At 35.2% G+C, this 72,089-nt stretch overlaps 3 protein-coding genes and 1 long non-coding RNA gene across 7 annotated transcripts; 3 read left to right on the forward strand and 1 right to left on the reverse strand.

The window, feature by feature from the left end:
• Positions 1-4,694: 4,694 nt before the first annotated feature.
• LOC124456045 (tripartite motif-containing protein 45-like) lies at positions 4,695-16,088 on the reverse strand. 3 transcript variants are annotated; one of them, XM_047006587.1, is made up of 4 exons: positions 15,838-15,984; positions 14,012-14,106; positions 11,693-11,882; positions 4,695-7,113 (listed from the first exon to the last, which is right to left on the reverse strand). In XM_047006587.1, the coding sequence occupies exons 3-4, from the start codon at positions 11,873-11,875 to the stop codon at positions 5,470-5,472; spliced, it is 1,827 nt and encodes a 608-aa protein (XP_046862543.1). In that variant the 5' UTR covers positions 11,876-11,882; positions 14,012-14,106; positions 15,838-15,984; the 3' UTR covers positions 4,695-5,469. The 3 variants fall into 3 exon arrangements, with proteins under 3 accessions (XP_046862543.1, XP_046862542.1, XP_046862541.1); XM_047006586.1 differs by lacking the exon at positions 14,012-14,106 and having other exon boundaries at positions 15,838-16,088; XM_047006585.1 differs by lacking the exons at positions 14,012-14,106; positions 15,838-15,984 and adding an exon at positions 12,182-12,238.
• Positions 16,089-24,257: 8,169 nt separating this feature from the next.
• Positions 24,258-49,108, forward strand: LOC124456036. Of its 2 annotated transcripts, none has more exons than XM_047006581.1 (21): positions 24,258-24,682; positions 25,331-25,421; positions 25,733-25,830; positions 26,011-26,072; positions 26,989-27,001; positions 28,768-28,834; positions 28,968-28,999; positions 29,551-29,639; positions 30,294-30,395; positions 30,671-30,726; positions 31,007-31,071; positions 34,878-35,054; positions 35,648-35,727; positions 40,855-40,921; positions 41,710-41,759; positions 42,174-42,288; positions 45,183-45,335; positions 45,404-45,474; positions 46,291-46,366; positions 47,365-47,979; positions 48,726-49,108. In XM_047006581.1, exons 1-21 carry the CDS (start codon positions 24,586-24,588, stop codon positions 49,037-49,039), a joined length of 2,490 nt encoding a protein of 829 aa, XP_046862537.1. In that variant the 5' UTR covers positions 24,258-24,585; the 3' UTR covers positions 49,040-49,108. The 2 variants fall into 2 exon arrangements, with proteins under 2 accessions (XP_046862537.1, XP_046862538.1); XM_047006582.1 differs by having other exon boundaries at positions 24,259-24,682; positions 31,019-31,071.
• On the forward strand, positions 36,011-39,932 carry LOC124456037. Its single transcript, XR_006952080.1, has 3 exons — positions 36,011-36,110; positions 36,195-36,612; positions 39,771-39,932. It is a non-coding gene; the product is annotated as an uncharacterized LOC124456037 (long non-coding RNA).
• A 16,205-nt stretch (positions 49,109-65,313) lies between the features above and the next one.
• On the forward strand, positions 65,314-65,952 carry LOC124456080. Its single transcript, XM_047006615.1, has one exon. The coding sequence runs from the start codon at positions 65,314-65,316 to the stop codon at positions 65,950-65,952; it is 639 nt and encodes a 212-aa protein (XP_046862571.1).
• The last annotated feature ends 6,137 nt before the right edge of the window (positions 65,953-72,089 follow it).

Below are 72,089 nucleotides of genomic sequence, written 5' to 3' on the forward strand. Positions count from 1 at the left end.
AAACTTCTTTGTTTTTGAGCAAACAGCATTAAATTTTACTTTTTTATAAGGTACTTGTATAGCTTTTATTTAATTATCTCTTGCATTTTTACTTATAGATCAATATGGGCATAGCAGAGCTTGACCCTTTTGGAACACAGTTAAAAGTAAGAAGGGGATCTCTTCTGTAGATTGTCGTCAGAAACTGATTCAAGCTCTGCTGTTAAGAATTTAATATTGGAGAAACAACTAGGTCATAACAAGCAAATGAGAGAATGTGGTGACCTGCATTGGCTGCTTTTATATCCAGATTTTGATTTAGTTCTCAAAATCCCTAAGACAGAAGAACGTTTTTCAGAAGAAAACTACTAGGAATCAACTAGAAGAACTTATTCCAGACTAAACTTGTACTTATGCACATCAATAGACTTTAAAAGTAAGTGGCAGAAGTATTGTTTTCATTGCTTTCAATCCATAAATTAGCAAATGAATTGAGACATTTCCTACATGTGAAATTTTGTTTAGAATCAATAAATAGACATTACATGTTCACCATGGGTAAAATTGTCTGATACCAATTTTTAGAGTATTTTTATTTATTTGCCTGTAGTCAATTCTTACAGCTGCCAAGAACTTATTGTATAGTGATAAAGATAACGCTGAGGAGACAACAAACAATTATTGCACAGATTCTACTAAACCCAGGTAAAAAATAAAACTGAAACTAACACAGCTTTGGATTCACAAATGTGTTCTCATGCACTGAACTTTATTTTCCACTTTCAACATCTGAGAAACATGTTCTGGCAAGTGAATTTGTAGAATCAAAGGATGAACATAATGAGACTTCTGACAGTTAGGGAATTGTGCTTTGAAGATTCCTTTATTTCTGATGTTGCTTTTTTAATAATTCATATTTTTTGTTGCTTAGTCAAGAAACATATTGTGTTCACAGACATTTATGAAAGAGAAACTGGCTTGCTGGTACAGGCTTACAACCGCCAGAATTTTGCTACATTTGAGCAAAGGGATGCGATTGTTTATCGCTAAAGTCTTTTAAAAGATTTAATTTCGGGGTTTTGTGACTCCATAGTAATGGAATCTAGCGACTTTGTTTACTAAAATTCTTGGCAGCAATGGTGTAGAAGAAGCAGGCGAAGGAAAAGGGTTGTGAGAGATGTCATAACTGAATTTTTGCATCAATTTTTCAGTCTTTGGTGACTAGAGCCAATGCAAAATTTCCGTAGATTCATCAGGATTTATCATAAAGCACAGTGGGAGGCAACTGTCGGAATAATTGTTTATGGTATTGAAGAGAGGGAATATTTCCTGTTACTCTATTCTGCATTCATGGTGAAAACAGCGTTTCCAAAGAGATGCTTTTAGAGACGTTCACACTGTATGTGTAAGATTTGATCACAGAAAGCCTGAAAAACGCTAGTAACGTTGCTGATAATTGCAAATTGTTAGAACTATTGAACAGCTTTAAAGTGCTTATGACACGAAAATTTTCTAGTTAAACTATGTTTGCATTGACCAGTAATTTTGAAATGACAGTGTACTTTCCAAAACTTTTAATGCATGCCCCTTTTTTCGCAAAACAGTGAAATTTTTGTTATTTCCATTTTATTTCATTTGTGACGTCATATTGCATAAAAAGTTCGCATACTTTTCAGTTTCCCCACAACTTTAGGTTTTGATACTACTAGGCAGCATTTCATAACATTAACCACGTCACAACAAATGAAACTCTGTCCTTGTGAAGTAAATATCGTTAAATATACCTAATACTCCTAGTTCTCATTATGCAATTTGACGTCACAAGTTAGACAAATCGTAAAAAGCAATAACCTCAATATCTCAAGAATTAAAAGTGATATGCATAAACTGTTTTAGAATGTCCATTGTCATTTCAAAAGATCTCTTCAATAAAATAGAACTCATGTATCAAAGTTCTCGGTCGAGATTATTCCAGATCGTCCACTGATCTGGCTGTTGACCAATGGAGTGGCTTAAATAAGCGTTCTTGAACTCCTTTATCGGTCGAACCAGTCGAGCCACCACGCTTATCAGTCAGCCATTTAATATAATTCCAGATATTTTAACATCTACTAATCTGTTTACTAAGGTGGTGTTAATATAAGTTTTCATATATAAAACAGAATTTTGACGATGAAATCCGAACGATTACAGAAGGCGGGAATTTAATGATCACAAAAAATTGTAATCATTAAATTTGATGAATAATTCTTGAACTATAAACATCAGTCGTGTGACTGATTCGACATACCCTAGATCCGCCCCTGCCTCTGTCTGTTCTTAAACCTGTATGCAAAAATTCAGATTTCTTTATACAATACACAAAAAGTTTTCCTATAACATTGGGATTATTGTTGGATTACAATTTCCAATTATAACACCCGCCGACTTAAAACAATCGATGCACCCGTGTATAGGAAACCCTTAGGGTTTTAGTTTATCATGTCCGTCAGCGTGGAAGCAAAAGTTTGGTCCTGGATTTGAATACCTTTGACTTCGAAGTCAGTGTGCCTTTCTTAATTTTGAAGCATTGAGATCAAAATCAAGCAGAATTGTTTAAACTGTTGAACATTTCACTTGCATGTCATATTTTTTCCACATAGCTCAATTGCCAAGCATCCCATGACTTTCATCGATCTTCTATTCAATGTTTTGTCTAAGCAGATCATAATCTTTCACACTTCCTTGACGTCGTAAACCATATTATTTAATTTTTTGAGCAACGCGCCTTAAGAGATGCTAATGCCATGAAATTTCTCCAGAAACTTGAGAATTATTTCATATTGAAAATTCTCTAAAAAATAGAACCAAATTGCTTCTTCCACATAGCTTACCTTTTACCGAGCTGTTGCTTGATCTAATTCTCTGTTTAATCGGAAAATAAATCAAAACACTGGCAGTGCTTTTCAAATTGAAGTGCTTGTAACGTTAATCGAACGTTTTTTCGTTTATTTATATGTTTGTATTGAATTCATCATCGCCAATTTCTCCTTCTCTTTCGAATGTTTCATGTATTTGCGCATTACTATTTGTATTTCATGTATTGCTATTTGTGTTTCGTGTTTTGCTATTTGTGTTCATTGTATTTCTATTTGTGGTAATAATATGTACTTTATATATACTAATATTATAAGTAAAGATTTTACTATAAAGTTTTGCAAAATTTCACAGATTTTGCAAAAATTGTTTACAGATATCCTTCTAAATGCAAATTTCAGTTAGCCATTATAAATAATCAAGTTCTAATATTCATCCTGTGGATCGGCTACCAAGGTCTTAAAAAATATTGATTTTCGGTTAAAGCTGCAGTGCAAGCTCTAATATTCTCGGCGTTTTAGGGAAAACTCTAATGATTAAAGTACGGGGACATCCAAAGCACGGGGATACTCATATCACTGTAACAGCAGCATCCATGTTTTTGGCAACATGTTGCGCTTAATAAATATAATTATTTTGATGCGATTTCTCATCAAGGCAATTACTATACAGATCAGTGGTAGTAACTGGCAAGTTACGTTACTACAGCATTCAGTGGCGTAGCTGGCGGTCGTGCTGCTCATGCTCAGCATAACTAAAAATTAAATTGTAAACAACATTGTGTGTTCGTAGCTCTCAGAAGAGTTGATAGACTAAGAAAGATAGGCTTCATGGAAGAACGAAGTGAAGATAGCATCGCAAGGCCAGTGATTTTGCTGGCCCTGCCTATTGTTCCTGAGATTCAAGGTTTCTATTCACGTGACGTCATGGACGATTAAATTTAAGAAACTCAAAACCCATTCGTACATGGCAACTTGTAAAATTTATACTACGTGCAAAGAATTTGGCACTGGCTTAATGAGAACTGTCTTATGTCACAATCACAACGTAAAGACATTCAACTTAAAAACAAAACGAGAGGTAAGGAAAAATAGAGCAATCCTTAAAACTTTAACTGCTGTTTTATATTCAAAGAGATATAATTGTATTGGTCATGACTAATCAAATGATAGCATAAATAGTGAATTTTAAAGAGCTTCTTGAGAGCTTTGCTATAATTGATTTTAGCTTTAGAAGGTATTTGCACCATAGGCTTGATTGGATGCATGTTCAGCTCTTTCTCGTTGGCTCGAATAAATACGGCTCCATATTCCTTATTTCATTATGCCCTCTGTTTTTATTTCTGGTAGTTCCAACTCAGAAAAATCTTCATCTTGGTTGGACGAACTACTGGAACTTGAGTTTGACATTACTTGAACGGTTGAAAAGAGACCGAGCTTTCCATATTTGGTGAAATGTTGTGTTCTCTAATTTAAAATACTACAGTCAGTTTGTTTTCTATCACGCCATGACGTCACAAATTGTAATATTCCGCTAATCTTGATACCCACAAACAAAATACATGTTGGCGGTTAACGATCGATAAAATATTTGGAACAAAGGGACATATCTCGACATCAAAAAGGAACTGTAGCGATGTAATTGACATTTCAAGATAGGTTACTAAAGAGCTTTCATATGAGCAACACTTGTGTTGGGGCTGGAGTGTCCCTTTAATTAGTAATGAAAAAACGTATTACTTTCATTACTTTAACATTGAACAGACACAAAAATAAACGCAAAAAAGAAAAAATGAGCTGTGTAGACAACTTTTTAATGAATAGTTGTCAACCCATCAATATTTTTTACAAATTTCTGTATTCATTATACAACAACTTTAATGTATCATTGTAAGTATAAATTATCAACAAATGTAAAAAATAACCAGATGATTAGGCAAGTAAAAATAACTTTTTCTCATATCGTCGTTAATATGGTTATTTTTGACGAATATTATCGGGTAATTTGGGAAAACATTTTTTGTTATTTTTTATACCCGAAGATACACCAAACTGCTACTAAAACATTAATCTTGATGCACATGGATCTAAAAGTTGGGTGCATGAGGTAATGCTGAAACATACAATGTACATTCATAAATGATTTGGTAACGGAGAAATATAGTAATTCAACATGCTTGTAATCTCCTTTAAAAAATTTACATAACAACAAAAAATTGTTAGCATAGAACTGATGGAAGAAAAAAGTGTTAAGTTAGATATAGCTACCAGCAACAACTATATTGGGCAATTTATGATAATACAATAGTATGCATGATGTCCAAGTCTCATTAATCTAACGCAAATGCGTGTATGACTTATTATAAAGCTTAAATTACTTACAGTGCTTATTTAGCGTGGGAAACGCGCGTGAGCTTTTATTTTTGTCTTTTTTTATTAATCTCTTAAAATCTAAAGATATTATCTCCACGCCAATTCTATTAACAATTGCGCAATCGTCACCAATCTTAAAAGCCACCCATTTTCAATGGAAATAAATGGAGAACAAATATATAAAAAATTGTTTGCGAGATGCAGAACGGCACAAAACCTACTGGGATCTGGATTTTACATCCTCACAAGTTTGTTGAGTTGCTCAAAATTGTTCTTGCAAAAGTGTTATCGATACTGCAGGAGAGGAACATGAAACAAAAGGAACTACATGGTGTGCGCGAAAATTTACGAAGAATTCTTTTGGATCATACATCTCCTGGTTCCCTCTTTTTCTTTTAACAGACTGTAAACGAAGACTTCTTTCACTCATATCAACAATAGCTGTTATTATGACGTCACGTTCCCATTTGGCTTTAAATTTTTTCACGCATTTAGAGTCTTCGCTATGATATCTCTGTAATTTATCACAATCGATCACTCCTACTTCGACATTATTAGAGATAGTGTATAAGGCACGAGTCACTTCACGCGTGTAAGATATTTCAATTTTCCACTTTTGAGTTCCAGAATCAAAGGAGCAATTACCAATTCTGTAACAATACTCATCAGCTGCACGACCTTTCATCGTCAATCCTTTGTTTGAAACTTCGCTGTTACCATTTGATTCATTCCAGCACCATCCAACCCAGGTATTCAAAGTGCAATTTGGAACTTGAGTTTGGCTAATGGAAAATGTGCACTTTAAGTATCCACTTGTGGTCGGGCAAAACGCGACACTATATGAACCGTTTTCATTGTCAGTAATGCTTAAGTCCTTTATTTCAACTCCAGAAAACGTTGGTTCAACCAAATAATTTCCGTATGGAAGCCTTTTCTTGTATTGATCAAAGCATGTCAGCGTAATTGAAGACTTATTGAATAATTTTATGGTAGATAAATCGTCAAAGGTGGCCGTACAGTTCTCAAAATCTACCTCAATTTCACTTACGCTATACTTATCTAGCAAATCTTTTCTTTTTGCACCAAACGACTCTGGTTTGACAAAAATAAGCTGACCAGAAACACAAGGATCGATTTCATCTGTGACCTCTTGCAATTGCTCTAATGATTGGAAAATATCATTCTTCATTTTTAGAAGTTGAACGTCATTGGTTTTTGCAAATGCCCTATGAATCAAACTAATATTATTTCTACAACTGATGGAAGTCGCTTCAAGCCTTTCCAGGTGTGTTTCGACTATGTTGTATCTGCTGTTGTTGATCGACGTCGCTTGTGCAATAATCTTCTTCCTACAATTCTCTACTTCCGTGATCATCTCGTCAAAATGTCTGTCAATCTCTTCAATTGTTTTTGCACACCCACGTTCCAAATGATGTTGAAACTCCTTAAGATCTTTTATGGTTTTCTCTACTTTAATCCTTCTCGCATTTACCTGGTCAACATTGGTTTTCAAAAATCGTCTTGATTCATCTGCAGCATTTTCAATGGTTTCATAATCATGATTTTTATGGTCATTGTTCGTGCATTCTCGACAGATAATCTTATTGCATGTTCTGCAAAAAAATAAAGCTTCACGCTCATGTTTCAAGCAATAGTTTTTTTGTACATGCTGCTCATTACTGGGATCTGGTTCGTCCAAAGGGGTGAGCTTGTGATCTCTTGTTGCTATTCCCCGCCTATGGGATTCTGAGCAAAACTGACACAAGTACATGGAACACTTATCACAACGATTCACTGCAAGATCTTTTTCTACACAATTATCGCACGTTCTTGTCTTTTTTACTACCGTAAGGAGACTTTTGAGAAGAAAGTTTACAGGTATCGTCGAAATCGAGCTTTCTTCCATCTGAAAAAAGAAACAAAAATGAAATATGTGTTATTTACCGACAGGGAAATGGAGGTGAGAAAACATTTTGTGGGTAGGCACTGCGCATGCGCAAAAAGTTTCGTGTGTTAAACTTAATTTAAGTTAATTTTATCGTTAATTAATTAAGCTTGCTGGTTTGTGCTTTCTGATTAAAGGTTTACGGTAAACTATACGTAAGGTCAATAAGACATTGAAAATGAATCCAATACATATGGTATAAATGAAATACGTTTGCTAGGTGCGAACTGTAAAGCGTCTGTCTGCGTTCAGAGATCAAGCAGAAGTTATTTGCAATCAGCATAGAGTCGTCGTTAGCATAGTCCTATTGAAATGTTCTTATTTTAAGAAATATTAACTAAAAGTGTCGCGGCCTATTTAATTAAATTCACTTGCGTGATATCGCCTGTGTCATCTATGCAAGCGGAATGAAACACGAGCTTGACTTGTATCGTTCGTACAAAAGAATAATCTTACTCTTCACAAACTTCATAAAAACTAATAACTTAAAGTCAAGATACTATTTAAATGCCGGCTCGCCCTATGTACTTAAGACTATGTGGTGTCTGGTTTAATATGTTCGAATTCGGTGATAATTTGCATTGCTTATACATTCCTTGGTTCACTCATACAGACATGCATCAGTCTGTTGGTGAATTTAATCAAACGCAGAAGGCAAATGAATTTATTTCGCTTTTGAATATTGTACGAAATACAAATATTATTAGTGGAAATTTTCAAATTTTAAACTGAGTGAAATATGATACGTGTCAAACTAAAAACAAGAAATAGAACATACTTGCGATCACTTGTAATGTGCAAACTTAATGTTTATATTCAAACATTGTTTGTAATAGACACAAACTTGTTACAATTAGAATTATAGACCTTTCAAGATGTGATAAAGAAAAAGGAAAATAAACAGAACGGCTAGCTGGCTAAAAATACATGTGTCTAATGTCTATATATATAATATTATGTACTACGATTAGTACAATACAAATGTTTATATATGTAATTTAATACATGTCATAAACGTATTGACTTATCGGTTGTTTGAACGATCTCTCAGAGTCTTGAAAAAACTTTTTGAAACACTCCATCAGAAAAAATTTTTTTAGCGAAAAAACCCCATTAAAAGTTGCAAGAGATGTAAATGACGTCACTTCCTTCATGCAAGTCTTGTGAGCCCAGTCTCGTGACATGCAAGCTCAGCTTAATCGTCAAAAAACGCAAAAAGAGTTAAACAAATACACGGGTCGTTTAACTAACAAACATTTTCATGTGTAGAATAAGTTTGACGTAAATAATTTTAAATATGCAATCTTATTTGAATTATGTTCATTAATTAAATCTACTTCGTTTACTAGCCATGACAGTAGCAATTGACAGGCTACGCACATGTACGCAATGCGTACTTGTTTTTTACAACAGAATCCGACTCAGGCTATTGCATTTTTCGTTTTTAAAAATACATATGGGGGTGGGGCACAGTCAAATCCTCGTATTTTTAATCCGTGTTATTTATCAGAAGCAAAAAATATAAGACAATTATCATTTGTGTTTCTTAAAAAATGAGAGTTATGACCTTTGTCAAAAAAATTTTACCAGACCCTCATGGTGATTAGATTTGAAACAATCTTTTTGGAAATTTCATATAGTTTCTGTTTGCCTTTGACGGGAATGCCAAAGTATTTCCTATACTTTTCCTAAACATACTGAAATATCTTTCTCCTGCTACTAAATAGCAAGCTCATCAAAAAGTCTTTACATATTTCATTACTGTTCTGCAATATGCAACAACCCGGTAACTCTACATATACTTAGCATAATTGAAAAATCTACACAAGATTTTCTTCAAATGTACAAATCGTTTCAATTCATTAAAATGTATGCATTCCTGTTGCAGTACACTGCATAATATGAAAAATCCCATATTATACTGGGCTCTTTCCTAGCTCCTGTTTTAACAAGCACAGTTGTTAATGAATTTGAGCGTTTGACTGCAGCAGAACTCATACAGGACAAGACAAAACTAATATATTTTTTGAAAGACACCTTGATTACCTATTTGCCCAAATTAAACCTTACGTTTCAAAGGTTCTCGCCAAATTTTATTTTTTGATCCCAAAGAATTATTGAACAGTTATTAAAGTAAATGGTTTGAACCCAGGAGTATCGTTACATGTTTGTAAATGTAGATCGTCCAGGTTTGTATAGTCCTGAGAAGGAATGTTTTTGTTGTTGTTGACTTGAACTAACTTTTCACTTGAACTAACTTTTGTTGAGAGGCCCTAAAATTCAAAATTTCCCGAGCGAGCAACCGAACTCCCCCAGATGGGGAACGCCTCTGTCCTTGTCCATACATAAATAGCAAATGTTTATTTCATGTGTTGAATGTTTGCAATGACCAATAAAACTTTTGTCATCTTTTGTAAATGCATGCAATTGAGAGATGATTTAGATCTTATAAAATAGATGGAGAAACGGATCGTCAAGTACAGTAGTCAAGAAATTCAAAACGAAATATGTACCACCACGAGCCTTTGAGTTCTCAAAGATACTGCAAATGAGAAAAAAAGAATAATTTGAAAAATAGCTGATGAAGATACTGACTTCTCCAATAAAAAGCAACAAGCACAATCCTTTCAATGGGCTGATGACGATCTTTAAGTAGGAGAAGAATTTTTAGGTTTCCATCATGTTGACACAATTTTTTCAGATGTAAAATACATTCTCTTACGTTTTCAATATTTTTGTTCTAGTTGCAGACAACAGTGACAAGACCAGCGACTTGGGTATAAGTCAGGAGTTGCAGTTGCTAAACAAATCAAGATAGTCAACACAACCATGTTACCTATTGCCACGGACCTTTTTCTCAACCTGAGAATTAAAGATACAACAAATTATTGCAAGATACTGGCTCCTATACAATAGTCACAACAAGAAAGATCGTGACACAAATCAAATATTCTTTGAAGCGAAGGGATCTCTTTGACGAAATTGAATCAAATATTAAAGATGACATTTGCATAAGGATAGCAAATTTGCGATGGACTGTCAGGGGTTTTAAACGGATTTTGGACAACTTCATCTTAAACGACTACAACACCTATTTGAGAAGTGGGATGATTGTCTTGAGAATACAAAACTGCCAACGAATATAAAAGGATGAGTAATTTGTTGTATAGCCCAAATGAGCAACTTTTTTGGCTTAAGCGTCGGTGAAAGACTGCTCACACAGCCTAATAGTCTTTCCAAAACACTACCAAAAGATAAACTGTAACATATCTGCGAACATAGAATGGCTAAATTGACAAATCACTCAGCTTCTCGGAAATGATATCAGTCATTTGAGTGTTTTTATGCCATTGTGCTTGTCAAAACCAAGCTTTGTTCATCTATTGGAAAACCTGTTTCACCACGGTCGGAAGACACCCATCCGCCAGACATTTTAGACAAAGCAAGACGGAATCCTTGTTTTTTGTTAAAAGGTTAAAGATAGAGTTTGTTGAACCAGTTATAAAAATGATGCTAACTCAATGTTTATAAAAGTACAGCAGCCCACATCTAGAACCTTTTTCAAGGATTTAGATACAGTTTGTTGCAATGATGTCTTTGCTTTTGAAATATGCCAATTACTCAACGCAAATCCTACTACAAATACCACATGATCTAGAAAGGCTATTTTCTACAGAAAAAGATTGAAGATACGGTTAAGACCAACAATGACTCAAACAGAGTTCAACAACCTTGCCTTCTTAATATTCACATGAGACAGAATGGATAGCGTGGATATTGAGCAACTTTCTAGACTTGCTGAAAACAAAGACGATTAGTGTTTGACAGTATTTCATGTCTTACTTAGATTCCATGTCTTACTTAGATTCCATTTTAATTTTCTAGTTGATGTTAAGTTGATTTATTAACTTTGCAAGAAAAATTATATGCAAATGAATTATTTCTTTTTTACTATATGCATGTGTGATACATCAGTTGAAAATAACCCCTATTTGAATTCAAAAGTTGTTAGTTATATTGCATAACTTGATTTTAAAAATATATGTATAGTATTTACCGGCTGGGAGGTCCAAACGAAAAAATGTTTTCACGAGCTCTCAAATGCGGCCCTTTGCTGAAGGCCAGGGGACACTGCCTGTTTTAGTTTTGGTTTACGCAAACAGCTAACTTCAATTACTGCTTGTGTTGAGGTTTGCCATTTTGAAAAAGTTTGAATTCAGAATGGCGCTGGTTGTAGACGTATTAGGTAATATGGTTTTCAAAAGACCAAGTTTGAATCATATATAGGCCAGATGTTTTTTCCAGTCAATTTCATTATCTCACTTAATATGGTACCGATATCGTTCCAGTGCAATTAATATTTATGTACACATGTACAAATAATACATCACTTTTGCACGCAATGATTTTTGCAAAACATACGCATGCATGAATCAATACTGAGCACATCTAAATGAGTTTATTTACACGTCTTGCTGTCTGCTGACGCCTTTTGGCTCGGACTTGTGTCAAGTAACAGTGCTCATATTATCAACATTACCTGAATATCCAAGCGACAGTTTGGACAACGAATAGCTCCTGATTGATCATTTTTATATAGTTTTACGATACATTTGTAGCAGAAGGAATGGTAACAAGGAAGAACTCTGGGATCTTTAAATTTCTCCAAGCAAAGAGAACATATTAAAAGCTCTTCCACTCTCTCGCTCAAATCATCCGTCATTTCACAGCTGTTTAAAAGAAAACAGGAAAAAAGTTTCAACAAATTTTTGCTAAAATATTTAAATGGTTAATTCTTGTACATAGATTGTTTGAGTATAAATAAATTGAAGAACAAGAAAAAGAAATATTCCTCAAAATTAAAGTTGTTTTAACCAAAGAGTTAGCTACTTTGGAATACATTTTTTCAAATGCTGGTTGAGCAACTGTAATCTTAAACTATATTTTGTGCATATTCATGTGACAAAACTTTGTGGGTTGCACTTTACTATCTAAGGTAAAAATGGACTTTAATAAATTCGAAATTTACAATATACCATGGCCGAGAAGGGACTTGTCATTTTTCATGTCGTTTTTTTTCAATCTGCAATTTGAAGTAATTTTTTAGTTATCACGATTTCGTGTCACTTTTTTCTGTGATCACTAATTGAAGTCATTTAAATCTGTGATCACAGTTTCAAGTCATTTGTTTCTGTGAGCACAAGTTCAAAACATTTTTATGTGGGACACGACATTAAGTCATTTTTTTTTCTGATTACGATTTCAAATCATTTTTTTATGATCAGGATTTCAAGTCCATTTTTTGTAATCAAGATTTCAAGTAATTTTTTTTCTGCATGCACGATTTCATATCATTACTCCCCAACCCGGCAACATCAAATTCTGCTCTTATCATAGCGTGTGATGTTTGACGCTTATGAATATTTCTCTGGGAAAAGCTAGTATGTATTAAATACGATTAATTGTGTTAGAAAGCGTTTACGTAGGTGTGTCTGATATTATGGGCGTTTTAAGCTTTTAACTTAAATTCATGCAATAGTTTTAAGCTCAATCGGGAAGCGGATAAATGTTTCTGTAGCAAATGTAACAACGTTTAACAATATTGTATTAAATATTTCCAAACTGTTTTAAAAAGTTTAGGGAATTATTTCGTTGAAAGTTGACTCGCACATTTTTATACATAATTTATCTTTTTCATGTGCTTTCATTGATTATTTGTTGACTCAAAAGATTTGAAAATTATTGTTCCTTTTAAATCAGTTTTTTACATCAGGAGCTAAATCTTTATCCAGAAACTAGTTGAAAAGATAAGAAGTAAAGGAAAAGAAAAAATTTAGTTCCAGATATGCACGTTTCTAATGCTAATTAAGGTAATTTAAGTAAGTCGTTTCAGACTTTTCAAAAGACGGACAAGGTACATTAAAAGGAGTATTTTTGCCAACTTAAAATATACATAAAAATAGAATGATTGAAAAACTTAAAAACCTTATTCACTGAAACGTTGAAAATCACACTTAAATTTAATATCGCAAATGAAATTTTTTGCTAAAATAGTAGCACTTTAACAAAACTACTTGTGATAATGAAAATGAAGTATTGATAACGAACAGGCTTGTATCAATCACAAGTTTCCGATGGAAGATTCACACCATTCCTCCTTGATCGTGCATCAACCTTCGGAGACGTGGGGATACCATTTTACTCAACTGATACTTGCAGTCATTACATCATATCCCACTTTTGCAAAGTACACATGGTACTATGATGGTAGTTTTTTAAAGAAGAACTTATTTTCTGTTGCTTAGCTATAATGAAAGTGACTACAGTTTGGCAGCAAACAAGAAGAAACTTTCATGATGGTAAAGATTGTGCAATGTTATATCACACCGACAAATAGCAAAGGACTTGTATAAGAGTTTGTCCTCACTTCATTTACCTTCATCTACATGAACTTTTTTCGGGTAAAATGACCCAACGAACAACATGGAATACAATATGTGCCAATACCACAATACAGGACTAAAGTACTAAAATCAAGACCCCTCTGAAAAAGCAGTGTTGACAGAGCTCTAACTTCCAAAGACAAAAGTAAATATTCTTTTTTAAGTGATTAACATGTCTAGAAAGCTCACTTTGGAGGCGGTCATGGAAGGAAAATCATTGCATAAGAACAATACATACTTAGAACCTACCATGCAATGCAAATTATGCATCAATTAACACATATTCTTGGCGGAGATTTAATTTTTATAGTTTAAACCAAATATAAGACGAAAAAGAACTCTTAACTCACTATAATTATGCATTATTTGAAAGTACTTGATGATATTTTGTGGACGTACGATGCATTATATTTTACCCATTTTCCTCCAAAACACGTTTTCAGCCTTATTTTGCTGTCTTGTACGCTTTTTTGTCGAGTCTTGCAAGCGTTCGTTGATTGACTTGATTTTTCTAAATTTTCATGATTATTGAGAACAGAAACAAATTTGTTACCAGTTTCGTCATGTTTGGATGCAGTGCAGAGTCTTATACCTTACATATTTTGCACAAAGACATTCTGTCAATATTGTTGCCATTGCGAAGTGTGTTGCTTGTCTTCTCAACAAATCACGCTTCTCGCGCTTAATATGTATTTTGATTGTAGTAACGCTGAGCAATAGATTGTTGTTCAATACGAATCAAAACAGTGAAAAGATTGGCAGTAATAATAAAGGAAAACTTCGCACATCACATTTATAGGAACGAAATTCAAAACACAACACAAAAATAATAAAGTGATTTAGCAAATACGACGTTTCATCTAAGTAAGACTTCGTTAAATTTTCACGAGGAATCTAGTCTTCGACGCAAACACGTCGTAATGGAGTATTTGTGATTTAGCAGACCTTTTGTATCACTTCGTCAAAGAATAATATGAAACAGGTTTCATCCATTTTGGCATTTTCCAGCTTGTTCGTTTTTTCTACCATTTAAAACTATATTTTTGATATTAAAAATATAGTGCAGTATAATTATTTCAATAAAAGACTATGAATAAAAACAAAATCATCGTCACAAGGCTTTGTGACTAAAATTGTTTTGACTTCCCAAAATTTGAGCAGACACTGCGTTGTTTCTTTGTTTGTTTTTATGCTTAAGAGAAGCAATAATTTTTTTATTTGACGCGGAGCGCTGCATAGCCTGTCAAACATCTTTTTACATCAACACCAACAGGTAACAGTGTTTTCTCGGGTTTAATGTACAGCATCGTTTATGTTTATCGAAAACAGATAATCTGCTATTGCAAGCGTATTGTACTGTAACGTACTCATATCGCCAGTAACTTCCCTTCATTTAATGACTCGATCACTTGTAAAATAAAACTTTAGGGTTACAATTGCCTCTTTCTCCAATCAAAACATCAATGTAGCATCTAATCCTACTCAATCCATATATTTGTTTATTTCTACAGGATAAAGAACCTGTCATAATGTTTGCCTATTCGCAATTGGTAACAAATGTTCTTATAAACCTTGCATGATTGTCGCAAATTTAACAAAAGTTACGCAGTGTGACGCATTGTTCAAATTTTCTTCATTCCTGCAATTTTGTAAGACTAAATTTGATAACACAATTCACTTTTGATTGATCAAACATGAGGTTTATTCTGTTCGGAAACCTAAGTACTTTGTAAGCACTAAAGGACTAGTTCACCAACTCCAAATACGGGAAATACGACTAACTGCTTAAGTTTGTATTGTAATAAATCAAGCTAACACAAAGAATGCATTTGAGAAAGTTTATTGAAGCGTGCGTAAAGAAAATGACACAAGCGATCGTAAAAATTTGATCAAAAGCTATGGGAACGACAAGAAATTTGCTAAACAAAGTATTGCTCATTTGAGTAGCGAAAGATTACTTTTTATTTCATCTCTTATTTCATCTAATATAAAAGAAGTTTGAAACTTAATCAGTTCTTGTAATAGCGCGGAAGTCAAAATGTCTCTATCACATTTTGTGTACGTTGGCCTAAATAACAACGACAAGTCAATAACAATGATAGAAATGTGCTTCTAAAAAAGCATTCCATATTTTACAGCATAAAATGTGCCTTAAATATGTTACAGCTACGCTCTGCAATTCGTCATATTTCGAATTTCAACACAAATTACTTCATAAAATAATCATAGATTTTGAACTCACCTTGTCACCTTGGATAATTGCACTAAAGCTTAGCATGTAAATGATATCGTCCAAATTTCTATATATCAAGGAAGTCGTGATATCAATTGCAGTTCACTTAAAATTATTCTAGGTGTGAACAACAAGGCAAAATGCTTCAGTGGAGGTCCAGAGTGCGTCAAAATAAATTACTGCAGCACATTTTGGCGTATATTTGCATTTCTAAACACCTTAGAGGCTAATCCATTGGTCAAATTATATTCTTTAGAAATTAAAACTGTTTTTCAAATAAGTGCCGGTACTGTTTTTCTGAATGTAATTTGAATTTAAGATTGAGAGCTATAATTTAATTTGACGTAAACTGGATCCACAACTAAATTTTTTCACCAATCATATTTTCTCGTTATTGTTCAGCTTTTATCCTATTTGAGTGCGTAATTTTTGACAAATGTCAAATTGTAAAATGGAGGAACGAGACGACGGAAGTATTATTCAACAATGTCATAGCGTAAATCTCTTTTTGGGGAGTATGTTAGTATCTTCCCCCTTGTTTCCGTTAAGCCAAGGCCACACTATCGTCTATATCGACGAAAATTAGAACGAAAACTGTCGCAAGGAAAATCTTGAACGAAATCTCAACGACAATTTCGTTGCCGTGCATATAAGAAGAGTTGAACTTTTGACCTTTTTTGTTAACGAAAACGCATGCTATTGGGTAATAATCTAACACTTTCTACACAAAGATGGCGGGGAGATAAATAATTTGTCGTCATTCGCAAGTATTTTATGAGTCTGTTTTCTTTGTTCATTTCTTGTAACTCTTTAATCAAATTGTTAAATAATCCCAGTCGATAACGTCGTTTATTAATTGAGTGAATCTAGTATCGGTGTTTGATTGTATTGCTTACTCTTCTTTAAGTACATTTTGCCAGAAGAAGACACTTTTCTCTCTTTCTCTTGTTTTGTTTCTGCAAAAAGGCTACTACAGAGAGACATACAGCAATAATGCCGTTTACGTAAAAGCCGATATTTGCAAACAAGCTTGCGATTTTTCGTCGTGTCTGACCTGTATTTCGTGCACGAATGGCCTAGGCTTAAAATTGGTAATTTTGCTGTCATTGGGTTCACTGTTATTTTTAAGGTGTAACATGAGCCCCTTTTGCAGATATGTAAGAAACATAGAACGGAATGGCGGAGTAGTGGAATGGCAACAGAAGATGAAATACAGAATAATGTCTTTACCACATTCAATTTAGTATTCAGGTCATACATTGCAAAGATCGGATTTCCCTTTTTTTGCAGATTGAGAACATTTGGCTAAACTATCTGCGAGACAAACAAATTTGAATTTGGCGGAAGGTTGCTTTCCTTTGGACTTTCCACTTGATTTTGCTTTTTCTTTCTATCACTAAATAACGACCTTTTCCAAAGTTTAATATTTCCGTGTACTTATATGCAGCACTAAAGGAAGAACTGCACTTTGTGGAAGTTCTTCCTTCAATCTCAGATCGTCTGTAAATTGCTCTCTCTGTTCGATAAGTAACTTAAATAGAGATTCATTAACCACAAAATGTCCCATGCATACAATGGTTATTATATGTTAAATAAGATGTTAAAACCACTGACCTGTATAATAATTGCATGGACGAGAAACCTCATCAAAATTATTATATTTAAGCACAACATGTTGCCAAAAACATGGATTGCGCCATACCTTATATGGCAACTTTTGAGTGAAATGGTTAGCGGTGATACACAGGCTTGTGATGTTAACAGCACATAATAACATGTCAACACGGATAAGTTTTCGTCCGCTCAAAAACTTGCACGGGCTATGGTGTTTACACAGGTCGTTTAAAACTCAAGCGTTGACGCTTTCCGTTTACTCATTATTTAGCTTTCTAGCACGTCTTAATTCTAAATTAAGGGATAAGAAAGGGTCCGTGGTTCGTTTATGAGAACACTGTGTGATAGCTTGTGAACACAGACGTGCATGTGAAAGAAGTACATTTCACTTAAAACTTTGGAGTGACGAAGAGACAGCTCTTTCGATGCGCATAGTTATATATTATAAATCCGATAAGTGTACTGTTGGTTTCGACTGGGAAACGATCAAGAAGACGTACGTAGAAATACTGCAGCGTTTTCGTGCAGCCTACGAAAAATGAAACAAGCATGGAACCCAGACTGCATTTTCTGCACCGCGCGCAGATATAACAGACATGCCCTTTAAGCGTGCGCGCGTGCAAGTTTTGGACACGCGCGCCTCTTTCTAGCGTACACAAGCGTTGTGCACAAAACACAACACGTGGTACTAATCATTAAAAAGAAATGACATGTACATGCTGGCACATGTCTTGTCTTTATAATGAAGTAGCTATAGCCTGGCCATAGCCATTATGAACATTCATCACGAAGTGCGCATTTTTTGTCCGCCATTTCCTTTCGCGCGCGTTTTGCAAAGAATGAAATCTGACATTGAACACTATTCGAACTGCAAAAAGTTAGCTGTTTTTACCAAAGAAAAGATATCGCAAAAGATATAAGCTAATTTTCGGCTGTGGACAGTGGTCGTTAAAGTGGTGGTGGAAGAGTTGTGCTGGGTCTGTATGAAGAATTCTTTATAATTTGGGTAGGATCCCCAGCAGTTGAAAGTATGCCAGAGGGAATTGAAACTGTTGACCTAGATATAGTGGCAATAAAGGAAACTCAACTGTAAATGTAAGGAGTATCTCACCAACATCTTCAAGTGAGATATGAAAGGAGAGTGAAATTGAGAGAAATGCTTCAGAAAACCAAGATTTATCGCACAAGGTTAAAGTATAGGTGAATTCAGACGTAATTTTATCAGAAATCTAAAGAAAAGAAAGATTCAAAGTTAAGAAAAAAGCAATCTTTAGATGAGAAGATGCTTCAATTAATTAGTACTTCAAAGGAAGAAATTTTTCTCAAGAAACAAGTTGTTGATATGATGGAGGAAGCTAATAAAAAACGCGAGAATGACATACAGTGCTTGAAAGAAAGCATTCGAAACCTCGCATGCATCAGCTATTAACAATGGATTTAGTTCCTTGCAAGTTTTCTTTCAGCAACCAATGCTGCCTCCTGACCAACATGGCTACAGAAACCATGAAAATGGGTATTCGCAATCTTTCCCACCATTTCCAAACTTTTAATAACTATGCTGTGCTTTATAGCTTTTAATTGTCCAACATTCTTATTTTGTTATTCTTATTTTGTTATTCTTAAGTTTTTTAAAGAGATAAATATTTCTAAGTTTCTTGTTTTTGGGTTTGTGCAACACAAAATATATGCATTGTTGTAGTTCTATATTGTTGGATTGCTATCATGTTATGGCTACTGAAATTGTATTACCCTTATTGGGCTAAAACACATGTCATTTTTGAGCTAATACACAAATAAAATTATTCATATTATCATCTGATAACTTTAACAACAACATTTTAAGTGATTGATATAGTGTCAGTCAAAAAATTTTAGAAAAATGTCTCTATATATACTTTCTTACTTTGTTCATCATTATTATCAAAAGTATATCTGTCTCCCGAATGGCTGGTTAGAATCAATTTTTATATTCCATTTCTTTGTATATTTCTTCTTCAGCAAAAACATGCTTTCTTCTTCACAATAGTTGTGAAGAACAAAGCATGCATAAATGACATATTGTAGATATTCAATGTTGATGTCCATTTCACGCTTTAATATTCCAAACCCGCCTTTAAAACTTCCAAACGCACATTCTATTGCCCTTCTCTCTGAAGAAAAACGCCATCAAAAATAGTGTTGTTTCACAGTGTTGCCTCCACCTGGGAACACTTTCATGAAAAAGAAGAGATGGAAGGATAGGAAAGATAAAAAATGGAAGGAGTAGATAACAGGGGTCACCCAGTATACACACAAGGACTGCCATCTCATCATCAACAATTTGTTTTTGACATTTAAAACTCTCATTCTTATGAAATTGATTGTTAATGTTGGAATTAGAAAATATCCGTGTATCACGTACACAGTCCGCCATTTAATAACCCCATCCATGAAACAATATTTAAAGTCACAAACAGATTGAACATTAAGAGTTTCTGTTAAGGGAATCTGCTGGTGGAGTACAGGGGCGTTTAATGAAAACATGCGTACCATGCATTCATTGCACTCAGTGGCGTAGCCAGACCGCAAGTTTTGTCCTGCTATGTAAATTACATATCATTAATTAACATTACTCATTTCTTTAGAATTCTTTTATTTTTTCAGTCAGTGGGCAGAAGAAAATTAACATAGAAGGAGCATATTCTCAGGCTGGCTACGCCACTGATTGCAACTATGCATTGTAGAAACCCATGTTTAACATAGAATTTTGACACAAGAGTTTGCGTCTCTTCCTTATTTTGTGGTAGTTTTAAGCACTTAGATCCTAAACTTTTTGTCAAAACATGAAAAACTCGTCGCACGATTATTGAGACTGACGATCTCCATACGCTAAAGGCATTTGTTATTGCCAGTTGCTTTATAACCGATATAGGTACACGCATATTAGTTACATTTTTTCTCAAAAAAAGACTTAAGTAAATTGCATAATTTGGTAATTTTCTATGACGTCACTTCCGTGCGTATGTGCTCTTATAGATCATAGCTCTCAACCAATGAAATTGCTCAAATTCTTCTGGTTATTATATAATATATTATAAATGCTAGCTCTTGGTCTTTCTGTAGTTTAAGTATTCATTGTACTAGTGAGCAGGCTAATACAAAAAGCTTGTGGGTAGAATGGTCGCTCCTTCGGATATTTTTCCAAAATCCTTTATCAGCCGACAATTTCAAAAAATAAAGGAAAAAACACACTCTAAAAAACATCATCTTGTAAACTCAAGTTATTCGAGTTATTCGAGTTATTCAAGTTATTCGACTTTATTTCAAAGTCATTATCAAGCTAAGTGATTATTTACAAGCATGCGTGATCTTAAATATTTGTTACAAGGAAATGACGTAAGCAATGAATAGAAAGAAAGGAGATGAAAGAAGGTGTTACTATCTACAATTACATTAACGAAATTAATAAAAAATAGCAAATTCTTTAGAAGTATTCAATCCAGAATTTTTGAAACGTATATAAATCGCACCAAGGACATTTCTAATGTTTTGTTTCTCCTTTATAATAGAACAAAACAAACATAAAACAACTGCTTTGGACAATAGTGAGCCAACATTTGCTTCTACCTTAAAATTCTATTGAAGAAAAGGTAATTACTTTTTGCATCGGACAACAATCCACCCTTGTTATAATTCCAGGTGGTCCAGGACTCACATTGGACACATTATTTGCAAGGAAGTTGAAAACAGAAGAATCAAAAATAATGGGAAAAAAATTGTATATATCTGATGTACATAAAATGGAAATAAATAAAATGAATAAATAAATTAAATGTGAAATAATGAACAATTTTAAATTGCCAAATTATCCGAAACAACCCAAAGAGCACAATCACTCATAGCCCTGTTGTAGTCATGCATTTCACGTGCAAACTGACGGTTTTTGAATGGACCTTGAAGATAGGGGTTCACCTTCAGGATAGGCACCATACAGCCAAAGTAGATTGCCTTCATGGAATGCACACTGTCTCAACTGCTCCAGCAACCCAGACTGGTGTAACATGGTGCTATCATGTCATTTTTCTTTAAAAGGGCTAGAAAAATTTGCAATGAGACCATTTGGTATGATTTCACTTTAGAACTTCATTGCATGAACACGTTTGTAACTACTATACATGTTTTTTTGATTGCTTTTTGTCCTTGAAATTTTACAAACTGTCCCGTTTGTGAACCAAATAGTTTGGCAAAGGGGAACGTACCATGATTGTGGATAGCTTTGGCATAAACAGCAAAGATGTCGGGAGAAAGGAAAGTCAATGCAATGATGGTATCATGGTGAATGGTGTAAATGAAATCAAGAATATTAATGAAAATTAAACAAAGCTCGGTTGGGTTTCGCCCAAACTTAGACGATAAGCCGGCCATATATAAAAGTTCCTTTATTTCACTACATGTTGACTTTTGAGCCAAATAGTTCTTTCTAGCATTTGCAGGTGTTTTAACAGATTATGAAGATCACTCTTTCAGAATCGTAATTCTGTATAACACTGATCGAAAGTCATCGAGATTCTCAAGACTAAACCGTTCAAATTTCCAGTATGGATAGAATGACGGTGAATGATTGTTTTGATGTAAAAATATAAAGTCATCGATGTCTACCAGGTCTAAAAGATACGCTAAGACAAATATTTTGCAAAATCCTTGCAAACCATGGTGGGCCATTTCACCGAAAAATAAAAAAATTTACATAGGATTTTTCGATGTATAGGAACATCATAATTGCGAGATTTATGTTTAAACTTTAATTAACCGTTTTCTGCACTTTTGAAGTAGCTGCTTGAATTTCTAAAGCTTGTTTCGGCTCTTTAATTGTTTAATTTTATACATTCGTTCATCATTCGATACAGAGGGGGGGACAGCATTCATATATTCAGTTCTGCCCTGCTGACTTCTTTTGTTTGCGATGTTAATTTCACCCTGTTCCAGGTGCCAATGTTGGAGCATGAAGACAACAAGATATCAATTTCGACACCTGGAGGCACATTTTCGTCGAACGCCTGCATTACTCTAGCTGAACGCTATCCAGGCTTCGTGCAATCGGCCCCTTATCTTTTTGTGCTGCAATCATTCCTCTAGAGAATCTACAGCCTGATACTACATGCTCTTTCTCCATTAAAAAAGGTGAAACGATGCAGAATCATTTTTTGTCTAAGACAATAACTTGTACTAAAATGAGTGTGCGTGTTGTTGAATCAGGCTTAAGTGATCGACATTGTTTGTTTAAGGTAAATAGTAAATGGCAAATAACAATGTTGTCTGTTTAGTAAGTATAAAATAGTAAATAACAATTAACATGTTCGTTTTTGACAGGATGAACAGTAGGCCTAACGCGAATTATCTTTATCTTTGATTAATAACTGATTTATTTACTGACAAACAGTAGATGCAGCTCGATGCCTTGCTTTTATGTTCTTTTTTATAATGAATTCTTCAAGTAAATCATGTTCATCTTTTGTTTTCTGTGCTAAAAATGAAAAATCCTTTCAAAGCTGTCTGCATCAAATGACACAAGCCTTGGTCATTAGATGACTTTGAAGTGCCATCATGCCATGGCGATGTATACTACACCTATATTAATATCTCTACATGAACTAGTGCTGTGTGATCTTTTAGTGCTTTGCAAAACTTTCAAATCTTTAGTTGAAAAAATAACAAAAATATCAAAAATAAGCGGATTAATATTTTGTTAAGAAACACTTTGAAGGAGAACTCTAAGTTTTCTCTGAATGAAGTTATGGAAATCTAGGATGACATGCAACTTGGTAAACCCATTTACCCTCATGAATTTCATCAAACTTAGCAATGCATACTTCGCTCATAAAAAGAAATATCTCTTTGAAGACCTTAATTGATTGGTATGGTCTTCTTCTCATCGGGAAACAATTTTGGAAAAGTCATTGTTGCAAGACGCAATATCTTCAAATCACTTCAAGGACCATCAGAAATATTGCTATCAAGGATTGCAAGATCTTCTCCGGCCTGTAGAGCATGTACAACTCCTCGTTCTCCAAGATAAGTCTTTTGCTTTTGTATGCAAACACACTGGCAAACAATGAATATTATATTTACTAATTAAGAATACTTTCATGTGTAAAAAGGGAAGATGTTTTAATAAAGGTATATAAACTCCTAGCGTTAGAACAATGTGCAACTGGCTATTAAGAGATCGTAAGATAAAGTGAGTGACCTTGCAATATTTCACAAATTTTTAAAGCTTGTAAGACCCCTGGTATTACATTATTTTGATCAGAAGCTATAAATAATTTCAACCAGCTTCATGACTGTTTTGTAACATGAAAAACACGGAGTCGGATTTGTGAAAAACATGGGATTGACCGAGTCAGCAATTTCACACGTGCTTTTACAACTTTCAAGACAAAGCTTCCTATCACGGTGAAATATATGTGCAATACCTATGATTTATTAAGCCGAAAAAAAATCAAACCCTGGCACTTGTCTCAGTTCTTGTTCGGAAGGTATTTTGGAAAGGTAGAAATTGTGTACTGCACATGCATGCACATTTGTTCATTGCTATTGTGTTGCTTGGGGGCATGAATTTTTATCTCTTTTACATTGTCAAGGTATTTTCATTCAGGGTTCTATAAATAATTTGTCGCGTTAATTATAAAAGATTTTGTCATCAATGTCACCATATCCGTCTTTATTTTTTGTTATTTAATTGCATTGCCAAATTATATGGCAAAACTGCCTGCACTTTTATCAGAAGATATTGACATCCATAAGAAATTTTTTTCAAGTTCAATGCAATTAAGTCATCAACAGATTGTGACATTTATCACTACACAATTTACATAATTTACAGCGGTGTGATGTTTACATTTGAGCAAGACAATTGTATTGTCGGGTTGACAGTAGGAAGACGACCAGAGGTTATCTCAAATGAAAGCAATTTTGATCATTATTATTTGAATTTTATTGATGCTGGAGAATGGTAATTGCGTCTACAGCCGTATGGAGTCAACCTCTTGACGTCTTTACGCCAAGTATCAAGACGTTTTGTTTTTATTGCATTGTATCTGATAGTGACGAAGCTGTTATCCTCAATGAAAAATATATATTCACTCAAGCTTAACTGCAACTATAATGGGACACAATAACAGCAAGCTCTCTTCGAAATCCCGATATGATCAGGTCGAAAAATCATCGCTTCTTGTCAAAGAAAACGAAGCAGTCGTTAAATGTAAGTTTTGTATTTACGATGCCTGTTTTAAGAAGCTAGTCACTTTTACCTAACCTTCAAATTTCAATGAATACTTTGTATTGTATTGGTGTTTTGGTTCAGCTTTTAAATGATGTTTATTGCACACAAAAAATCTGGGAGATTAACGTTGTGTGATATTGGCGTTAGACGTACGTACTACATTGAGAACGACAGAATATCGAGAAGGCTTTGATATAAATGGACTTATTGTAGAATTTGTCCCAGTAGGTAGAAAGGAAATAATTCATCCTATGGTAGATAAATTTCATTTGTAGGTACATACGAACTTATGAATGTTGATTATGTATGTTATAATTGCATCCTACCTTCCTTATTGAATTTTTAAGTCCCTGGTTCAATTAGACTAGTAATGTAATACCTTTCGCGTCTTTCTTGCTGGCAAAATGTGAAAGCTTGATTTGAAGCAAATTTGACGTTTCATTGTTTATAAGAAATGGCAATTTGACTAGCATGTTTTCTTGTGGTTGTTTGGATAATTTGCAGTTTTTTTATTAAAATTGGATTATAAATTTAATTTCTTTTAAAAATGATGTTACCATCATGTTGGTCATTGTTGCTTGTCACAACATCTGACACATTTTTTGTTTTGATTCACTTTTGATGTAGTAAGTCGCACAGAGATCAACTCATTGAAACATCTGTATCACAGACTGGCGGCACTTTCACCAGAAGATGAATACATTGACAAGAAAACATTGTTAGTTGACCTAATTTGTACTCATTGTTCATCCCCAACAATAATTTTTTATGCATTTTCTTAAAGGGTAATCTTTTTGTGAAGCAAACGAATAATGAATAAAATGCTATTTAAATGACATTTTATGCATGGACTAGAATTAATTTTCTTTTGTAGAATAATTAAACATATCATTGCAATATGAGAAGATTATCTCATCAATTAAAATACTTTTAAAAAATGTTTTAAAAGAAAATCTCTCTTTGTGATTTCCATTTGGATTGTTGAACAACTTTTTTCCTCAAAATTCATTTCTATTCCCTTTTATTTAGCTTGCATTATTTTCCTTTGGAGGGCATTTTGGCTGAAAGGTTGTTTAGTATCTTTGACAAAGATGGAAACAATGTCATTAATTATGAAGAATTTCTTGGTAAAGATACATGTCATTCAAATATTACATGAAACAAATGCTAGAAATAAATAACCTCAACATATGTAGTACTAGATATATATCTTCGAGTCGATCATTAGAATGGATTGCTGATAGAATTGATTATTGCATGACCTGCATGTTGCTTGATTGATAGTTTTTCTTATTGTGTTTTTTAAGGTGGACTGACATTATGTCTTGCAGGCTCAATTGATGATAAATTTCAACTTGTTTTTGATTTGGTGAGAATTAATTATTGTTTGTCTATATCATTTACATCATAACATGCAGATATTTTGATTTTAGATTGAGTTGATTGATTAGATAAATATGTTAACAATATAGGGGAGAGAGAATGGAGTAGAATTTATTCAGTGGCGAATGTAGGATACGTCAATATGAATTGCTGCATCGTATTTTGGCATTTATTTACCTTTCTAAACACCTTAGAGGCAAATCCATTCTTGACTTGCAACCCACGTTGGCTGTTGCCAACAATAACACTGATAAAATATTCTTTTGTATCACACCACCAACATGGCTGAATTGCAAGTCAAGAATTGGTAAAATTATATTCTTTAGAAATTTGAAACTATAGTGTTGCTCTGAAAGTACTTTGAATTCAGCATTCAGCATATAATTTATTTTGACGAACCCTAGATTGCCACTGAATTTATTTGTGAGAATAAGGATTTATTCAAGATCCATGTTATACTGGGACTATACTATTGAGGGATGCCGCAAGATTAATAATTGGTGGGAGGGTTCTCATTTTTGTAAATTAATGAATTTAATCATATTCTTTAATCTGTAATTTAAATAGATTTCACTGCATATATGAATATTAGCACCCATGCGCAATTAGCGATGCTGCCAGCATCTCTTACTTATATCCATAATGTACTTTAATGCTGTAAAATTGTCTTTATGCATCTCTAACCTACAAAGTACATGCAATATATCATTTTCAATCAAGCACTTGCATTGCTATGGATTGTTTATTGTTAGATCTCAATTTAGCATTCTTTCAAAGCATGCTAACATATATGGTTGCCATGTTGTGCCACGTTGTGACCTCAAAGATAGCTACCATCAAAATTGATTTAATGATGATATCAATGATATATTTTTCTTTTTGTATATTCATTCATGATGCAGTATAACATTGATGGTTAGTAGCAATTTATGATTAACTTCTTATGACTTATTCAGCCCGATCATTTACTCATACAATGCAAATTCTCCATTAAAATTATTATTCATTTCTTTTGAAAATTAATTCCATTCGTAGTTTTTGCAATAACTAAACACAAAAATATTTGCATTGTAGGAGTAAAAAACGGGCGATGATTGATCTAGCTATTTAGTTGTTGTAAGTAAGGATGTTGTATCGGGATCATGTCCGTGCAATAACCAGTGTAATGAGTGTGCTCGACACTCCTGCCAACACAAAAATTTCTCAGCTATTATGAGATCATAATTTTGCAGCAGTTTAAGAGAATACTGGCTAAGAGCGATCATTACACAAGAGTGGGTGTTTGAGAAAAAAACAAAATAATTTTCCACAGTTTAGTAGAGTATGAATTTGAGAAGTTGAAAAACATTTGCCTTTGATAACGGCGTCGTATTATTTGGAAATGTGAATTGAAAATGTCAATTGAACTGTGTTTGAAGGTTGCAGATGATACATGAAAACCATTACGTTGAGCGCTTATCATTTCATCATTTGCTTGTTAATTTTTTGCTCGCTTTTTGTACGGCATCAATATTTTTTTGCATGCTTGATGTTCTCTGATCTTCTTTGATTAAGGTTTCCACTTGTATCTTTGGCAGTTTTGCGCAGTACTTGTATAATGTAGCTCGGGGATGTACATAGCACGTCATGATATTTTTCACGAAATCTTTCTAGCTCAATCATCACGTTGTCGTTATGACGATAGTATTACGTCACTAAAAAAACTCTGCTTTGTAGTGTACTGCAGCCTTACTATTTTCCAAATAATTGATAACGATAAATAAGCTACAGCAAGGCTCAAACCTTCGTACCATGAAATTAAAATTGAGTTTTAACGTGTCATTTGTCATTTTGCTGTATGTTTGCACAAGCCATTCAAAATGTGGTTTCTACAGTTACAAACCGGTTTTCTGTTTTTCGTGGTTGGAATTTTTCTTTGTTTTTAGTGTTCATTTGAACTTAGATTGCCAAATTACCCATTAACTTGCACAAATTTATAAATAATTTGGCAAATTTTTACTCCACTAAGCATTTGAAAATTTTGTGCTCTTTGTATACACCCTGTAGATTTAAGATAACGCTGAATAGGTAACATAAGGTCTGTTTCAAACGTCGAACTTTACATGCGCCGAACCATTATAATGACAAAAGAAAATAAGATAAGCTTCTTCTTTATATTTTGTTTGAAACGGGTCTACATAAGTGAACATGCAGTCTGACAAATGACTCTCTACAAATCCACAATTCATGTCAATCGTTCGAAATTCCTCCACAACTTCACACACTTCACAATTACCGTTCATTGCAACTGTTATGTTTATTTAGTCGGATACAAACAGTTGCTTTTGTGTACGGTAAACTATACTAAATCCACTGTGATTACTATGCACAAGGTGAATGAAAAAGAACTTTTGACATTTACGTTCGTGATAATTTTAATGCCCATACGAGTTAATAATGTATATCACACGTGCATATATTACATATCTTTGTTCAACAAGAAAGGTTTTCTGCATGGGAATTTAATTCAACTTCTCTAATACCGCAGTTGCCTCAATTTCTATTGCTCTAGTCAATCGAATTAATATCTAATTTACCTCACTAGAATTCACCTATTCAAATTCAAATGTCGTATTAGAAGTAACGGTCCTCAAAAAAATGAATTCTCGGAGTTGCTTGATTTGCTTCTTTACCTTTTGCAGATGGCGATGGAATTTCAGGAGATGAGCTTGCGACAGTGTTAAAATCAACATTGCTTGCGGCGAAAGCGTGAGTACTTTTGTGAAATGTGACGACGCAGAGTTTCACCTCTTTACATTTATACTTGATTTACATTTAAGTGTTTGACAACGGGGCTAGTTTTTTGTCATAACATGGTCGTTTTCATTATTTGTTTTTTTAGCATTGTTGGTCCCTCGCAAAACAATGCAACTGGTATGTATGTTTCTGCATTTGTGTTCTGACTATGATCTATTAAGGTCATTCTTATGAGGTACGGTGTAATGGGTGGCTTTCAAAAAATGTGTGTGTTTTCTATACGTAGTTTAATGTATTTGTAATCAAACACGTCCCCAACACTCAGTTATGAATGAAAACTATTTAATGTTGAGTACTCAAACTTACTTATGCCTAATGTCTTGAATTTGTTTGCAGTGTATAGGCAGTGTATATGGCGTACATAGTTTTGCTGATAACAAGGAACTGTTATTTGTCATGGTGCATTTGGATCATTGAACTAAAATACATGGAACCCTACCTAAAGCAAATAATTGAGCCAAATCTTACACCCAGACACGCGAGATTACACCCAGGCACGCGTGTTTAGTGTAATCTCGCGGTGTCTGGGTGTAAAATTTGGCTTCAAAAAATTATTAGGCTTTTCTATGACAGAATTGCACAAGCCTGTGCAAACACAGTAAACATCTTTTATTCCTTAAATATGAATTAACATGTCAATTTAATTTCGTTACAAACTATGTTTTCAGGCATTGATAGTCACATGCGTTCAAGGGATATCGATGAACATGTTAAAAACGTCGTTCGTGATGCATTTGAACAATGTGATCTTAGTCAGGTGAGAATTTAAGTTTAATCTGTAGTCACTTCCATCTATACTTGCTACTTTGGATGTTCATGTAGTGTGTCGAAAGGCTTGAGTAACGTGGTAATAAGTTACATTACAGAAGGAGTGACATGCCGCAATTTGAATTTACGTGATTTTAAAGAGAAAAGTAAATTCCCCTTGATTTTTCAATAAAAGAACTTTCATACTATAGCTACCGGGGATGTTGCCTACACGTACGTCATAAACTCGTACTTGTCATGTCCGTTTTGCAATATTGAAGAAAAGTTTGCCCCCACATACGTCACGTTTGTTTGAAGTGTCCGATAAATTAAAGTACTTTATTCAAGCTCAGAGGAACCGTTTCCATGTCTGTTTTGATATTATTTTTTATCAAATTTTTATCACTTTGAGCTTCACAACACAAAATATACGAAATAAGAAAGATATACGAAAGATACAGTACCAAAAGCAAATAAATTATGAATAAAGCAGTATAATTTATGCGATGGCTCAAAAGAATGTGACGTATCTTTTCTTTAATGTTGCACAGATCGATCGCAAAAGTATGGGACTACGACGTAAACTACCGGAGATGTATAATGTTAACAAATACTCTTTAATGACAAAAATTTTTGTATTTTGTCGTCTTAATTTTTATTGTAGACTGGAATGCTTTCTCCCGAAGAGTTCAGAAACTGGGCCGAACGTCATTCGTATATTTTGGACATCATTTTTGGTCACTACAGTTTTGCTGATAAACAAAAAGTATGATCTTTAACGTGTTTACTCATAGGACAGCGACTTTTTATTTCATGTTCAATTAACTGAAACATCACACGATTTTTGAGAGGGCTTTTTCAATAAATAAATTGAGAAATATTGCAATTTCATGTCAGATGTAGACTAAGAACTATAAGAAATTTAGTGAAAAAACTTCTTTTCATTGATCGCTCACGGTACATTAAATAAACAAATTTTTACAAAGGTTTCATTCTTTATTGCTCTTACTATGTAATGTGAGCTATTGTTTTATATTACAGTTGTCCGAAAACATTACAGCTGCTGCATTTAACGCTGTCAAAATCAATTCTATAAAGTGAGTGGGAAGCTCTAAGATAGAGGATAAAAAATTACTCTCATTAAAAAATATGATTGAGCGTGTCGTGAGATATATTGTATGCCAAAACTATTCTGAAATGCTCTTTTATTTTTTGTATGTAACTTTTGCAAAGACTTTATCTCAACTCTTCTTATAATGACGCAGAGTTATGAAAATTGTTAGTGCTTTCACTAGTTAAGGCTTCTGTCCATTACGTCCCTGTCAGCTTTGTTTCCTCTACCGTTGTACAAAGTAGACATTACATAAATTTGATCAGATTATTATTTAGGTGTCATTCTCAAACTTGGATGGAAACAAATGTTGCAGAAAATTGTGAAACAGGTTAGTTTTTTAAATCTGTTGTGTTGTGAAGAAAACAAGATGGGAAAAGTGATTTGTAATTACCTATGGGCTCTGGTTTGCGTCTTAACGTATTGCAAAGCCAACATGAATATCAAAATCATGTGCAATGTCATAAATTGATCTTACCATGCAGAATTTGTAAGTCCTGCACACTGATAATTTAAAAGCTATGTCTAAATTTTATGTAAACGCAAAATTTCCCGTCTGAATGTTATACTCATGATGTTTTACATTGGAGTGTTTTCTCTGTCATTTACAAAAAATATTAAGTTCTACCAATTATCGATGCAATTTTGTGTTTCTCTCTTTTCCCTCTGGTTAATAAAATTTTATGTCAACGCTAAGTTAAAGTAGGTCCTGTAAAACAAACATTAGTTTTTTATTATCTTGCAATAAAAATTAGGATCTCAAATGGTGCGAGTGTATTAGTTACACCTTTAAACGACTTTAAGTGATCTTTCATTGAAGTTGGAGAATATCGATATTTAAGTATTTTTGGCGTGATTGATTGCATGACAGATTAATTTGAAAATTAGCTAAATCCGTTTAACTTCTTTTATTGCTGCATGATCGAAATATAGCAGTGTATGTTAAATTAGGTTTTTGATTATTCGAAAATCTTAATAACATTGATGTTTTTCTTGGGAAACGCGGGGAAACGGCCTTCTCTCCCTATTTTGATAAAGAGAACTGCAATATAAAGAATGAAAGGTGGAGGAACGTATCATATGGATGTTAATCCTACAACATAATTTGTTTGAATTTCTTGTTGTATATTTACTTCATACTCTGTTTCTAATGAAGATTTTCTTATTTAAGGTGATTCTATTTAAAGCTAACTCGAAAAGGTCATAATATTTTAATTATTTACAAATAAATCACCAAAATTATATATTCAAGGCACGTCTATTAGACTTTATAAAGCGCCCCCCTCCCCCCCCCTCACTCCTAAAATTTACTGAAAACTGCAAATCCAAGACCTAAAAACATTTAGATCATATACAGTTCCATTTTTTCTTGCTTGGTATAATTTTAAAAGACAGTAACAGTGACGTAACCAGCCCCCTAGTTTGTTCATAAAATAAAATGACGCGCATGACATAAGAATGATACGCGAGTAATATAACAAAAAGATAACATATAATTGTTGTCTATACAGTTATAGATACACGGGTATGACGTCAATTCTGAGAAAAACAAAAATATGGCCACGAGCCGAAATTCACAAATCAAACTGTCAAACAGTTTGTTTTCTTTGTCCCTCAACACTTGGAAATTTCAAAAGTCTTGATTTAGCAAGTATTACGCTTAATTGATCTATAAGATTCAAGAAATGCTACTGGCTAGCTTAGTCACGCGATAAAATGTGGTTGGCTAACAGAATATTAAACATGGTAGCCGACGACTGAGATTGCTCAAGATTTAGCGAAAGGTCTTTTGCTTCGAAGTTAGCAAACCAGGTTTTTTATTTTCTTTTTCAAATACATTATCTGCCTCAACTAGGTCTTTGTCAATATCTTTATTTTCCCATTCAGGAAGGTATTGCAATAAATTTTAAAATACATCCGCCATTTGTTTGTTTTTATAAACATGAAATTTTCTGTGACGTCAATTCCGTGCGTATGTCCTCTTATAGATCATAGCTCTCGACAATTGAAATTGCTCAAATTTTTATGGTTATTATATAAAAAATGATACGTGAGTGATACGAGAACAATACGCGTATGATACTGATACGAGAGCGATATGCGTATGATACTGATACGAGAGCGATACGCGTATGATACTGATACGAGAGCGATACACGTATGATACTGATACGAGAGCGATATGCGTATGATACGAGAACGATACGTGTATAATACGAGAAGGATACGTGTATGATACAAGAGCGATACGCGTATGATACGAGAGCGATATGCGTATGATACGAGAACGATACGTGTATGATACGAGAACGATACGTGTATTATACGAGAACGATACGTGTATGATACGAGAGCGATACGTGTGTGATACGAGAACGATACGTGTATGATACGAGAGCGATAACCCTTATGATACGGGAGCGATACACGTATGATACAAGAGTGATACGCGTATGATACGAGAGTGAATCGGGTACGTACGAGAACGATACGCGTATGATACGAGAACGATACGCGTATGATACGAGAGCGATACGCGTACGATACGAGAACGGTACGCGTATACGAGAGCGATAAGCGTATGATACGAGAGCGATACGCGTATGATACGAGAACGGTACGCGTATGATACGAGAGTGATACGCGTACGATACGAGAACGATACGTGTATGATACGAGAGCGATAACCCTTATGATACGGGAGCGATACACGTATGATACGAGAGTGATACGCGTATGATACGAGAGCGATGCGGATACGTACGAGAACGATACGCGTATGATACGAGAACGATACGCGTATGATACGAGAGCGATACGCGTACGATACGAGAACGGTACGCGTATACGAGAGCGATAAGCGTATGATACGAGAACGATACGCGTATGATACGAGAGTAATACGCGTACGATACGAGAACGGTACGCGTATACGAGAGCGATAAGCGTATGATACGAGAACGATACGTGTATGATACGAGAACGATTCGTGTATGATACGAGAGCGATACTTGTATGATACGAGAGTGATACGCGTATGATACGGGAGTGATACGCGTATGATACGAGTGCGATAAGCGTATGATACGAGAGCGATACGCGTATGATACGAGAACGATACGTGTATGATACGAGAGCGATACGCGTATGATACGAGAACGATACGTGTATGATACGAGAGCGATACGCGTATGATACGAGAACGATACGTGTATGATACGAGAGCGATACGCGTACGATACGAGAACGGTACGCGTATGATACGAGAGTGATACGCGTACGATACGCGTATGATACGAGAGCGATACGCGTACGATACGAGAACAGTACGCGTATGATACGAGAGCGATACGCGAATGATACGAGAGCGATACGCGTATGATACGAGAGCGATGCTCGTACGATACGAGAGCGATACGCGTACGATACGAGAGCGATACGCGTACGATACATGAACGGTACGCGTAGGATACGAGGGCGATACGCGTATGATACGAGAGTGATACGCGTATGATACGAGAGCGATGCGGATACGTACGAGAACGATACGCGTATGATACGAGAACGATACGCGTATGATACGAGAGCGATACGCGTACGATACATGAACGGTACGCGTAGGATACGAGGGCGATACGCGTATGATATGAGAGCGATACGCGTATGAGACGAGAGTGATACGCGTATGATACAAGAACGATACGCGTATGATACGAGGGCGATACGTATATGATACAAGAGCGATACGCGTATGATACGAGAACGATACGCGTATGATACGAGAACGGTACCTATATGATACGAGAGCGATACGCGTATGATACGGGAACGATACCTATATGATACGAGAGCGATACGCGTATGATACGAGAACGATACGTATATGATACAATTTCTAAAGAAATGAATTATGTTGATGATGAAAAGTTTACATAGCGTGGAACAAATTTTGCGCGCTGGCTACGCGAGTGGACAATTATACTACTTTATAAATTCCCATGTGTACAAGCTGTGGTTTACATTACACCTTCCGATTGGACGATTTGTGATTACAGCATTACTCTACAGATCTGTTTAAAGAAGTTGTAACTTTCTTTGATGCCGAAGAATTGATCACCTTTCAATAATTTTTTATAGATTATTGCTGCGGGTATTCCGAAGCATCTTTCGTATGGAGCCCTGTTTTTCCAGTTACGTTGAAGAAACCAAAAGCTCGTAGCGAACATACGGCATGTGTCTTTGATGGAGCGCTTTATGTTTTGGGTGGTAGAGGATCTTACGCTGCATTTAAAGATTTTTGGAAATATGATCTAGGTAATTTATCAATTTATACAAGTGGCGTAGCCATCCCGCAAGTTTGGTTGTGCAGCGTGCTATATTTACGTCAATTTCAGATCATTAGTGCTGATTTCAGATTAACTCTCTCTCTCTGTCATACGATAACTTTTCATCATAAATTCCCGTAACTTCTTTCATGCTCGACTCTCTTAAAGCTCCATGCACTGTGCTTTGGATGTCTCCTTCACATCTTCGACTTCAATGTTCTACAGCTAGGATTTTATTTATTTATTTATTTATTATTTTATTTATTAAAAAGTATAAAACAATTGAAAATATCCAGGAAAATACCATTTTATCTTGAAAATGCGTTCACGTCTAAGTATGTGGCTTGTTTTGTTCATCTAAAAGTAAAGGCAATTAGAAAATCTCGAAAACCAGACGAGCGGTTTATAAAAGCGTCAGCTTTAACCGCTCGCGCTTGGTTCAAAATTTAATTTGATTACACGAGGTAGAAGTGTGAACTATGTTGTGCGTTGTGTCAAAATTTTAGATATGCATGGTTTTGCTGCATCGATTTTATTTTAGTTTTTTTTTCTTTCTATATTTTTTGTTTATCATTTTGACAGCTCTCAACCATTGGTCAGAGTGTTACAATAAAAGTGAAAGATTTTTGCACATTTTTGGACACACTGCCGTTGTGCATCTGGTAAGATCATACAAATTCATACTGTGGCAGATTAGTACGAACATTTGTTGCAATCGTAGCTTAAGACTTTTTGCATGAACAAAGATTGCTTTATGAAGTTCGTCTATATTAAAATCCATGTTTTGTCATTTAACTTTCATAACATGCTTTGCTACGTACAACGTGTAAGACATTGTGAAACGGGCCAAGAATTGTCAATGTTTGGATAGGTATATGTGATTTTAACGCCATTTCCGCCAAATATTACAGCTGAAATTATAAAATTAAACGAGACTTACCTGGAAGTCGAAGTTTGATTGGAATTCTATCTTGGTCATCCGTCCGGAACGAAGGAGATGCGTATGCGCATATTTCTATTTTCACACAATATTGCAAAAATTCAGGTGTTTATTTTCAATTGGTTTTGAATAGAATGTTGCAAATGTTCTTGCTCTTGACCAACCTGCTGCTGACATTATCTCTTTTAGAGAAAGGCCTTTGGCTTTACAGTTTGATGTTGATGCTGCTCGACTGCTATGTGCTGTGTATTTTTAAGTATTAATCCCTACAGATTTGAGGACCATTTTAACCCAACGAGCAATTGTCTCATTAGAAACTTGTTTAAAGGGTCTGATAAACTAAGGAGTATTTATGAGTGTAAAGACCTGTGCTGCAAAGTTCTCTGTAGATATACTTTCAAGGTCTTCACAACACATATGCTTTCGTCCTCGGGGAATTCAAACAAATCAATTGGCTCCAAGTGTTTGCCTGGTTTGGTTGTCTTGAGCTTTTCACTAATGGTTATTATGTATCTGTCTGGTAATTCTTGTATCTCACGAACATTCATCTTGTGAATTGTTTGTCCTCTCTGTCCAGTCGTCAAGCATAAAAACATCGTCAATTTTGGTGTGAGTTCCTTAATTGTTATTTTGTCAACTGGTTTTAAGTTTTTAGGTAATTTAATACCACATGAACGTCCATATTTCTGAATATTTTGGTAACGCTGGCCTTATCTCAAATACTCCCTTCATGTATCGTGTGACGAGGGGGTGTTCTCCAAACTTTATACCATTTCCTAACGTAAGAATACTTGGCAACGCCGATCGTGCCGTGTTGATTGCACTGTATCCATTCCCCTTTTTGTACAGCGTAACTAAAAACTCGATTGCATTCTGCAATCCAAGATTGAATACATCCAATTTCTTTTCTCTACAATAGCTCTCCCATTTATTTAAATATGTTTGTATTGTTTTGAAGTGCTTGGTCTCCATGATGCCGTAATGACGTGTTTGGCATTTTCGGATAGGTCATACCTATCTAAGTTTTCCCAGATAAGATGCAAATAATGAGCTGAATTTTCACCCAAATGGGATAAATGTCTTGTTGAATACTTGGTAGGCGTTGGAGCTTTTTGCTGGCTTTGATATAAATTGGCTCCTTTGTCATCATTTGGAGGGCTTTCGCATACCAGAACTGTGTTCGCCAGTTGGGTAGAACACATATTCCCAGAGCTCCTTCCCTTTGAATCTTTGACAACATAGCAGCTATGACACTAAATGGTGGAAAAGCGTAGAATCTTATGTCTTCCCATGATAAGGAAAATGCGTCAATTGCACAAGCGTTAGGGTCTGGGCGGTATGCCGCATATTTGGGAAATTGCTTGTTTACCCAACTGGCAAATAAATCTATCTCTGGGGCAAATTCTAGCTTTGCTAGGGCCTTCAAGAGCACTGCTTTATTTAGTATCCATTGAGATTGCCTCTCTTGTCGCCTTGATTCGAAATCAGCTACAATATTTTGCTTGCCCGGTATGTGAGCAAGGCTAATCCTGATGTTTTTTATTTATACACAACTCCCAAATGTTTCGTGCCATAGTATCACATATGTCTGAATGGCTTGTACCCATATGATTTATTATGTTTATTGCGGTTGTGTTGTCACACGGTATTCTAATGTGTGTGTTCACAATAGGGTTTGTAAAGGTTTGTAGACCTAGGTAGACTGCTAACATATCTAAGTAGTTAATGTGGTTTATAGCCTCTGATGTAGTTCACGCCCAACCTGTGGATGCTCCTTTATACTCTGCCCCCCACCCTGAAAGGGAAGCATCAGTGGTAATTGTATATTGGGGTTTCTCCCTTGACAATTTCGAAAATGAATTTTCAGCATTAGAGACCCACCATTATAATTCTGTTCGTGCACCCTGTGATAGTTGCATAGTAGTGTCAAAATCTTCTTTTGCATCTTTCAAGGCTTAAGTTTTATCGTTTTCTAGTTCTCTATAGTGTAAGGGCCCATACAATGCCCCTGGGAAGCTTGCTACTATTTTTCCAATTACTCTGGCAACCTCTCTTATTAATTGTGGTTTAGTTGCATCTAGTAACGCTTTACAAACCTTCCTCAAGTCAGTGGCCTTTTCTGCAGTTAGCCTTATGGTCATTGTCATCGAGTTAATAAGAAACCCCAGGGTAATGATTTCCTGTGAGGGAACTAGACAGAATTTGATTGGATGTATGATAAATCCTAGCTTCTCGAACATGATAAACGTATCCATAATGTTAAGGACATATTTCTGGTTTAAGGACAAATGTTTGCCCCTGAAGATAGCAGTCATCAGTGTGTGCTAACGAAATGTGTCTACTTGAGTGCAAATTTGCTAAAACCGGTTTCAAAACTTTAGTGAATATCCTAGGTGCACATAAAAGCCCATTTGGCAAGCATATAAATTGATAAATTTCTTCTCGCCATGAAAATCGTAAAAATCTTTGATTCGATACCTTTATCGGTATAGAGTAGTACGCATCTTTTAAGTCTAGTGATGTCATAAAGCAATTTTTTGTAACTAGGTTGGTGACATTGTGAATAGAGTCCATCTTAAAATGATGATAGACCACAGACTCCTTAATAGCTTTTAAATTCAGAATTAGTCGGTGTGACCCATCTAATTTAGGTCGTAAAAATATACTCGTAATTTGCTGTCTGCTTGGTCCTCGAGTGCACATATTGCTGCATATTCCTGTTTAATTGCAGGTTTGATCTGCTCTTTTCGCGCCAATGATATATTATTGTGTGCATGGGCCGTCAACGCTATGACATCAACTAAGTTGGAAAATACCTGAGAGTTTTCTCTGTTACTGCCTGTAACAACCAACGAGTGTGTTGTTTGTAAAATTGCCAACGTGGCTTTGAGTACTGTTTGTAGTATGTTGAACATTTGTAGATCTGCCTTCTTTTTCTTTGAATTTAACAGTTGCCATATTTCTAGGTTAATCTTCTTGCACCACATTCCTGGGCAATTTTCCGGAAGTGTGTATTTCTCTAGGATTACCTTTAGTTTTTCGGGGTTCATTTGTTTGCCCCATCGTTTTAGCACTATATCGGCCAACTTTTGTGTAATATTAGGGCATGTGCTCTCCTCGTCTGACAAAACTTTATCGAGGTCGTCTAAGAAGTCATGCTCTTGCGCGTGGGGTTCATTTCCCCGCGTTTTGTTATCTCACCGTCGGTATTCTTGCCAGCAGTGTCCACTAGTTTTGCTAACTCGTCTTCGCTATCGCCAGCAAAAATGCTTATGGCATCAGGAGACTTTTCGCGACATTGTCGCTTGCCTCTACTCCCCACAGAGGATGTTTCTGACTCTAGCTCTAGCTTGCTATCAGAGTCATTGTCATGCTCTGTTGATTGTCGTTTCCTACTGCCCGTTGGGCTTTCACCTTGTGAAGGCTTTTTAGCGAGTATATGTTCAAACAACTGGGCCATTTTGCCCATCGTAACTTCAATGTTGGCAATAGACTTATGAATGTCTGGCGTAGCCTCTTTAGCTCCGTGTCTTGGCTGTCTATTTGACGGTTCAGATGCCTCTGCGAGCTGAATGTCGGCTGAAATCCGATAAAGTTTTGTGATATATCAACCTAATTTCGGTCCTAGATAAAAAATAATATTACAATTTATGATACTTACTTTTCCGTTTTGCTTTTATTTCCCTTTATACACTCTATGTAAATGGATGTATTGGATTTAAAAGGATTTTCTACTCGATAAACTCACTCGTTGTAACTTTTCAGCAAACTGCTTGCACTGATCAGCAAATGCGCATGTGCATCTCATGGGACTTCTTCGTGACAGGGACTGATGACAAGATAGAATTGCTGTGATACCTCAGTAACGAGCATGTAAAAGCAAGATTATTTCTCCTTGATTCGAGCTATTGTTTTTTCAAATATTTTTACGTTGCACTCTTGCTGTTATAGAAGATGTAATTTCTATAAGACAGATTATATCTTAATCGAAATAAATGGTAAAATAATTATTTTGCATTTTGGATAAATAATACAAGACCCGTTTTTAATGACTTGCGGAAAAGTAGGTGCACATTACGTACTTAGGGGCTGCCTCAAGTTAAAAACTTGATGTGAAATTTGAGTGGATTGATGATTTCATAAGTGAAGTGAAATTTTGTTCGTTTGTTAACAAATAACAGACATTCAAAAAATAAGCAATTATTGGATGAGGTTGGGCATAATATCAAGAATTATTCAGACCGATGTCATTGTTATCTGTCGAAGCGAGTAACAGGCGCTGAGGCGGATAACATTGAACGAGGTCTGAATAATTCTTGTTATCACGCGTAACACGAATTCAATGATTGTTTTATTATTCACTGAAGTATTATCAAAACATATCTATGTGAAACATTTTTCAAACCTTCGCTAATTTGTTTTTGTCAGACGGTTTATTCAAGTTCGTCTCGTTTAAAATTAAATATGTTGTAAATGTGTTCAAAGCCAGCTTCGCTGCTTTTTTAGTGTTTTCCGCATCCTTTTCCTTTAAAAGTTTTCACATCGTTTGTAGAAACTGTGGCAAGCATCGCTGTTGTTTGATTTGTTTTCAAACCCGGCTTTTAATGGCGGCCATTATTGTTGAAACTATTATCTCTAGATATGACGTCATAACCTGCAGATATCGAGAATTATCTGCAGGTACTTGACCGATCACAGCCGAGAATGCTCACATAGTGAATAATAAAAGAGTTTAGAAACATCACACTTGCCGGAGTGCACAAAAACCTTTTTTGGCTATGGGAGATAAATGGCATCATTTTTAGTGAATGATGGAATTATTTTGTTTAAATATCGTCGTTTATTTTAGGGATGTATGTACGTGTACGGTGGTGAATTTGACACATCTGAGTCTTTTGTTTGGAAATATGACTTTGGTAAGTTAATATTTATATGATGTGGTTGATATTTATGTCGTTTCAACCAGGCAGCTGCGTTTTCATAAAAAATTGCCTTTATTTCATTACTGCAAAGTTTTATGTAGAATACATACAACAATTCTCCAGTCAAGCTCCAAAGATTGGAAAATGGAGTAAAAAAATACATAAAACAACGAATTGTATACCATCAAAACGAATGCATTGAAAGAATGAAATTATGAAACCAAAAACATTGTAACAAGTAATTTTTGCAAAATGCAAGCAATTATAATAAAAATTTCTCTATACGAACCGAAAAAATCACTTGGAAATTCACAATTACTGTACCAGATGGAGACGATTTACAACCTGTGCATGCTTACTTATCAGTCATGAGGACCTCCTGATTTCAATTTACCAGCATATTTGCAAAATAGTTTTTACCAGATCTCGTCGAATGAACTTAAACATTCTCCCATCTTCTGAATTGTACAACTATGTAAAGCAGCTCATCAGACCGAATCTAGTAAAAGAAATTGCCTGTTATAGCCCTACTGCCACCATGCAGTAATCAAGATAATACCAAAGGAACAACACAAGAATCAATGCAATCAGCGAAATTTGAAACCACCCATTTTTTTTAAACATGCAAAAATGAAAATAATATTAATTTTGTTTGCCGATTGTTACCTTTTGGTCAGTACATGTTGTTTCTGTATTGTATCATTCAAATATTTCACAGTAAATATTGAATCTGAAGTTCAGCCTTTAAATTTTATTTAGACATACATAATTTGTTTATTAAGGCTTGGACGAGTGGTTTAAAATTGCTGTGACACCATTGACAGAAAATATCGTGAGTATATGTTGTGATTTTTAGTTTTTTTGAAGCTTGTTACATATCCATCCATAAACTATTTAATGAATGATAAATCGTATTTTTTTTTTAAGTGAACACAAATAAATTCATCAGAATGAATAGCCCTGACATTTAATCCTTGGTTGTTATGTGTAATAAAAGATATCCCTCATTGATCACTTTTACGTCCATCAATCTTTGAAAACAGAAAAATAAAACCATTAATGAATTTTGTTGACCGCATACAAAAAACATTCCAAAAATGTGGACGCTCTCAGTCTAACCCCCACCTCTAGAACTGAATTTCCTCCTCTGAATTAATCTGTCATAAATTACGTTTTTTTTATTAAATAACAAACTGTCCCTTTAATGGCCAGAGGTTTTTGAATATGTATCTGATGTTGTTTTAAGATACCTAGAAATCGCCGATACCATTCAGCTGTAATCTTTCGTAACAGAATGTATATTTTTGGTGGATTGGTTGAAATTCATGGTTCTACGGATGAGTTTTGGTCGTTTGATTTAAGTATGTCTTTTTTATGTTTTTTTATAATCTTACACTTTTGCTATAGATAAGAAGCAAGCTACCCTGGCAATTTACCTTGATAGATAGAGTATTTATATAATTTCAATGATTTCTGAGAGACATTTTCTCTAAATTAGTGGAGCAAATCTATGCATATGTTATAACAGTTCATATGTTTACATTCTATTATTTAACAAAACTACATAATTACTTGTGTGAAATTGGCCTGGAGGGATGGAAGTCAAAACTTTAAAGTTGTTGTTAAGACTCGTCTCAATCGGATGTTAAAGAATTATATTTTCAATTATTATATTATGATGATGTCATCTCGATTGTGATTGGCTACTTACAAAATATTGAGAATTGTGTGTTGCATGGTGACGTAACTTTTAATGTGGCGTCTGACAACTCAAAAAGTATTGTGGCAGAATCTTATTCGAGATTTTCAAGCGTTTCACAAGAGGAATTTGGATCGAGTTTTTGAGAATAGCGATGTAAAAAAAACACAGAAAGAGCTGCACTGTCCGTCAGGATAGTTTTTAACGAGTATTTACGGTAAAAACACGAAAGCGAACCGTTAATAGTAGCTATTTTAGTCAAAGAGGGAAGACGTGTTGGGTTCTGTACAAGCTAGTTTAAGGATTTCCTCATTTATGATTGTAGAAAAAAACCGCCAACAATTATCTTCGCTTCGAGAGATAATATTGACAGCGGTCTGAATAATTCTTGATATCATACTCAACCGCCTTACCCAATAATTTTTAATTATTTGCAGAAATAATCTAGATGTCTGCGAACATTACTATATAATGATAAATATTTTTAAAAGTCAAATTGTTTCTATATTTTAAATATCAATTGTTTCATAGTATATACGACGAAAAGAATTGCAAAAAACTTAGTTTTCGAAACACAATTGTGCATCTTTTACTATTTTTAAGTCTGTGGTTCTACGGGACTACGGCAACAAATCTTTTGGGATTTACCATCTATACGACATACAACTTGGTCGAGGTGAAAACATCAATATAAATCTAACGAAGCATTCTTGATGTATTTAAGCATGTCATAAACTATGATGTTAAACAATTTTTGAATTTTGACGGTTTTCCATATTTGTCCTTAGTTATAATTTTTGAAGAATGCGGTATTTGATTTGTTCTTAATTAGAGTTATTTTGTTTGATTAATTTTGTCTATACCGATACAGAATGCCACGCGTACTTGACTTGGACACAATTTCTTACGCAGTGCTTGGTATGCCATTGAGTCTGATAATGCATAAATCTATGACGTAAAGCCTTCTCAATACTTGATACCTAACTCCCACGAAGTTTTATGTTTATGAGTGAGGCAAGCTGATATCTTGAATAGGAAGCAAACTGACTATATTTACGACTTACACCTGCTTTTTATGTATTATAAGCAGGTACAGAGTTGAAAGGTTTGGTTTTGAAATGTTTGATAGAATTGGTTATTTAAACTTTCTTTTAACTTATTTCTGATCGAGAGGTGATTTTTGCCAAATTTCAAGACATACTCCTTGCCTCACATTGACCCGGAAGCATGGAACTAAAATAGATGGAAGGCGACGTCATTCGAAATTTTAATGCCAGTAGAGCCCGGTCTTTTCACGCAATGCAAACACATGGCCATCAGAAGCGAGCAAAAAATAACTTGTACGAACTGTGAAGCTCCAAAAACGAAACACAAATCCTCTTTATGTCTTAATTTGCGAACAAAACTGTTCAAATTGGACTCAAAATCAAGTATACTCAATTTTTAAACAATTGCATGTTTGTAAAGGAAGCCTAAGCCAACCATTTTATATGTATCTAATAATTTTTTCCATTTCATAACTTCCAGTTACTTTAGCTTTATGAAAAACATACATGCATGCTTTAAGAAATACATACATGCAACCTTCTTTCGAACATCATTTTTTACAAGTCTCGCATAACGTGTAACTTCGCGCTAGTAGTACACGTAATTTGACCTCAAATTACGCTTTGGCTTCAAAAAATTATTAGGCTTATATATTACAGGTAGCCTTCCATCTAGTATAGTTCAATGCCCGGGAGTTAGACATCTATGCGAGTGAGTTCTAAATAATGACCTAGAACCCAATCTACTAGATAACTGACACCGCCGAAATTGTATAGTAAAGGCCCATTTCCACTTCATTCGCAATTCGCAAATCGCATGCGATCCTTTGTTTTCACTTCGCTTGCGAACGTTCGAAAATCGCATGCGAACCTGAGTGGGCAACCAATCAGAAAAAGACAACGACAAATCATAATGGCGGCGACAGGAAAGATAGAATGAACGCCAGAATTAGTTGAAGCCAGTTGAAGCCTTGATTGAAAATATTCGTTCAAACTAAGTTGTTTGGGATACTAGAAATGCAAATTACAACAACAAAAAAGTACATGACTCAACATGGTTATATATAGCAAATGAGTGTGGTCTGAAAGGAAAAGCATCGAGTATTAAAGCAAAATGGTGCGATTTGCGAATTGCGAATGAACTGGAAATGGGCCTTAATGAGCGAGGTAAGCCGCTATCTTGAAAGGTGGCAAAACTGACGATATTTACGACTAATATCTGCTTTTGCTGAGTTGATATAGACTTGCAAAATTGATAGTCTAGCTTTGATTCTTAAAATGTTTAACAGGATTGGTTTTTTAAACTTTGTTTTAACTTATTTTTCATTTTGATATTTGCTTTCGCCACCTTTCAAGATGGCGTCCTTGCCTCACCTTGACACGATAGTTCGACATCTAGAAGGCTGGGTTCTGAATCATTGGTTCTAATCATTGGTGCTTGTTGGTAAAAAGGATAAACTTACTCAACGATGAGCAGTGTAATCTAACTAACTTACGCGTCACTTTTTAGGAGAGGAAAAGTGGGATTTGGTTTATAAATCAGGCATTGCTGTTCCCGGAAAACGATATCAACATTCTGCAGTTGTTTACAACAAGGCAATGTGGATTGCTGGTGGACTTGACTTATTTTCTCCTCGCAACGACACGTGGAAATGGGATTTCGGTGGGTGATATTTAATTTGGGTTTAATTGAATCAAGCGACTGCTTTTACGATGCTCTCTTTTATTCAGAAAAGAAAATTTGGCTGAAAATTAAATGCAAAGGAGGGCCATTTCCAATCCGAGGTCATCACGCAATAAGGGTAAGATATGAACAAGTTAAAATCGTATTTTTTGTGCAAAATGGAAGCATTCTACATACATATGAAATGTTTGACTGTCGGCATTTGTTGTGGTGTTTGTACTAAACAAGCGCGGTCGAGTTATTTTGGATAGATATACATTGCGCATTATCATATTTATTACCCGTGTGTAAATATACTAAAATATATTTGAGAACAGATTAACGTTGTACATCTTTTAAATATACTTGGCTAGCTACGATTATAGCTAATTGCACGTTTTTTCACATTCTCTCTATATACCAATTGTAGGTTATTGTTTTATGAAATATATACCTCCGTTTTGATATTTTTGGCATAGCTTTTGACTATAAAACATTCGGAAAGCTTCTTTATTATTTACTTTTTTAAAAAAATGTGTTAATTGTGAAAGTTCAAAATTTTTGATGTATTTTGTCTGTATTTCAAGACACAAAGTTTTCAGTATTGAATATTTAGCTAAGCTGGCCTGTTTTTATTGATACACGAACATGCTTTTAGTTTTTGTTCTTCTATTTGTGCTTCAAAGACAGCGATGTATATTTATAAGCTTATGAAAGGTGTGGCGATCCGGTAGTTTGGTCGTGCTGTGTCGTTAAACATTATTCGGTGTTATACCTCTCTTTAACAACAATTGATTTCTAAAGAAATAAATGATACTGGCGTTCAGAATTTTTTACTGCACGACTAATTGGTTACGTTGTTGAAGCTGAGTAAAGTTTTTGTTAATCAACGTAACAATAACAAATTGCAGTATCGTTGAAAGAATTTGAGATATTAATGTTTGCAATTCTTTAGTGTGGCAAAAGCATGTTTGTTGTTGGCGGTACTTCGAATGGACAATATCATCAAAATTTTTGGAAACTGGATTTTAGTAAGTATTTAATCTAAAATTTTGCTGTTTGCCTTTAGAAAGAACTTTTTAAATGATTCTAAATGACAAATTTTAAACAAATCGCAATGTTTGAACCAATTGCACTAGCTGCAACTAAATGAAAATGTTTGTTGCGATCAATCCGTTTTTACAGAGCAGTTTGCTCCACCGGTTGATGTAACATATTAACAAAATTACCCGAAAAGTTCAAGTTTTTGTTGTGCATTAAGACGTCACTTGTTGTGTAGCTAAATTGAAAACTTTGAAAACCTCAACAGTCAACGACCAAACATGTCGATAATTCCGTCATTTTAAAGGTTTTTGTTATTATTTTTCTCAGTGGCATAGCCAGCCCGCAACGTTTTTCATGCTATGTAAATATTTTGATGTTCTCTCTGTGAAAACAATAAATTTCTAAGGAATTAAATAATGATAATGATGAACAAGTTAGATAGCATGAACAAATTTGCTGACTGGCTACGACACTTATTTTTGGTTCGGTAGCATTTTAATGGTTTTCATCAAGAAACAATCACTTTCAGTGTAATCAACAATTTTTTACTAGCTACTAACCATGACATGCCGACAGCGTGCATTTTTCACCTTTATGTTGACACATTTAAACATCAATACAATCGTCGTTCAAAAGTAAACAATTTACAAATGAGAGCGGAAAGTCACAAAGGTTTAATTTTTTGTTCAATTTTTATGTAATTCTGTCAGTTAGCGCTCTACTTTCCCTTTTTGTAATTGGAAGTGAAGTTATATTAATTTCGGAACTTTGAAGTATATCATATACTGTCATGGCGGTTTTCACGTCAAGGTCATACTCTATTTATTTTTTAAAATATGTCCATAAAAATCTTTGAAAAGTAACTTGCGTTTTACAAGCCCCGTGTTTATTTAACTATTTATATCTTTACTTAGGTACTGCAACATGCAATTGCTTATAATGATGTTGTTTACATGTCAGTTTATTACAGTTCTTATATTTCTAGTTTCACTCACGTGGTCATCCATCATTGGTAATGTTCACCCTCCTGCTCGCTCTTTTGCTGCCGTCGTAACCTTATCCGCATATTCTTTTCCTCTCCTACCAGTCGAAACGTCCACCACAATTTCATGCACGCAAAAACTTCCCACGTCAAAAATACTTAAAGATTCACGACCTCATAGTTCTCCAGCTTCTTACCCAGATAAAGAAGCTCAACTGTCGAATGAAAGAACTTCGTCATCTACAAATCTTGACTTTCTTCTTGAAGATGCTTCTCTTAGAGAGGAGATTATTGCCATTCGTTGCACGTCTTCAGCTGGTGTTTGTGAAAATATTGGCACCTTAACGAACAGCTGTGCTCTTGGTGATGGAGATCTGTCCGCAGAATTCGTAGAAGACACTTATTATGCAGACGAAAGGCAGCATATTTACACAGATAAAATGAATGACACTGCAAAGCATACAGAGAAACGCATAATTAATACATCTGAGCCAAGCCATAATTCAAAACTTTCCTCCGCAAAAGGACTTTGTATATTTGTTATTGGTGGAAAAAATGATCACAATCGTGAACTCACATCAAAAGGAATGGACATCTGGAGATGCGATGTTAATAAATGTAAGTTGATCACGTGCAAAGAAATTAGTATGAAAACTACTCACGTTTTTAGTACAAAGTTTTGTTGAAAGTTTGCTTGAAAGCCTGAATAATCTCTTAATTGTCCATCACAGCAGATTCAGGTCAAGCGTAAAACGTAAATGATTGTCACTTTAGATGTGGCCGTTGAAAAATGACGTTATTCAACGTTACTAACACAAACCAAAGTTGTCTACAATTATTACTCTGCTACGAAAATACGTTAAATCAGTCTACATATTGCTGGAAAATCTGTAAAATTTTTTATTCGACGAGTTTAAAAAAATATTTAATAAAGTTCTGCATTTTTATCAAAAGCCACATCGTTCTGTTTGACATGTAATGATGATACACATAGCAACGTATCGTTTTGTGCACAGAAACGTCATTTTTCAACAGTTACAACAAACGTGACAAACATTTCTGCTAAACGCTCAACCTGAATCAGTTGTAACTTGTTACGACTGCATGAAGCTACGAAACTGTAAATTTTTATCCAAAAGTCTCATTGATAATTCACTCGTGAATCGTAACTTTGCGCGGTGTATATCAATAAAGTAATTTTTAATTGTTCATTTCTATGTATTCTCCGTTCAGTTTGAAAGGTGATATATACGAGTTTTCATCATCGATGGCCATGATATCATAAATAATAAGCTTAATTGCGTTAAGCTCAGTTTGTTTTTCGATTATAAACTTATGTCGATTTATCGCTCATTTAATTGTAGATGGAAATCGGCCAAAAACCACTCCAAAATTTAAAGTGACGTCAAGCAAGCCAGACATTACGTCCAAAAGAAATATCTCAGTCAGCCCACTGGAAATCCGTTCAATGAACAGTCAAGAGCAATTGAGAGACTTTGTTGATCACATGATCCCAATACGTGAAAGCAGTTCGTTAGCGAATACTGCTTCAAGTCGGGGTGGCAAATCATTTCCATCAAACGTGGAAAAATCGCCAAAAGAATATTCAAGAACGCATTATGGTGATGTAGTTGTAACCGATTTATTGGGGATTAACTTTGTTGAAGATCTTAATTAAAGTTTTCTCTGTGTAATGTGTGTGAGGGTCGCGTAAAATAGTAAAAATACTAAGTATGTTATGACAAAACTTTGTTTGGTTTGTTCTTTAAGGGGCTGTTTACATGATCCCGGCTAACCGTGATTCAGTGAGGCGTGAGAGAATTTTGAGTCATTGAAAGGAGGCAAAATTTTTAGCGGAAAAATTAAAACTGTTCGTAAAGTGCCACAAGTTATTCCAATTTATTCCAATGGTAATACTAAAAATAGGCCAAATTAGTTGTTTTCATTCTAAATGCTTGCGTATTTATAAAATCAGAATATTTTGAAATTGCTGAAGAAGATTTATCTTATGATAAGTATTGAATCGTTCCCATTTGCCAAAATCATTTAAAGCTTCGCTGGATCCCGGCTACCCGGGACCATGTAAACAGCCCCTAACTTGAAATGAATATAGAACGTGGTCTGACACGAATCATCGGTTTTGTTGTTTTCTCCATTTTCTAAATTTGAATTCATATGTTAATGTAACAATGTTGATGAGTTATGATGATGTAACGCTTTTCTTATTTTTATGTTGCTTTAATTCGACAAAATTGTTTATATTTAATTTATATTTATGTTAATAAAAATATTTATGTATACGTAGGAATCTCCTATTAAAATATTGTTGTACGTAAGCTGATCAGTTATTTCTTTGTTTACTCTTGCAAATTGCGATCGTTTATTTTTCAGATTTTTAAGACTTTTCATCATTGCTAACAACTTGCATTAATTTTACTTAAGCCAAAGTCAATTCACGTTCTCCGCCAAAATATAGTCGTGCGCCATTCCGCATTCAGCGCATAAAAATGATATTTCGCACATGGATGGTGCCCAGACAGTCGTTGTTTATAGAAGTATGCTACATGCCTAAATAGCTAAGCCTTAGGATCTGGTAAGCCACCAAATTATGCCATCTGGTATGGCATAATTTCAATAATTGCATGTTAAAACACAGTATAAGTTACTTGAGATGAAAAAAGTCGATGCGTTCCGTGTGACCCAAAAAATATTATAATAAATGAGTTCAGAGTGTAATTGTTGAAGTGGTTTCAATAGTCAAAATAAAATGGCGCATTCAATTTGTTACAATAAGACATGAAACCCATCGTCCGTATGTCAATGTTTGATGCCGAGGAAATTGTTGTTAGAGTTTACACTGTGAGAAAAGAAAACAGCCTGTATTGCCTATCATGTAATTTACCCATATTTTCAAACTGCATTTAAAGAAGAAAATTTTTGATGTTAATGAACTAAAGCGAAACCAAAGAAGCAACCGATTATTGAAGTTCGCGTATGAAAGCATAACTAGGTAACAGACATACTTTTCTCATTCAAAAAAGATTTTCACCTCATATTCATCGGATGATAAAAGAAAATAGTTTACTTTAAATATCACTTTCTTCAATCTTTGCTGATTCGGCAACGACTTGCGACGCCTTTTCCTTATCAATTAATTTGCTTAAAAGATCGAAGTACCCGATAGAATGCTCCCATTCAGAAACCTTCTGAAGCCAGGTTGTTCATTTCACTGGAACGATACCCAACAAAACCTCTTTCAAGAATCGAAGCACGTCATTGCTCAGTCAATTGAAAACGGCGTATGCATAGTGCTTAGCCACAGATTGGTCCTAAAACGGCATCGGCTTCTGGCTCTTCCAAAGACACTGTTACTGCACATCCGAAGTCCCCTTTTGCTGTCCAACCGGATGGAAGATTACACTTGTAGGCAGCCGGTTCACCCACGAATCGGAATCAAGATATGCTCCAATCGAAAGCGAGGCCCTAGCCGTTGCCGACGCACTTAACAAGAATCAATTTTTTGTACTGGGCTTCCCCAATCTTATTATCACAGTCGATCACAAGCAACTGTTAAAAATATTCAGCGACCGATCGCTAGAGAACATCCTGTACTCAAAACTGCGTAGTTTGAAAGAGAACACCCTTCGATACAGCTTCAAAATGATCCATATACTTGATATCAGAAATAAAGCCGCTGACGGCGAATCACGACATCCAACAGACCACAAACAACCCAAAGCCCTACCATTACAGGAGGAAAGTTCAACTACATATTCCCAAGAAAAAACGATGCCCAACAACATTGCACAATTTTTTCTCACCGGCATTCCCTCGGACACAGCCCTCTACGAGATTTCACACTCCTAAGCTGCATCTATCATAAAAAATTTTGCAATATCATAGGATTCAGTAAAACAGGGCTCCACAGACGACCCCTCCTTCTTAAAGCTTATGTCCATAATTGAATCAGGTTTCCCAACATCAAAAAATAACCTACCCTCTCAACTTCAAGAATATTGCCCATTCCGTGAACACCTACAAACCAAGGATGGCGTAATCCTATGCAAAAGACGAATTGTCATCCCTACACAACTCCGTCGTCATATCCTAGACATACTACACTGCACACATCAAGGAATAATAGCTACGAGGGCTCGTGCTGATTCAAGGATCGTCTGGCCTGGCATTACATCTGACATCACAAAGGTCAGACAAAATTGCAGAGAATGTGATCAAATGGCCCCCTCGCAACCACACGCTCCAACGTACCCACCGACACAGCCACAGTACCCCTTCTAATGCATCTGCTCCCACTACTTCCACCTAAACGGCCACCAATACCTGGTTATAGTCGACCGATACTCGAATTGTCCCCATCATTGAGCGGACTGGAAACGGTGCCAGAGAACTAATCAACTGCTTGTGCCGAAAATTTGCAACATTCGGGATACCCGACGAAATCGCCACAGACGGGGGCCTCAAATTTATCGCATGATCAACCCAAAAATTCCTCAAGGATTGGAATATCCACCACCGCTGTCATCAGTTGCCTTCCCTCATTCAAATTGTCGGGCTGAGGTCGGCGTGGAAACGATGAAACGCATCTTACGCCATAACACAAGCCTGGATGGTACCCTGGATACCGACTCGCTGCAACGCACAGTATTACAATACATGAGCGTCCCGGACCCAAACACCGGCTTGTCACCCGCACGATGCGTATTTTGCCGACCGATCAAAGACCTAATACGGATCACATCCGGTCGCTACAACCCCATCCAACGTGGAAAGACACGTTACTACTCTGTGAGAAGCCCTACGCAAAAGACATATGAAAGCAGCTGAGCGCTGGTCAGAGCATACAAAACGGCTCCCCACACACAATGGATTACTCGTCCGCTTGCAAAACCAGATGGGACCACACTCAAACAAATGGGACAAAACTGGTTGAGTAATAGAGGTCTAGCAGTTCGACTAATATGTCGTTAGAGTTGACGGCTCAGGCCTGTAAAATAGCTGCAACCGCCAATTTCTAAGCCAATACACACCGGTGAAAACACCTACAACACCCCACGCTATTCAGGACGACTTCCGTTTGCGTGGCACACCGATAGGACCATCCTTTCCAGTTACACCTACGCCAGCAAAAACAAGACACAACGATCCTGAGCTGCATTTACAACTCACAACACCACTCAACAAGCAAAGCACACCTGTTCATAATTCACAGAGCGAGACCCTTACAACAAACCGCAAACCAGCACTCGCACCAAGAAGGCTTATGGACTATAAAAATAAGGGCTTAGAGGAATGGAGACTATGCATTATCATAGAAACTATCGCTAAATGTTGTTCAGTTCATCAGTATTAACAACTATTACTGGACGTTATACTGGTTAAAAACTTGGGGGAAGTTAGAGAATCATAGTCATTAGCATAAGCCTGGGAACTAATTATCATTTTCCAGTGCTAACTTAATGTTACGTTACCTTCATTCCATGACGGGACTTGTTTGCGTTATTTAATGAACTCACTGGAAATGGATAAAGTCCTATCCACTATGAACTAGGAAAATTGAAAACATTCTCAAACAAAATACGATATACTGAGGATTAATAGTTTGGAAGCAATTGACTGTCTGACATATTTGACCAAATGTATCTTTGAAATTTACTTTGTAAAAAAAATACAAACAGCATTGAATGCATACCTCTATGCGTTTTTCCCCCCAACGGTATTTGCAACTATTTAACACAAAAGAAGGCTTCTTGTAGTTCTGCTAGTTGCCCCGCCACTTATGCCACCACTTAAGCCGGATTTCCACTTGCGAATTTTTTTGCACGAAATGATAATTTTTGAATTTAGGCATGCGCAGACGTTCAACGACGTCACATATACACAGCAATAAATTCGCAAACTGTTCGCTGCAAAAAAATTCGCCCGCCAGTTAGATTGCAGTGTTTCTGACTTGTGATGTCTGTCCACCATATCCAGTTTTAAAATGGCGAATGTTGAGGAGTTATTTGCTCATGAAGGACTTTCCATAACCATCTAACAACTCTACTCTGCAAAAAACCAACTATTAGGAACTTCTTAGACGAAGTACGAAACAAACGATGCTCATGGAAACATATTCTTGGTCATAAATACCAAGCACTCTTTTATGTGCCGGTTCAGCCGCTTTGTATTAATATTTTTTGTATTTAGCGGTTTTATTATTTCTAGTGGAAATCATATACCAATCGCACGAAATTTTTTGCCTCGAAAATTTGCGCTTCGTGCGAAAAAATTCGCAAGTGGAAATCCGGCTTTATGTCGCCACTTACGCTGTTCTTGGCGCATTTATTAGGAAAATTGATTTACATAAATTGCAGCTTCATATTTCAAGTAACAAGATGTATTTATTTGTATTATCGTGCTTTGTGTTTAACTCAGCTATTGCTGTATAACCAATTTATTGCCCCTTTATTCTGAATCATGGAAATGAGCTCAGCCGAAACGAACGTACTGAAAATAATTTCTTTGGGGACTTCAAGCGGCTGAAATACCAGCATTTATTGTTAATGTCCATGCATTTGCTTTAAGCATTAGACAGCTCAAATGAATTTTGCGTGTTAGATGCTGTCAGAGAGGAAAAGAGCTCATTAATTTGAAAAAGGTCCTCAGGTTTACTAATCTTGCATCATATTCACTTGAGTACAGGAGATGCATCAGAAATTAACAAAAAATCCTGGCCTTGTTGTAACGAGAAACGTCGATTGTCAAATCCTGAAAGTTGTTGATCCTAAAGACGTACAGGCACGCTCTCGTCATTGATTTAGAAGACGATTATATTGTGCTAAAGAGCTAATTAAACAATATATGGCACATCGACGGATACAACAAGCTCAAACCGTTTGGATTTTGCATTCACAATGCTATAGATGGTTATAGCTGGCAAACTTTGTGGCTTGAAGTTGCGTTTTACAACAATGATCCCAAATAATTGCGTTCTATTTTTGTAAATACGTTTTATTGGTTGAAAGTACCGCATTAATAATACGCTTAAACAAAGGAACAGAAAATTTTAATGTCGCAGCAATACAACGTTTCTATCGAAGATTTCAATTTGACGAATTCTCATTTGTAAAAAGTTCCTATGTATAGGCGCTCTACATCCAATCAATGAATCGAGGCGTGGTGGGAAATTCTAAGGAAAATCTGCACTGATTGGTTGATAAGATATTTTAAAGATCTGAGAGATGTGAGACCATCACATAATGCTGAATCACTTGGGGGAATTCCAGACGTTCTTTACTTCAACCCGTTATCTGCAGGGATCGTTCAGTCCCAGTTGCAAAAGAAGATTGTAAAAATCGCTAGTGACATGTTCACTAAGAAATCGAAGGAGGATGGGTGTGACAAAGAATTTAGAGATCTAATTTAATTATAATGAAAGAAGAAGAATTGAGAATGCCAACCAACGCCAATGAAGCAAAAAATCTATATTTAACGTTAATGCGTCAATATGTGAGTTAAAATAATCATTCGACTTTAATGAAACAACAACATGAACAATTTAAAGTACTCTATAAATAAGCATTTACTACAGTTTTCAAGTGACACGCACGCCACCAAAATAGGTGAATGGGGATATCGTAAAAAACCTTCTACGAACGTAACACGTCAAACATGAAATTAAGCACGTTATTGCACAAATCCAAAAATACAACATATAAGTTATAAGGCATATAGCAAACAGAACAAGAAAAACTCAACAAAAATAGTTAAAAAATTGAAGAAATTATTTAACAATTGTATTTTAATGCCAATTGTTCACCACCGGTCATTTGGTATGATTGGATTGCATAGTTATGCAATGTCTATATTCCAGTATTCGCTGCTGAAAATTGAATTCAACTCTTAACGAGATTGTGGAAATGACTGATATGTTGTAGGAAGTTCAGGGATTAAGCTACATGTGTGCGCAACTTGTCGTCGTGCTGCACCATCAAGGTCCGTAAATGTAACTTTGATCGAATTTACACATAGCATGGTCGCACTGGCAAAATTTTGCCAATTTCTCATCCTCTATAGACCTCGAATATAACGTTGAACATACGACAATACAGCACGTTGAGAATTATTTGCTGGTTCTGCTTCAATCATATTTAATGCTTTTTTTATTGTTGGTTTGAATGTCTAATAGAACCTCTAAAGCGCTTCTTTTGAGGCAAAACAAATGTTACGACTGAGATGATCCTTAATTGTTTTTTGCTAATTATCGATAACGTATTGTGCGATTTGAATCATTTCCTCGTGAGCCAGCTCATGAATAACAATTCCTCGCTTTTTTTGATGGGAACTTTTCGACATTCAAATCTTTCTAAAAAGTCCATCCATTCTGGCTTTCATCTAATTCATCTTTCAAAAGACACTTTTATTAATTCTTCCTCGTCTTAATTTCATATATGAAATCATTTTACATATGAAGTGTTTCAATTATAAATTTCACATATCATTTCATAAATAAACTTTTAATGTGAAATTTTGGTAAGGGTTGGAGACAAAATTCAAAAATGAATTCATAAGCATTTACTCTGGGACGTTTTTACTATCAAAAAGGGGCGGCAATGTAATAGGAAAAAACTGAACGTCACAGTAAGTCTTTACTAAAAATTCTTGCAATCGCCTCCTATTCTTTATCTTTGAAGTCGTGTCTGACAACTGGTACACGGTCGTCTTCTCCAGCGATGCAAGAGTCATAAAATGCATTCCAAAATGCAACAGTGCATCACGTAGGACTCAACCATCATCAACCTCTTTTTCTTAGTGTCCAAAGGACTTTATAATGATCTCTTGGATAAGGCAAGCAAGAAGGGAAACAACTTTGAAGCGGTCAATCATATCTTTCATAACATTTATTCGTTTTATTTCAATAATTCTAAAACATGTTTATTAAAATTAGTGTTGTAGAATCACCAGTTCATACATATTTAACGTTTTAACCAGGTCATACATATTTAATGATTTTAGCAATCTTTTTCAACGTTTTGCTGACTATTAATGTTTTCACAAGGTGTGGTTTCAATCATATCAGCATCCTTTTGATCGTCGTTTTCAGTCCAGTGCGATGGTGTATTGTTCTTGAAACCTAAAAACACGCATGCCTTTTTTGTGTAAATTTAAAGTGGTTTATTTAAAAATAATTAAATAAAGTTGAGTGCAATAATAAAGAATTATTCATAACAAGGTAAATGTCTAGGCGAAGCATTTGATATCGTGTGAAAGATGAATTCAATAAATAACTTGTTATACAAGTGCAAATGTTTACAGAAGCCTTTGAGCTATTTTTTACGGAAGCATTAATGTTTTGTTGTGTACGAGGCTAGATGTTGAAAATTACCTGTAGTCTCTCAGCTCACAATGAAGATTTCACTGACGATGTATAAAAATCATTACTTTTGGACATTTCAATTAATCTACACAACGATATTTTATGATTTATTAAGAAAGTTTTAAACTTACACATCTTTTGATGCTATGATAATTTTTTTGGTGGATTTTCGCCGGGACTAGGGTTGCTGAAACTTGCAGCGTTTAGAATATTCATCGAACTGTTGTCTGGGACAGTATCCATTCGAACAACGCATTTTTGAACACTACTAATTGGCATACTTGGCGTCAAATGATCACAATCGCAAATGGAAAGTTTGAAGCGCCTGGGATGAATAGAAAGTAATCCTACCGAGTCAACAGACGATTTGATTAGAGTTGAAAAATCACCTGTTCTGAACACCGAATGAGAACTGATGAATTGACTCAGTTACACACTCCTCATCGGATTCACTTGTCTCGTCAGAAACAATAGCTGCTCGAAGCTTTAAAAGCATTTTGTCGTGACGATTATAACTATTCATTTGGTCTCGAAATGTGATATCTTGACGTCTTGTTTCATTATCAACATAAGTTAATTCAAATGGAGAAGCTTGCAGTTACTTCCGATCCATTTTCTTCCGATCTTAATGATTCTTCAGTTAAATGCTTTCCCTCATGCAAACTGGCGGACGCTGCATTCAATGCAGGCTAAAGTTTGTATTCTGTTTCACTATCGCTTTAAACCATATCTTCATAAAACTTACTGAACAGGTAAAGTCTGCATTTTGATAGTTTGTTTCGTTGAATATATCCTGATAATATAAAATCGTCTTCTCTAACTTCTTCACATTTAAAGTTTCCCAGTGTGAAAAATAGAAAAACGTTCAAGCAAATTCGTTGAATCATGAGAATTTAGTCGTTTTCTACCCGCCCAAATTCATCTAACTCCTCAATAAATCATGCTTAGCTGGGTTAAAATTCAAAAACGTAACCATGGAAATTTTATTGTCAATAACCTGAATGAATAGGACTCCATTGTTTCACCTATTATCATAGTGATGGGTAAAAACGATATTATAAACAAAGATTTTATGAAAGAGGTCTTAATAACGGTGAGAACTTTGCAAATATTTGCACTGATCAGACAAATCTGTTATTTGCTGAAGTAAATACATAATATCAAAATTATATGTTTCTATACAATCCCATTTTCGAATTGATAGTCCCTTTGTGTCAAAATACTATACTTTAACCTAAACGCATCTACTCAGCATGATATAATGCTTTAAAGGTAAAAAACTCTGTGCAATATAATATGAAGTATAACAGTATTAAGCCCCAAAGCCGGAAAAACTGCTAAATTGCAAATACTCATGCTGTATTTACAAAAATTCATACTACGTGCGAAAATTCATCCTAAGCGCAAGACTTCATGCTAATTAAAATTTATAGTCAACCCGAATACCACCTGAAAACTTTGCATAGTCTAAGGACAAAACATGGCCATAGAATAGAGAATATATAGAAGGGCAACCCGCGTCGGAAACCTTTGATGTAAGCGTGGCGCGCAGATTGTTTCGCGCATACCGGAAATGTGACGGCCGCCATTACTCTGGCCAGTAAAGTGTACAACATTTACTATGAAAATATATGGAGTTGAAGCCGTAAATTGGGTTAAAATGTAGATTTTTTGAGCTGTTGGCTGTTTTTAGCATCTTTTTAAAGAAATTGAAATAAAAAGGCAAGTATTTTGTATATATCATGTAACAAATGCATTTATTTAATATATTTATAGCGAAATTCAGTCGTAAAGCTTGAACAGCTAGGTTCTGAGGTTCACAACTCCTGAGGACTTAAATGAACTTGGATGTATTACATGTTAAATATATTATTGTTCTATAAAAAGCTTTTGTCTTCAATTTAGTTTTATAAAGGACAAAAAATTATATGCACAAAGCCCTCAAATGTGTGTGACTTTAATGTACTTTCTGTCTTTCTTTTAAGTTGTTGTGAATATGCGTAATAAATGGCGTAATGAATGCGCATTCTTACAAAAAGTTTCTGCAAGAACTCAAATGGGAATTCCGTACAGCAATCAAATTCCTTTGGTATGGACTTGACGGTGTCTAATATACTTCGACCAACACCTTCGCTCTTTGTGTAGACAGAAAACGTCTTAATAAATGTGTCTTCAAGTTTGATGATGTACTCCAGATAAGGAGAAGATGGTGATTGTAGTCCTCCTAAATCAGATTTCTTTTCATTGAATGCTTTAAAGTGGCAGAATAACTTTCTGCTATCATCCAGTTCTGTAGATGAAAGAGCATTGGTGCATTTCAGACAAGAGTGGAGTTTGAAACTCTTCATTAGAAGAAAACCAGATACATATGCAAAGGCACTTTTCCTCATTATGTTAGTAACAACATTTAGCTCCTTGTAGTTAGTAGGACCAATTGCTAAAAAATCAACAATTGCATTGGTTTGGTTATATCAAAAAATATTATGAACGAAATGAAAATTTGATATCATTTTATATCATTAGAGTTGAAGGCGCTGGTTTTTCTTACTATGTACAGTTGTCCCTTTTTCTGCAATTTAATGAATTTCAGAGAAGAGTTCATGAATTTCCTACGTTGTATAAATAATCATATGTTTCAGCCAATAGAGCTGATTTCAGGAACAGGATTTGCTTTAATCTTCGTTATGTTTACTATTTTTAATGGGTTAGATTTGAAATTTTCTTGTTGAGTTGATATTTTACAACAAATCTACAATATTTAGAAAACTGAGTTTTAAAAACGAACAATATAACATTTCCACAAAAATTTGCTTTGATTAAAAGACAATATATACCTGTTAAATACCAAATCACTTCGGCAAGAACAATTTTAGAAGCATCAATATGCTTACCATGCAACATATTGATATGATTCGGATTAAATAATCCCATAAATTGACTTCAATTTTGCGTACATTTCAGATATCCTTCACTTACGATTTTGGATGTAAATTTTTTCTGAGAACCGTTTAAACAGCGATGGCGTGCATTTTAATATCAATGGCTGAAATTTCTCTCGCTAGGTCGTCATTGTGCGGGGATTCACATTTCATTCATAGATTTTCACCATCTTGAAAAAATCGCAGTCTGGACAGCAGTATACATGTCAATATTTAAATTTGTAAAATATTTTCCTAAATTCACCAGTTGCTCGAATTGTAGTTTTATCCATGCTTTAGCATACTACTATGAAACGATCTAACATTCATATCGGACAGTAAGCTTGACTATGCTAGTTCAGTTGGCTATCATTCAAAATCCGAAAAACCATTCACAATAAAATAAAAATTTAAACGAACCAATTACACGACAGCAATTGGACTCCCTTATCGGTCCAGCTACCCCACTTCTTAGTGAAAATCATTCCAGATCGTCCACTGATCTGGCTATTCACAAATAGAATGGCTTTTATGACCGTTCTTGGACTCCCTTATTTGTCTATAAGTTGAGACACCTGGCTTATCAGTCAGTCAGTTAATATAATTCCAGATAAATTTCAAATCCATTGATACGTTTACCAACGAGATATTTATAAAAGTTTTTAGCTATAAAACGGAATTGTAACAATGAAATTTGAAAGATAATAATTCGGGTATTTAATGATAACAAATTCCAATCGTTAAATTTGATAAATAATTTTTGACCTATAAACGTGAGTCGCCTGACTTATTTGACATACCCTAGATCTGCCTTTGCTTTATGTCTACCTTTATGTCTACATTTCTATAGTGGAGGATTCAAGCGGGGTCAGATTACATTATTGAAAATAGATTTCCATTTTAAAATACTTTGGAGCTATTGTGTGGTGACGCAATGTTGACAAATAACAAAATAGCGACCGAAATCAGTTCAAATGTTTGGGCAAACTGGACTGTCATAAATCGAAAGAAATGGTAATTTACTGTGTACATACCATATCGATCACTTTGTTAACTTTGTAAGAGGACGCAATTGGTTCGAAGTCCCCAAATCATTTAGCAACATGCCCAGACTCATATCTCATTTTAAAAGCTCCGTGGTAATTGCTTTGTGAACCATTCTTCGTAAGCTTTTCTAAATATAACGCATCTAACTAGCCGTTTGCATTAATTTGTAAAAAATTGGGAGTTTGTACGATGTCGTACGACTTTGTTTGAATATACATTTTTTGCATAATTACACATTCCTTGTTCTATATAGATTCCGCTTTTCTCATTCTTTGTTTTAACGATTCCGGCTTTTCTCATCCCTTGTTTTAAAGATTCCGGCTTTCCTTGTTCCTTGTTTTAAAGATTCCGGCTTTTCTCATTCCTTGTTTTCGCATTCCCCGTTCCCTTCCTCGATTCCTCGTTCCTTTTTTTAAAGATAGCCATTATTACTATGTAGTATGCGACATAAAAGCAACGAAATCACTCATGATTTACTTTCTTTGTTTCGGTTATGTTGTATGTTTTTTATTCTTCTGACACATATGTGAAGCTCATGTGTTCAGAAGAACAAAATGCTTTGTTTGCGATCTATTTAGCGCTAAACTCCACTTAATTAAATAATAAGGCACCGAGTAGTAAAATGCAACGATGTTAAAAAAATACGTAGTACAATTTGCATCAGTTGATGGACAAGTCCAGTTTTTGGCAAGTTTGCGTGAATGAACATTCATTTCGTATTAGCACTTTCAAAGCGATTACATGAAAGTCGACAAAGTCATACAGTCGTACATGACTTTCTTATATTGCAATCCACAACTAATGCTTTCTTCAAGGACAGTAATAGTGCACTTTATTTCTTGTAAAATGTACCTTAACGAAGTAGATATGTGTGGAACGTTCAATTTTACTGTCGTATGTTTAAGACCAATTCACCAACACGTAGTGTATGAGTGTAGTTAGACCAGACGTTCAGAGTAGGTTGCTTAATTATCAGCGCTAGCCAAGTACTTGGCAAATACGGCAATACAGCGGAGAATACCAATATTCTTCACATTCTATATAAAGTCGAGCTTACAAAGTCTTCAAAATATTTGTCATCAGGGCCAGCATTAATGAAAAGCGTTATAGTTAAAGCAAATTTTTTGGATTTCGGAAGATCCTATTTCCCCTTACTTCACTATTGCTACACAATTCATTATACAATTCGCACAAAAATGGCGCATGTGCATTTAGATATTTCTTCAAAGAAATATAGCTGCTGGGGGTAAAACGGGGGATAGATTGTTAACTGACTGACTGACTACTGACTCCTATGAATTTTCGCCACTCAACACTTCCCATGGAAACTTTGCACTAAAAATCAAGGTTAGAAACAAAATTTAATCACATATACTTGTAAACCAAACATTTTTATAAGGAAAGAAAATGTGTTCTGTGGTATTTATTTATTTATGCTCAATTATATATATACATAATAAATCCCATAAGCACTTAAAACTAGTTACTGAATTAACCCAAATTAAATATGAACAGAACCAACAACAGCAAGTGCAATAGTGGAGCAACAGAAAAATTGTATTAAGCTGGCACTGAACTCCCTTCCTCCAAAACAACGTCATTGTTGGCATTGAGTAAGAATCAGTAGGTGATTGGACGCGTTTCAAAACAAATTCTTACATCGGAATTATAAACACAAACTATTAAACATCTCTTAGAAAAGCCATGCATCAGGTGGCTATATATTACACCATATCTAAACATTTCACAACTGATTGCACTCTACATTAAAGCTTTGACATTGACACTTCAAAATCTAAATGATTGCAAAATGCAGTTTGTCTTAAATGATAGTTGTGTATACACTTTATAGCATGTTATGGAGTCCTTTCAAAAAAGTTGTCAACAGTTTGCAGCCTGATCCAACAATGTCAAGCCAGAAATTTGTTATCATCGTATTTACCTACAACAAGTGCAAATATATTTCGATCAAACTATATCTTGACAAAGGGCTCTGCTTATGAAAACTTTTTGAGACATACATGTCTTGTCTCAAACTCTTTCGATAGAGCTTATCCGGAGCAAGTGACTACGTATATGTTTTTAATAGTAATCTTCTATTTTTTTGTAATCTTAGTTCGACACCTAAGGTCTTTTTGTCATTAAAGAGTACAATATAGAAATATCTCATTAGACTGCCTGCTTCCGAATAACTCCCTGACCACTTATCGAGGCTGCTAAATGGATATTCAAACCATTTCTAGGATAATATGTAGACTTTTTGATGTCTATTACAACTGCTGCTGACGTTCTGGGACCGGTTGTATAAAGCTCTTAACTACTTTTTAACAACACTTTTTGCAGTTAAAAAGTAGCCAAATTTAATCATGCAGTTAAATCGGTTGTATAAAAAAGTAGTTAGCGCTAACTTCAGTTAAAATGTAGTTAAAGTAAACTATTCTATGGAGCATCGTTAATTTTTCAAAACACAGTTAAATATGGCGGCTTAACTTTTGAAAGATAATTATGGTGAGATGTTGTTCATCAACAAGGTTTTACCCATTGAGTTCTATAAGACCTGGAGGGAACATGTCATCGAAATTACTATAGATTATTAGCGCGCGGCCAGTGGTCAAGAACATTGCGGTGTCACAGTGATATGAGTACCCCCGTGTTTTAGGTATCCCGTAATTAAATCACTAATGTTTTGGGCATCCCCGGCAAAAATGACAGCCGTGTTTTAAAGTATCACCATCCAACCACCCAGCGGTCACAAATCACTAGTGATATAGGTTTCCTTATTCTTGTTCCCATTCCTACGCTTGTTTCATGGGTTTCACTAGTGTGGATTAAAGGATTTCCCCTGACTTAGCGGGAACAACACAATTTTGCGGGAAACAAAACTAAATTTCAGTATTCCAAAAACTTTGTGATGTGATAGATCTAACAAAATATAAAAAAATTTTTTTCAGTATGTTAAACATTCCGTGCATCCCAAGTGTTTTACCAAGCAAGACAAACTCGTCTTGCGAAAATTTTCAAAAAAATTTGAATACGGTAAAAAATTAGACTCGTTGTTGTACTTGGATAAGACAAAAGAAGGCACAGTAAAACGCTTATTTATATGTGTAGTTCAAAAGTCGAGGGTTTTCGAAGAATGCCATTCGGCAACTTACACAGGCCTCTATGGAAGAGACAATACTTTCAAGAAGATACGAGAGAGATATTATTGGCCGCATTGTTACAAAGACACATTTTAAGTTTTAAAATGACAGTCATATTTTACAAGCGTATGTACAAACCTTTAATGTTTTCCTAGATAAGACAGTGTGATAGATGTCAGCTTAATGCAGCAGGAAAAAGTACGTATGACGTTTTTCACTCAGTCAAAGTGGTTCCTCGGGTATAGTACCTGATTGGTATTGATCTCATTGATGCGCATACAAAGTCAAAAAAGGGAAACAAATTCCTCTTGACACAAACAGACTATTTCACACAATATGTTGAGGCAATTCCAATTCTAGATAAAACAGCTACCATTGTGGCAAAAGGTTCTCCTGCCCATATTATTGCAGACCAAGGACGAGAATTTGTGAACCAGGTAATGAAATACAATAGTCATAAGCTAATAGATTTTCAATAGTTGACTAGCACCCTCATTTCTTTCAAGGAATTGTCTGGGGAATATGATTAACATGTTAAGGGCTTTACATTCAGGACTTATTTCCTGAGAAAAAAAGCAGTATACATATTTCATTTACCAAAAGTTTTTTCTTTTAAGAACTCTCAAAAAAGTTATAAACAGTAAAGCTGACACGTGAGATGAATATACAGGAGGAACAGTGAATTAGCTATAACGACATATGCCGAGAAAACGTCCCAAATGAGGGATACTCTATTTCCCATTGCTGACTCGAACATCAAAAAAGCCAAGGATAAACAAAAAGCACAGTATCAGAAAAAGAAGGTAAACATGTATGCCAATTCAAGGATGGAGATACTGTCTTGCTTCGTAGCATGCTACAGAAAACAAACAAAGGGCATACACTGGTAAATCAATGGAATTGTCCATATAAAGTTATGTGGGCTGATGTAAACAGGGGTGTTTGCAGGTTGTTTAATCCATTAACAAACAAATCAGGAAGACAGCAACCAATTAAAAACCTAAAACTCTACAAACAAGAGAATAATACATAGCTCAAAGACAACTTCTGCGTTTTGTACACATCAGGTAAAAGAAAATTACTCAAAGGTTGAAAAAATAGAAGTAAAGCTGGAAGAGTTTTCTTATGAAGCGAAGCTGGAAGAATATGTAATTGGAGAAATAAATGATGAAGAAAAAGCACAGAAGAGATGAAGAAGGAAAAAAATATAATAGAAGAGAAAAAGAAAGAAGAAGCAAGCAATGAAGAAAACAAGAAAGAATAAAAAGATGATAGAAAAAGGGATGATGGAAGAAAAGGTGATAGAAAAGGGGATGATGGAAGAAAAGATGATAGAAGAAGAGATGATGGAAGAAAAGATGATAGAAAATGGGATGGAAGAAAAAAAGAAGAAGAAAAAAGCACAAAAGAAAAAACAGCAGAAACAAACAACCAAGAATTGGTTGCAGTAGTTGCTGATGTAGAAGCAATGTTCCATCAGGTTCTAGTGGAACCAAAGGATCGGGACGCATTGCGATTCTTATGGTGGCCAAATAAAAACCTTTCTGGAGAAATGGAAGAATACCGAATGACGAAACCTTTATTCGGAGCAACGTCTTCTCCAAGTATAGCCAATTTCTGTTTGCGTAAGACAGCCGAGTTGTATCAACAAGAATACGACTCACTAGCAGTAGAAACGGTGAAACGTAACATGTATGTCGATGACTTGATGAAATCAATAAGCGAACCAGAGAAAGAAATAAGTTTAGCGAGTCAATGGCGTCAACTATTGAAAAGGGGAGGATTCCGTCTTACAAAATGGTACAGCAATAGTAGGAGCTTAATAGCAACGATTCCCGAAACTGAGAGAGCAAAGTCCGTAAAGAATTTAAAATTGGATAAGCTTCCCACAGAAAGTACTCTTGGAATAAAGTGGAACACAGAAGAAGTCATGTTTGTGTGGGTTGTTGCTGAAAGAATGTTGCAGTTAGAAAACGAAGGTCCCGTCACTCGACGGAAGATAGTGTCAGCAGTATATTCGCTTTTCGATCCCTTAGGCCTTATTGCTCCGTTCGTTATGAAGGCGAAGTTAATACTGCAAATGCTTTGTAGAAAGCGACTTGGATGAGATGATCACATTCAGGCGAACGAACTTTCGCAATGGAAACGTTGGGTAGCTGATCTCCAAAAGCTACGAGAAATTCGGGTCCGCCTCTGTTTTAAACCTGCAGGATTCAGAGAAGTTAAAGATGTGAGTCTACATATTTTCCCGACGCCTCTCGACTTGGCTATTCGGCAGTGGCATATTTGCGTCTAAAGAATGCAAACAACGAAACACACTGCTCATTTGTAATTGGGAAGGCTAGACTCGCTCCGTTAAGGGAGATTTCCGTAAGACTTTCAAATATTATTCAAGAAGAATTGGATATGGTAGTGCAAAAGAGTTTGTTACTGGACAGATTAAATGTCAGTCCTCAAATGTATTAACAACGAAAGCAAAAGATTTCACACATTCGAGTACAACCGTTTGTCAGTGATTCGTAGTGGATCGCACCCATCCGAGTGGAATTACGTGAACCGGGACGATTCCAAGGGCATTAGATTGGACGTGTTGAGAAATGAAGGCCAATGGTTAAAAGGTCCTGAAATTTGAAGGAAGCTCAAATTTACGTGACTGCAGAACAGCCTCACTTGTTAGATATGTTGATTTCACGCCACTCCATTTGGTGGAAGTTGAGGAGTTGTGTTGCTTGGTTGTTACGTTATAAGGATTGTCTTCTTAGCACGGCGAGACAAAGGAAAGTTATTTCTGGTCCTCATTTGGAATCGAAATTTAAAGTTGGACGACTAACAAAGGAAGAATTGGATGTCGCCGAAAGGGAGATCTTCGCACATGTACGGAACACCACATTCTCTCAAGAACTGAAACTGTTTGCAGTTCCAGGAAATAGTAAGGTGCTTGACAAGGCACTACTCAAAAAGTCAGGAATATCCATTCGACAATTATATCCAATGATGGTGAACGGCTTACTAAAGGTTGGAGGCAGGCTTGATGATGCCACGTCAACATCAAGCTGAAGTAGGTCATATGGGTTAAGAATCCGTTTTATCATAATTAAGAAAGGAATTGGGGATAATTAAAGGAAGAACAGCAGTTCGACGCATTGTACGAAGTTGCCTGGCTTGTCAAAGAAGAAAGGCTCGTTTGGGTGAGCAGCTAATGTCAGATCTACCAGAAAGCCGAGTGACACCTCAAAACCTCCTTTTACTAATGTAGGAATCGATTATTTTGGACCCATGCTGGTGAAAAGAGGTAGATCATTGGAGAAAAGATATGGCTGCCTTTTCACATGTTTCACGACCCGAGCCATCCATATAGAAATAGCTCATTCCTTGGATACAGACTCGATGATCAACGCTCTCAGGAGATTTATAAACATGCAAGGATGTCGCGAGCAAATCAGGAGTGATAGAGGAACAAATTTTGTGAGTTCTAAAAAGGAATTGAACAAAGGAATTGAAGAATGGGATCAAAGTAAAGTGGACAAATTTAGTATGCAAAGAAGAATTAAGTGGCACTTTAACCCGCCTTCAATGAGCCATATGGGAGGCGTACGGGAGAGAATGATACGATCTGTTAGACAAATGCTCAAAGCAATTCTCAAAGATCAAGTAGTTTCAGACGAAGTCCTGCAAACCGTGATTGCAGAGGTGGTTCTAATCCTGTATTCAAGAGCTCTCACGCGCAACAGTGACAGTCCTGAGGATGACGATCCTCTGACTCCAAACCACTTACTGCATTTACGAGCAAATACTAGTTTACCCCCGGGGATTATTTGACAAAAATGATTTGTGCTGTAAGAAGAATTGGAAGCAAGCTCAATATGTGGCAAATGTTTTTTGGCGTAGATGTCTTAAAGAATACTTGCCAACATTAATGGAGAGAAAGAAATGGTATACACCGAGACGGAATCTTAGAGAAGGAGATCTAGTACTTGTAGCTGACGAAAACTACCCAAGGGACAATGGCCGTTAGGTCTCGTTATTGAAGCAATAGCAAGTAATGACGGTAATATGCGGACAGTGAAGGTTAAAACTAGTTCAACAGTATCAACCAGAGCCAAACATCAACGAAAGGGCGATTACAAGATGAACACGGTAACCTTGATCCGTCCCGTGACTAAATTATGTCTACTTGAGATGGACAAGTGAAGTTTATATATCTAAATAATTTAGAATTTGAGAGTAATGTTGTTAATATAGTAAATGGTTTGAACATGGGTGTATCGTTAGATGTTTGAAAATGTAGATCGTCCAGGTTGGTATAGTCCTGAGAAGGACTGTTTTTGTTGTTGTTGACTGACGTTTCAACAACCTCAGCGGTTGTCATCTTCAGAGTCATTTTGTAGTTATGTTCTTGTTGTGTTATTCAGATTTAACGGTAGCTTAATATGGTTGTAAATGGATTGCCACGTTGCAATTTCCATTTAGGGGCCGGTGTGGCTACCATATGAATTGCCGCTTTGTACGGAATTGGGAGCAGGAAGTGACGTTTGAAAGGGTGTTGTTGTTTAGTTAGAGTAATAGACAAATTGTTGTTGTTGAATCTTGTACGTAACCAAACCGACTTTAACGTAATTTGAAGATAGTTATTTGAAATTAATTAATTTGTAATTTGGTTTATTTCATTAAATTTTTCATTAAAGTTGTATGACGACTTGATAGTAAACAACCTTTCATGCATTAAGAATGATTTGATGGAGAAATTAGAGAGCAAAGAAAAATGCTGGCGTTATTAAGTTTTCGACACAGGTTTCAGCAAGAGTACTCCAAATTCAAGCATGATCATACAGTTAAGCAGTCAGGGGGAGTGCAAAATGATAAGTGCAAGTTTATAAAGGAAAGAAAGTCAGATGTGAGTTTACTAAGCAAGATGAAGACAAAAAATCACCAAGGTATGGTGCAACAGTTTGATGCCATGAAGGGCAAATTCATTTAAGTCTTTCACAAAGGTGCAAATCACTGGATATGTATTAGTAGCATTCATTGTAACCAAAAGAATGCTGTTAAACTCTACAACAGCATGTACATAGGAATTAGTAATATTATTTAAAAGCAAATGGCTAGTCTTTTATACCTTCAGTCAGAACATGTAATTGAAATTTCAATTGAGCCAGTCACACAGCAGACAAATGGATATGACAGTGGTGTATTTGCCATTGCTTTTGCTTCATCATTGTGTTATGGACAGGATCCCAGCAAGGTAACCTTCAAAAGACGAAATATCCGAAGTCACTTGTGGAATTTTTTTACCCAAGGCAAGCTACATATGTTTTCATCTGTCCCAAGAATGTCAAGCAATGAACAAACATCCAACACGGTACTAGCACCAATTTACTGTAGATGTGACCCTCCATATGTCAGCAAGGAAGATGAGATGGTTGAATGTGTCTGTTGTCAGAGGTGGTTTCATAAAAGCTGCCTTAATGTCCAAGAGCTATTTTTTTAAAAAAACAGGAATCAAATGGAAATGTAATCCACATTGTGATCAAAAGAAATAAAAACAGGTTAAGTGTGTTATGAGATTGATAATGAAAGTCAATTCATATTCTGAATTATTAGTACTTTTAACATTTTTGCAAGTAATTATAATTATAGTTATGTTGTATTTTTCGAGATGTAATAAAGGTCCGAGTGTATTATAAGAAAAGATATTATTGCAAATGCGCGTAGTTATTGACAGGTTTTGCAAAATTTAATTTTATATATGCTGCTAATTTCAGTCAACTATCCAGTTTTTAATACATTTTATGTGTGAACGAACACAATGCAATCTAAAACTGTTAAATAACAAGTCTATTGGAAAATATACGTACAATGTAATTGGCTATATATATTATAAGTCTATTGGAAAATATAGGCTCCATATAATGCACTATACAATATGACAAAATGGAAGTCACAACAGCAAAATCATATGTCAATGGTTTCTTTCAAGCAATTCATATGTAATTCAAAGTAGATGCCATGACAATAGTTGCTCATTTAATCTCACCTTGATAGTGTCTGCTCCTTTCATTCTACACGTACATAAAAGAAATATAACCTTTCAGTACCTATGTCTATTTGAGATATGTCAATTTTCGGTTCAAACCTCAGGCTCTTAAGATTTATCAATTTTCGGAAAACAGGCTCTCTCGATCTCGGCCATATCTCGGCCATAGCGTCGGTGTTCTGGGTATCCTCACCATTGGACGAAAATTCATGGAACGCCACCTGTAGTAATTTTTTGAAACCGTGATTTTACACCAGACACGCGTGTAGTGTTTCAATGGCTTCAATTATTTGCTTGAGGTAGCGTTCCATGTATTTTAGTTCAATGATCCTCACGGGGATGCCCATTGAGTTCTATGATAACTGAAGGGGCTATCTCAAGCGCAGCTTTAGATATCGGAGACTGTCGAAAAAATGACGGATTTGTTCTTCTACCGCTGAGATTTACTAAAAAATACTGCTTTTCAGAAAATTTCACAATTTTTCACTCCCCCTCAAGAAAGAGCAAGGACTAAATGATGTACGTCGTTTTTTTACCAACGTCAAACTTGTTGGCTCGATTTAACTCTCTAGTCTACACAAAAAATTATGCCATAGTTTATCAATCGGGGTTCACGATCGAGACAAAAGTTAGCTTATTCGTTGTTATTACTTTTTTGCATCTTTTCATGCATTATGCAATGGCATTTTTCGTCACAATTCTAGGATTTGGGTACTTGTTGCTTGATAAAAATAAATAATAAATCATTTTTGTTATTTACGGTTTGACTTATTGTATATGATTTTCTGTAATTGAATTTCATATTACATTTCAAAAAGACTCAAGTTTGCATAAGTTTGATAAATAAAAACAATTAATATTGTATGCAAATCACTAAGTAACCTTTTTGTGATGTTTTGAAGTGGAACTGAATTAAATACTTGTAAATTTGTAGCACATTTTGATTTTGTTGTATCGATTTATGAATTGGGGAAAATGCAAATAATCATGAAAACACTTTGCCTGCAATGGTGTTTATAATTCAATTGTGTAAATTCAATACTTCTACCGTTCTTTTTCTCTTTGTTTTTTTCTTTCCTATATTTGCAATGTAAGTGCACAATTTGAATGATTAATACAGTTTTACCTCAATAAAAAATTTCATAAGCGGTTACTGATGGATTTTTCCCCTCTGAGTATCCACATCTGATGTTGTGTTCATACAAGAGTAATGAAGTACATGTGATATGTTATAGCAAAGTCATAAATCCAAATTAATGAAACACATTTTTTGTACTTTTATACTAGAATCTCAAAAGCTTTCTCGAAATTATAAAGTTGTGAAATTATGCTACCTCTATAAAATAAGAAGCAAAAATTTGAAGGAAAACTTTGAAAAGTCAAGAAAGGTTTCTTTAAAAAAACTGCAAATAATGAAAATAAAAATATCCATTTTGTACTCTAAAAGGCAAATTAACTCAATAATTTTTTGTAAAGCAAAAACTGAAATTTAGAAGGAATAAATAGCACTGCAACTTTAAAGGTTACACCACTGATACTTTAATGCTTCATTGTAGCATACATCAGCTATCAGTAACATTCAAGCAATACTCTACTAAAAGATTTATTATTAAGATATGACAAGGAATCCTTAGTAAATACATTATCTCCATTCATAGAAAGATGACCATGATCAAATTAAATAATTGTGAATAGATAAGACAAAAAATTATTTGTCTTTTCCGCCTTATCGTTTTTCGTATGACTCATCATGGTCAATAACATCTTCTAGTCATCTGTGCTACCTGATTTTCCCTGCATGGTGTTAGAAAATAGAACATAACAAGGTCTGCTCAAAGTCATATGCACTGTTTATCCTGATCGTTTCTTTTGGCTATCTACCCAATGAGTTAAATGTGCAAGGTCTTTTTGGCGTCAGGGAAACTATTTTGCAAATAGATTGGTAAATTTACTATTTCATACATCAACAAGTAACAGAAAAGGACACTGAGTGTTATAAAAAACCCCAGGAAAACATCAGTATATTTGGCGTTCAAGTCAGCCTTTAAAAAACACAATCTTACGGATTTTATGGCTTTTCATGTGTATAATTGCTTATTAATCTCTTTTTGGAACAAACAAAGCAAGCAATATCTCACCTGTGAGAAGTGAGATGCTCTTTTTTGTGGAAACTACGACAACCAACAATTGAACAACTGAAATATCGTCAT

This window comes from Xenia sp. Carnegie-2017, unplaced genomic scaffold, assembly GCF_021976095.1.
Source record: "Xenia sp. Carnegie-2017 unplaced genomic scaffold, XeniaSp_v1 HiC_scaffold_41, whole genome shotgun sequence".
Classification (NCBI taxonomy): Eukaryota; Metazoa; Cnidaria; class Anthozoa; order Malacalcyonacea; family Xeniidae; genus Xenia; species Xenia sp. Carnegie-2017.

What these genes read in the sequence shown, in the direction of transcription:
- LOC124456036 (XM_047006581.1), top strand. Translation starts at nt 24,586, where the DNA reads ATGGGACACAATAACAGCAAGCTCTCTTCGAAATCCCGATATGATCAG. An exon ending in ACATTGCTTGCGGCGAAAGC is followed by an intron (nt 28,835 to 28,967) that starts GTGAGTACTTTT and finishes TTGTTTTTTTAG; the next exon opens with CATTGTTGGTCCCTCGCAAA. An exon ending in TGCAGAAAATTGTGAAACAG is followed by an intron (nt 31,072 to 34,877) that starts GTTAGTTTTTTA and finishes AATTTTTTATAG; the next exon opens with ATTATTGCTGCGGGTATTCC.
- LOC124456045 (XM_047006585.1), bottom strand. Translation starts at nt 12,219, where the DNA reads ATGAAAAATGACAAGTCCCTTCTCGGCCATGGTATATT. An exon ending in CTTCTCGGCCATGGTATATT is followed by an intron (nt 11,883 to 12,181) that starts GTAAATTTCGAA and finishes TCTTTTAAACAG; the next exon opens with CTGTGAAATGACGGATGATT. An exon ending in ACTGTCGCTTGGATATTCAG is followed by an intron (nt 7,114 to 11,692) that starts GTAATGTTGATA and finishes TTCTTTTTTCAG; the next exon opens with ATGGAAGAAAGCTCGATTTC.
- LOC124456080 (XM_047006615.1), top strand. Translation starts at nt 65,314, where the DNA reads ATGTTCCATCAGGTTCTAGTGGAACCAAAGGATCGGGACGCATTGCGA.